Below are 60948 nucleotides of genomic sequence, written 5' to 3' on the forward strand. Positions count from 1 at the left end.
AATTTGGTGTGATTGCTGTACTTCTAATTATTTCGTTTAATCCAATACTGTTCGGCGCTAGGAGGACAGGATTCCTTGCAAATTTATAAGATCACTGACATACTGATGGGTTACACTCCCCGGGGTTACACTCACGGTCTACATTTGATTACCGTATATTTTTTTTCGGAATCTCAGCTGTAATTGACAACATAACAGAAAACAAAATCAGCTGAAGAAAAGAAAATCATTGCCCCTATGTTAAAATTATGCCTGCCATGACTCATGTAAAAATAAATCAGATAAGCACACGCACCATGATATCGACCAAAGATCGTTGCACGCTGCATATGCCTTTTGGCTGCCACATTTTTGGCACACCCGACGATCCGAAGTGGGGGGGGGGGGGGGTCTCATCCTTGAATTCTAAAGCAAAATATACTATTTTAGAGTCTAAATTTGGCGTGTTGGCTAAAAATATTTTTTACGAATCATTTAGGCTATAAACAATTATTTATGTTAGCAGGGAGTATTTTTTTAATAGAAAAATTATTTTGCCTCTCTCGTATCTTATGCAACTTTCTTTTTATTTTGTTTTCTTCTCACTGGTACAACAATCAAGGGGCTATGTTCCGAAAGAGATGTATAATATTAAGTGGTAAGCTTTGAAGCTCCATTTCCCCCCCCCCTCTCCTTCCCTCCAGGCATGTATAGCATGTAAAAAAAAAATCGTCTCCTGCCAGAAAGTATAAATGCCTCAGACCATAGAGCTATTAATACTAGACCTACCATAAAGCGTGCAGACCATGGGTCAGGGGGTCAAGGCGGGGTTCCATTATTGTTAGCACTGACTTCTAGCAAGATTTTATTGTTTACGAAACACGTCTACAAATTTCATGAAAGAGTTTCCCGACTTCGTTTGATCGCAGGAGATGGAAAGTTTCCTCCCCCCCCCCTCGACCCAGATAGATTGTGCCTTTATTTATTTGATGGCGTAAATGATATAAATCAATGTGGGAACTAGGCGAGTGAAACAGTTTTCAATTATTACTACATCAAAGGACAGAATTATGTTGTCCAAACCATATTTCAAGTAATGTGTAGTTTACAGTATTTATCACACGCATATGGGGCTCCGTGAACAATAATACTACCATTTCTGAATTTAATATCGTGTTAACAGATAAGGCCTCTCTCGATTTTTTTTTCCAGATGGCTATTGCTATGGAAATTAGATCTTTAGCAGCTAAAGGCAGAATAGTATCTAAAACGTCGTTCAAGGGGTATGTAAGCGAGCGTAGTGAGTGAGCCTTGAAGATTGCTTAGAAAGTAATGTGCATATTATTACAGAAGAAAGTAAGTGCAAGAAGAACGAAAACTTAAAGGACAAGTCCACCCCAACAAAAACTTGATTTGAATAAAAAGAGAAAAAATTCAACAAACATAACACTGAATATTTGATCAAAATCGGATGTAATAAGAAAGTTATGACATTTTAAGGTTTCGCTTCATTTTACAAATCAGTTAGGCCTATATGCACATCTCGGTCGGTAAGCAAATAAAGAACTGATGACATCACTCACTCACTATTTCTTTTGTATTTTGTTATATGAAATATGAAATATTTTTTATTTTCTCATCATTGTCATGTGAATGAAGTTTTATTCCTACCTGAACACGTGGAGTTCCATTATTTTAACATTGTGTGCGTCAGGTAAGGAGGTCCTAATCGTCAAATTCGTAAAAAGTGAAATATTGTATAATTCAAACAATAAAACAAAATAAATAAATAGTGGGTGAGTGACATCATCGACTCTCTCATTTGGATGTAACTGGCTCGTTCATATAACTATTTTGTTAAAAATAAGCGAAACTTTGAAATGTCATTACTTTCTTATTTTACATCCGATTTTGATAACATTTTCAGCATTGTGCTTGTCTGATCTTTCTCTATTGATTCAAATCAACATTGCTCTGAGGTGGACTTGAACTCTAATAAGAATAGGAAAACGAAATATAAATTAGTTGTTACATCACAGTTGGCAAATAAGGATAAAAAACAAAAACAAATTGCTCTTTGAAGTCGAATCATTTAAGTATTAGGTAATTATTACAAATGTTAATATAATGAGCAGAACAAATTTCCATGTGAACAATAAAATAAAACTAAAATTGAAATGAAAACTAGTTTCCTAACTTTTTAGAGGTGAGATATTTAGACGATGGTTATCGGGTATAGGGATGTCTTATGAAATGATTATGCCATTACAGGCCACAACTTCAAACAAAAAACTTGGAAATATCACGATGATTAAAATGAAAAGGAAAATATTGCGAAAAGGACAGAGTTTGAACAATCTTTAAAACTATGCAGAGATGATGTAATTACCCTATAAAATGAATAAAATTGTAGAGATATGTCGGAAATGTTGTTGTCCTATCGTATAAGTGTTTCATTAATGGCATTGATCATATATATACACTTAACTGTTTTGAAGTATTAAAAAAAGAAGAAAAGAATATGTCACTCGCTTCCACACACACCGCTAACATCCACGCCAGTGAATGTCAGGATGGTTCGGTTCATGATCAAAGTTATATTATTAAAGTTAATGAAATCATTCAGTTCATATACGGAGCCGTTAATGATAATAAGAAACATGATTGCGGTCATAGACTTAATTGTGCACAATATTATGTACACAGTAACATATGAATAATGAGAATCTGAAATGATTGATATTCACAATAAATAAAAAAATATGTATACTTAAAAATCGAGATAAAATGAATTAGAAACAAAAAAAAAATATTATATCATGATTGACTGCAAAAGCGGAAAGACCGCAAGGAACTTTTCGTTTTTAGAATGCAAAATAATAGGCAAAATAAAACATTTTTGAGTGCATTAAATTATGAATTCACGCGTTATTATTTGAACATTAATCAATTAATATTTTTTCTTTTAAGTACATTTCTCTTCACAAGGTGCGTATTGATTATCTCTAATGAAAATACTATTACTGCGGGCAATGCTTGCATATATTGCCTACTTGGATGTGGAAGTTATATATCCATGTTCTGCATGACACAAGTCATGTCCAGTCCTCCTGGCAGTGGTTGAGAATGGGGCTAATAGCTCCATGGGTCAAGGGTTTAACCCCTAGCTCAAACTACAAGGTCTGAAGTAGATGAAATGAACATTTGTATTATGATTTATTGGTCTATGGTCATACCGTGGACCCTATTGGACAAAATAAAGACGTCCAGATTTATAGACGAATGACTTTCCTCTATATGGATATTGCCATCCTCCAAGATGGTTGGATCATCTGGCACAAACTTACAATAATGTGAACAATATATGGATTAATATTTTCATTGAACAATCCATCATGCTTTCTCTCTCTCTGCACACAGAGAAATGTTTACAGAAAAAATGTAAAAAGTGATGTAAAATAGGAACTCCATAACTTCTGTGTAATTTTTACCTAACAGTAAATTTCACAAATATTATGTAAATCATTATGTAAACTACAAAACCCAATTTATTGTGTAAATATTACCTAATTAAAATGTTTTACAGAAATTATGTAAAAAGTGATGTAAAATAGGAACTCCATAACTTCTGTGTAATTTTTACCTAACAGTAAATTTCACAAATATTATGTAAATCATTATGTAAACTACAAAACCCAATTTATTGTGTAAATATTACCTAATTAAAATGTTTTACAGAAATTATGTAAAAAGTGATGTTAAATAGGAACTCCATAACTTTTATGTAATATTTACCTAAAAGCAAATTTCACAAATATTATGTAAATCATTATGTAAACTACAAAACCAAATTTATTGTGTAAATATTACCTAACTTGAATGTTTTACAGAAATTATGTAAAAAGTGATGTTAAATAGGAACTTCATAACTTTTATGTAATATTTACCTAAAAGCAAATTTCACAAATATTATGTAAATCATTATGTAAACTACAAAACCCAATTCATTGTGTAAATATTACCTAACTTGAATGTTTTACAGAAATTATGTAAAAAGTGATGTTAAATAGGAACTTCATAACTTTTATGTAATATTTAACTAAAAGCAAATTTCACAAATATTATGTAAATCATTATGTAAACTACAAAATCCAATTTATTGTGTAAATATTACTTAACTTGAATGTTTTACAGAAATTATGTTAAAAGTAATGTTAAATAGGAACTTCATAACTTTTATGTAATATTTACTTAAAAGTAAATTTCACAATTATTCAAATCATTATGTAAACTACAAAACCCAATTAATTCATTTTCTATTTTCAAAACCAACCTACATACCTGAGGCCTAAAATATTATAGTTTACATTGTAAATTACCATGAAAAAAATCATAACCATTGTGACATAAAATGATACAGGTGTAATAAGTATAGTTAAACTGCCTTTGAAAAAAAATCTAATTGTGTCAAGATATTTCCCAAATAATTTTAGCTAAATTAGTGTATTACTACCTTCCAAATGTAGACGGGAGGGGCAACATTTGACTATGTGAACATGCATAGAAAATTAAAATGCATAAATAAGTCAAATATTTGACAAAGAAACCATGTACATGATTTGGTGTTTATTTTAAGAAATAACATCCCTTGACAATAAAACATCAGATAGAAAAGAAATTAAGTTCTTAAAATTAATTAACCAACTTGCATTGAACTTTTTTAAAGGTAAAATAATAAAGCTGCAATATGTTCATTACAACTTCTCTACAAAGAAATCTGGAATTTTCTGTGACATGCCATGACTTACATCTGAAATAAGCATAAATCAAATCTAATCACTATATGAGACATATTTATAAAGAAAATGGGCCTTTGCTCTCTCGGTGTCATATTTCAAGACATACCTCCCCATCACGGGGGGGGGGTAGAAGACCAAAAACTCTTTCTTGTAAGCTTTTGTTTACAATAGACACATGTGACCACCAGATAAAGACTTCTCAGATATTTGTGCCACCTATACGGTATTCTGTATTTCTATCAATTATGCAAAATTCTTGTAATGGCTTAGTACACAGTATCCAATGTAAATCTGGGGCTAGTACTTTCTCTTATAATCAATATCACATGATTCAATTGAAAAATTGAATATTTTCATTGAATGGTAAACTTTTACCTCCACATGTTTGTAAACAAATGTATGCCCTATCACATACAACCCCATTTTGTTTTTGTTTTTTATTTTAAATTGGTTGCATGTTCGAAGCAACTTTCAGAAAAAATTATCTTAAAATAAAGTATTGTATTCTAAAATGATTTCATTGTATTGGGGGTATTGCATATTTGAAAATTAAAATATATTCAGAAATGTCCCCTTTATTACACACTGTTGATATCTTTTGAACCTCTGGTTTCCCTATGTCTTTATAAAATTATTGACAAAAGTGCTTTCACTCTTAACATTGGTATCAATTACATTTTAAGGCTATAGTCTCAATAGACAGAGATGGATTCTTGGCATATCTTACCATTGTAGCCTGAACTGATGGCAATTTTAATCTATATAGGGAGCAATGTGTCATTGAATTATGTTTATGCTACACATAAAATGCAATCGGGTGTTCTCCCATTTTAATCTAAAAGACTTGACATGACCTCTTGAGAGGGATATCAACATTAAGCATTCTTACAGTTTATAGGAAACACTTTGAAATATTAATAATTGAGTTCACAATTAATACTGGACAGTTTTTAACCTTTTTTTTTTGGGGGGGGGGGGCAAAATGGGTGCGGAAAAATCTACCATTGTATCTTTCTGGCATCTTATTCAAATAAACAAGTCATTACAATAGAATATGACTATCAAATCTATAAAGGTTCCTCCATTGTAATTACTTCACACAGAGCTCTATAAAACTAGAAGGCCATGAACCATTTACTGGCATGTTACACCATATAACACTTATTCAGTTTACACATGGTGATGGTAATAACAGTTCTCAATTACAACTAAGATCAAAAGAATAAAAAAAAATGATATCAATGTAGTTTCCCCCTGTAATGTCTTCAAAGAAACATGCATTCTTGAACAACTTACATGTATGCTCTATAAATGACAATGATCAAAATTGAGTTATAAAAAGAAATAATGAATTTCTTAAGGCTAAACCTTTTAAAAAGCCTGTTGAAAAAAAGGTGTACTAGTTCCTTTTGAATATAAACAATAAAACAAAAAATATACAAATAACAACTAAAGGTGTTTCCCTTTCTAAACAGTGATTGCTTAAAAGTCTTACAAAAGCCATGATTTCTTGGCAATAACACTCCAAGTTAACAGTAATTAAAATGCTTTGTAAATGAGCTAAAAAGCAGCTACAAGGTCTGATAGGCTTTCTTGAGAATCATATTCAGTGTCATTAACGATATCAGCATCTACATTCATTTCAACACGATTACAGTCATCATCACTTGATTCCCCATGACTGCTTACATTAGATAAGTCAGATATGTCAATATGAGGAACTCTATTAGCTTTTCACTGGTCATCAGCGTGAACTGTAGGGGGTTGCAAATGCCCTATGACATGTATGAGGTGCCTTTTGTATGATGATCCACGGCGCAAAATTTCCTTACATTCTACACAAACAAGTTTTGTGCAAATAGATTTTAGTATACCATGGACTACTTTCAGGTGGCAAAATAGCCCAGAAATTCCTCCAGGAATTTTAGAAAGACATTTGCAGCAGATGAAAGATGACATGTTGATTATTTTTGGCAGCAGTTACTGGAGAAAAACAAAATGAATTATTAAATAATCAAAACACATCCCTGGAGATACATACACTTTGGGATGATGCAAGAATTATTTGAAAGCAATTTTGTCAGTTGAAAAAATATAAATTCTACATATGGATAAACTTAACTGTTAAAAGTGATAATGAACTATTGTTATTTCAGAAATTTAGTTTTCCCGTTTCCTGTTATTTATTAAAATCTTACTACATGTATCATTTGTATTTTTTTCAGTCATGAATCAAGTTTTCTTTTGTTGTCTTTATTTAATTCTTATTCATATTTTAATCTGTTTTTCTTTGGGTTTTATTTATTTTCTTAATATCAACAAGGTCTCATCATATCTTTCTAGGTTGAAACAGATTTTACTCTAAAATTCAACTTCAATAGTTCAGGAATATCTGCAAAGTTGTAATCAAATGAAAAAAAAATACAAACATGTACCTGGTAGGCAATGTTTCAAAATTACCCATCATATTACATATTTTTATTTAATATTTTGAATATCAATGATGATTAAAGCCTGTGTATAGCTTTGGTAAAGGGTCAACAATGTGATTGATAATCAAATATAATTCGATATAAAAGTCTTACTGAAGCATAGAGACCGCTAGATATTTTTCCAACCACCCCTTCTGAGAAAATTTCAAATCTTCAAATTTTGGATATCAGCGCCTTCTCTCAGCCATGCTTGCTTTTAAATTTGAAAAAAAATTGTCTTTCAGCATTTATCTAATTTAAAGCTTATGTATCCTTAATAACAGACAAAGAATATATCCTGAAAGTTTCAACCCATTCCATGCTCTGAAATAGGTTTTAATTGAAAAACAAAAACATGCAGATATTTTATTTTTATTTGGGCACCCGATCAAATTAAATTTTCATGTAAATCGCAAAATTTATCCTGTAAAATACATTTTCATTTCATATCCTCCACCTCATAACTGTTATAGGGCATATCCATTCATATTAGCTAGCAATGAATTGGAATAGTGTTAGGTGCATTTTGGTGGATTTACCTAAACTATACACAGGCTTTACAACTAGAATACAAAATAGTCATACCTGTACAGAGAATTTTTTGATGAATTTTAGCCTAGGTCCCATCTTTGGAATAAGCTCTTTAATTTCCTCGCTCTCCAACAGCCAGAAACTATCATCATCAATTCCATTTACTGTTTGTGGAGAAACAAATATTTGAAAAGAAATTAATAATAAGCTTAAATGTAAAGTACTTCACATTTATGATAAACAAGTGGATCCCCTCTGGCAGTTTCGCCTTGATCACATAATTCATTATTGCAGCAGTGCTGACTTTGAAAACAACTACATGTAAAACAGAGAGGAAAAAAGTACACATGCATGTGATAATGATTATAGCATGTTGACTTTGACCTGAGATCACATTTGTCCATTTCCTGATACTTGATTTATGTGAAAAGGATATAGGGCCTACTTGCAAAATATTCTTCAAAAATTAAAAATGTTATATTTGATTAAGAATAAGATTTCAGTGATGTCACCCCAACATGAACAAAGTTTGACCCTTAATGATCTTTGACCTAGATCATGTGACCTAACACTCATACAAGATTATCAGCAATACTTAATAACCTTTTAAGCCTCATGAAATATGCCCTTATACTTTTAAAGTAATGAACATTAAAAAATGAGCATTTTCTAAGTATATTGACCCTGAATTACCTTTGACCTTAAACGTGTGACCTGGAAACTCATGCAGGATGATCAGTAATACTTGGTTACCACTATGTCCAAGTTCATGAATTAGGTCCATATATTGTTTAAGTTATAACATTTAAAAAAAATCAACATATTTTATGTTTATTGACCCCAAATGACCTAGGCCTAGATCTATAATCTAGATCTAGTAGAATCCTAGAATCAAACTGTATGAAGTGCATAAATGGTGATGGCTAATTTAGTTTTAGACATACCAATTTGTATTGACATTATTGGTTATCCGCCCAATTCCCCCCCCCCCCCTCGCCTGGGCATCAATGGCATGCGCCTATAGCCCTAGGCCCGAAAGCTGCCTGGCTCAGGAAAGGTTGGCCCTCGGTGCCGGCAGCGCAGGGCAGGTTGTCACGGGCGAACGGTACCGTTAACTTCAATGACGTCGTAGGCCTAGGCTACAATCTACGAACAACGGTAGATTGTGAGTCGGCCAATTGATTTTCAGCCATTCAAGTTTAACATTTATAAAGACCAAGGTAAAACGCTACAAAGAAAAAAAACGAAACTCACCTTCGAAAGTTTCAATGAGGACTTCATGGTCCCATTCTTTTAATAAGATTTGCCAGGTCGCCATTCTGATTCTGGTCAGTCACTCTTAACTTCTTAACGCTGGGTCTGGGTACGTACCGGAACGTGGCGCTGGCCCCCCCGCCGGCCGCCGGTAAACGGTAGCTAGCTCTCGTACGTATTGCACGTACGTGGCCACGCGCGCTGCGCTGTGTGGTCTCTGCACATGTACCGTCAGTACATGTGCTCAATCGCATGATGACCGTCGCCATTTTCAAACGGTAGAAAGAAATGTAAAAAGAAAATATGAAACATTAACACCGGGGTAAAACATCGCGTTACTTTTGTTTAGGGGGGGGGGGGGGGGTGGGAAAGCTAACACCTTTTTCCCCTGTTGTTTTTATGATTTGATTGATAAGCACGCATAAATTTAGGGCCTATCCATCTTGATGCACCGTGAAGCATAATATAGCCTAAAATGTCAAGTGATTTACACATGGACTTACAACATTTTGCAATTTGATGATTTGACAACTGAAGTTCGTTGTGCTTAACGAAATTTAGATTACAGAATGCAAATATGTAATCCTTACAGAAGAATTAGGCCTTTCATAATTTTTTACATAATAGCCAAAAATACAAAAACTGAGAAGTGCATAAAGAAATATTACAAAAAATAAATGGGACCTTCTGTCAGTCTATGTTATGGCTCACTAATAGTTTATTGAAGTGGCTACACTGGCTGCCCCCAAAATAAATGTTATTATTCATTGATATTAGGCCTACATAATTAAATTTTATAGAATTATGTGCAACGCTTAACCAAAAACCTTGCAAAAGGAAGTTTAAATAATGAAATATTCAGTAAACATTAGAATTTTACATTTTGGCAAGGCATGAGGAATGTAATTCTTACCGTTATAACATAATGAAATTACATTGAAACAACTAAAACATTTACAAAAGGAAGCATACTGAAATATACTTTAAAATTCTATATTTTACAAGACATGTGAAATGTAATTTTTACAAATATTTCTTAAATATTACTTAATGAAATTGCATTGTAACATTTGTTACATATTTATTAAGCAAAACATTCACAAAAAGAAGTTTACATAATAAAATATTAAGTAAACATTATGATTTACATTTTACAAGACATGTGAAATGTAATTTTTACAATTTTTTCTAAATATTACCTAATGAAATTACATTGTGACACTTGTTACATATTTTTTAAGCAAAACATTTACAAAAGGAAGTTTACATAATGAAATATTAAGTAAACTTTAAAATTTTACATTTTACAAGACATGTGAAATGTAATTTTTACAAATATTTCTTAAATATTACCTAATGAAATTACATTGTGACATTTGTTACAGATTTTTTAAGCAAAACATTTACAAAAGGAAGTTTACATCATGAAATATTAAGTAAACTTTAAAATTTTACATTTTACAAGACATGTGAAATGTAATTTTTACAAATATTTCTTAGATATTACCTAATGAAATTACATTGTGACAATTGTTACATATATTTTAAGCAAAACATTTACAAAAGGAAGTTTACATAATGAAATATTAAGTAAACTTTAAAATTTTACATTTTACAAGACATGTGAAATGTAATTTTTACAAATATTTCTTAAATATTACTTAATGAAATTGCATTGTAACACTTGTTACATATTTATTAAGCAAAACATTCGCAAAAGGAAGTTTACATAATGAAATATTAAGTAAACATTAAAATTTTACATTTTACAAGACATGTGAAATGTAATTTTTACAAATACTTGTTAAATTTTACCTAATGAAATTAATTTGCAACGATTTTTACATATATTAAGCAAAATTTTACAAAAGAAAGTTTACATAATGAAATATTAAGTAAACATTTCTCTGTGTGTGGCTCTCCATCCTCTAAACACATGTATGTGTGTATTTTATACGGTGAACCCAGCTGGGTTCACCCAGGGATATAACCCCGGGATGCGCGGATATAACTTTCGCGCGTAACGTGACTGTCAGTGGTGGCGGGAACTATCTCACTGGGAAACTCTGAGGGAATATGCTTTCGCGCAGGCTTCTGTACATTAATATTGTGATATATATCATGGCGACGAATTGTCCACCAGTAGCATGAATGACCAGCAGAACACGTGGATGTTTGTGAGTATACCTTTTCCCTATAAATTGTATTCGTCCCGAAGGAAAAGTAAATTTTAATATTATAACCACATACAATATATGTGTTTTCGAAACATACGTCAACATAATAATGTAATTTTCACATGATTGGCGTCTCATAAATTAAAGCAGCTCGTTTATTAGGCCTGTTGCCTAATAAATCCTGTAAATTGCCATTGTAAATAAGAGTAAATACAATTGAATGAATGAATGAATATGCGCGAGCAGTATGATATCAGGAGGATTCATCATTTTGATGTTTTTGAGCGTTGGTCCCTTTTCCATGAAGGCGGGGGGGGGGGGGGCGGGGAGTCAACATAAACTTTATTCAACTCAGTGGCGTGCATATGGAGAACTTGGCCTTGGGGCGCTTGCTCCTGACTAAAAAAATCACGACCAAGAAAAAAAGAAATTGAAAAGAGAGAAAGGTGAAATACATTTTCTGAATATGTCAAAATTTATCATAATACTTATGTCAGAATTTTTGCTTGCACGCTGACAACTTTTCATAAATGTTGTCTAATAAGCCATGATCCTTTTCACTTTTTATTTTTTACCCCTCATATGATTCCAATTAGTGTATATACATGTTTTTATATATTTATATTGATGTTGTCTCAATGCAATCTGTAGTTTTATCCTGAATTCCTTTCAATATTTTTACACTCTTATATTGTTTGTCCTCTTAAAATTGTATGCGTGCACCAGAATTGTGTGTTATGATGACAGTTTCCAATAATTACATAATCATTTTGAATCATTGTACCTATTTTATTATTCCTTGCTCCTTGTGAAAGCCTTTTCAATAACGTGGTATCAGCCTAATTCATTCAATTTTATAAAATATTTAGTGTAAATTCTTGCCAAACTATTTAATTTTATGATCTTTTCTTATAACAACATATATCATGTCACTTTTGTTATTCTGTTTGATTTACCGTATATGTTCCATATGTGTTTACTTTTTTTCTTTGTATATATGGACCCATGAAAGAACAGTATAGTCATGTAGACTAAACTGAAAATGGGCTATCCATCCGTTTTGCATTTTTTTAATATACGGAAAATAAATACTTTACTATAGTATAATATCCAGCCCTTACAAAAAAATGGCTCATTATGCCACTTATTCAATTCAATTAAAGGGGTACTCCAGCCGGGCTGAAAATAATATAATTTAAAGAGATAAATAAAAATCAGGCAAACAATACATTGGATCCGAATGGGATAAGGAATAGTTTCGGCATTTTAAAGATTTGAATTATTTTGGTGAAACAGTTCTAGGCATGTCTTTATGAATATTCAGTGAGCAAGGTGAAGTCATATCTCCACTTGTTCTTTTGTATTTAATTGTATGAAATTAGCTTTATACATTCTTTTTCAAGCAAGAACTGAAAAAAAATGCATTGACAACATATTAAGTGCATCAGATATTCATTGCTTCAACTGATTTCATTAAAAGGGAAACACATCATTTACACGTATTGATTTAATGTAATAACATTTAAAAAAAGACAATGGGGATGTGACATCATCAGCCCACCTAATGAATATTAAACGTGCAGATAACTATTTTCACAAAATATTGATAAAACTTGAAATTCAATCACTTCGTTATTCCTAATCCGATTTTGATTAAATTTTCAGCATTTTGCTCTGTGAATTATACTCTATTCATTTAGATGTAAATATTGTTCAGATTGGAGTACCCATTGAAAAATGAATTGAGAATTAAAAATGATTTATATTCACAATAGTAAATGATAAAGAAGAGAGATAAAATGTGTGCAATTAAAAATATAGATAAAAATGAATAAAAACGAATATGTTTGCTTAATACTATAAACGAGGAGAGGCATAGAATACAGAGAAGCCTTATTGGTGCTGCCACCAAAAGAACAAAATAATGAATCTATATCAAATGTATTGGCATGAGGCTATGCTCAATGTGGAGAAAAGCTTACTTGTCAATTTTCTTGTTCAAAGTTTATCTAAACATAAAATTTCATATTTTATTCATTTTTGCATATTTTTTTCGAAATCGTGTAAATGAGCAATGGAAATAGATTAGCCATCTGTACTTCACCTAGTCCAATGACCTTCTATTTGGACCAGATTTCAGTCGCACTTGTTTGTCCAGACCAGTCGGGAGGGAATGTCAGTTAAACAAAACAAAAACAATGGCGTTGGTGTTATATTTATTACACTTTGCTTCATTCAATTGCCAATTTAAAAACTGCATATTTAATTTCAGAATAGTTATTGCTGGTCAAATTGGTTGTTGTCATTATCTAGGATGCCTTATGAAATAATTATAATCCACCACAGGCCACAACAGGCTTATATAAATACGTGGAAATAGCAGGATGATTAAAATAAAAATAAAAATTTATAGGACAGATTTTAAACTTATATTAAAAAATGATGCAGTCACCATATATATTGGATACTTTGCAAAGATAATTATATGGGAAATATTGTCCAAACGTAATGTGTCATTAACGGGTTGATTTGATCAATGTAATCTCATCATACACTCTTGATTGCCTTGCAGTATGGGATAGGACTTTTTTTTGTAAAAAATATCATCCGCCTCCACAAAGATGACAGGGTATGACACCACCGCTTACATTCACGCCAGTGTGTCTATACTTTGATTGTTTGTCTATCTGTTTTATATTGGACAAAACGAAGTGTTTAGATCTACACTAGAATAAACAGAAGTTTAATGACTTTCTCTATCAATATTACCATAGAGCTATTAACAGATATTACCACACTCGGGACCACACTCCAAGCTCCAAGAGTTGGAGCACAAACTTACAATGAAATGCCAACATATGGATTGAATCAATCACGCATCTCTCCCTTTCTCTATCCTCTTTCACATACATGCGTGTATTCTCAACGGATGTGTCCATGGCGAAACCAAGGATATACAATAACTCAAAATTTCGCCCGTATAGTGTAACTGCCATAAGTGGTGGCGGGAGTTACCCAATGAAAAAATAAACTGAGGAATTTCAATATGCTTTTGCGCCAGCGTCTGTACATGACTCTCATGGCGATGACAATTTAATGTATACCAACACTGTTAGAAAAAATAAAAGAAGTTCCTGCAGCAGAGTCTCGAGAACACCTGTAATCTTACCGAATTGCGTAATAATCATTCTGTAAATTCATAAAACAAGTATTTTTCTGCAATTTAACAGAACAGGTCTGTTTAAAAAGGGGAAAAAGGGTGTTTTATTCAAGGAAATTTGTAAGATTCCATACATCAAATACCAATTTCCTGTAAGATTACGCAATTCGGTAAGATTACAGGTGTTCTCGAGACTCTGCTGCAGGAACTTCTTCTATTTTTTCTAACAGTGAATTCTAGACCTGTACAAATATAGAATGCATGACCAGCGGAGCGCATTGATGCTTGAGAATATACCTATATATATATATATATATATATATATATATATCCTATAGACCTAATATTGTATTAATTTAAGGGAAATCCTTCCTGAAAGAAATATATTTGCATACTATAAGCATAGGAATAGAGGTTCTCTAAACAAACGTCAAGAAATAAATGTAATTTTCACATGACTGCGTCTCTGCATTTAATCAAAACAGCTCTTCCGTTAGGCCTGTCCTGAACATTTTCATTGTACATGAAAATAGATAAATGATTGAATAAATAAGTAAATCAATTATTTAATGATTTAAAAATCATTTTTATTATTTTTTTTTTCTTGAAAACAAAGCTTGCGTAATATTTTCAATGAATATGGATGCAGTACCATGATCATTATAATAGGTGGAATCGTGTTTATGGTATTTTAGAGCCTTATGCAGTTGGGCCCCTTTTCCTCGAAGTTTGGTGGGGGAGCTCAACTTAAAGCTTTATCATTTCAGTGGCGCGCAGATGCCCCCTCCCCTACTTGGGGCGCTTTACCCCCCACCCCAAAAGAAATTAAAATCACGATTAAGAATGAAAAAATAGAGAAGTGTCAAATTTATTATTTGAGTATTATGCCAACATTTATCACAATATCGTAAATTTGTTTTGAAATGTTAAAAATCTTTTTCATAAATATACCCGAAAAGCTATACAGCTCCCTCATTTATTATTATTATTTTTTTTTTTTGGGGGGGGGTCATTACACCACTGATTTAATTCAATTCAGGCGAGGTTTATTGAAAAAAAAAACCCTGCTACAACCACCATAGTGCCAGAATTATTTAGATGTTGGCGGAAATTGCTTTAAAAGTTTTAGTTGGTAAGCTTAATATTTCTTCATGCGAGAGATACACAAGAAATCGAAATGATTTGTGAAATGAGGAGACAGCTCAGAAGGCAGCAGAAATAGCCTTATTATGGGGCTGCCACCAAAAGAACAAAATAATAAACAAATTTTAGTTGGTAAGCTTAATATTTCTTCATGCGAGAGATACACAAGAAATCGAAATGATTTGTGAAATGAGGAGACAGCTCAGAAGGCAGCAGAAATAGCCTTATTATGGGGCTGCCACCAAAAGAACAAAATAATAAACCGATACCAAAAGTCTTGACATGAGGCTATGTTCCATGTGCAGAAAGTCGACTTCTCGTGCATCAATTTCCTTCTTTTAAAGTTTGTTTTAACATGAAATTTCATACTCTATTCATTTTTTTACATGTTTAGTCGATATCATGTAAATGAGATAGGGAAATAATCATGATTAGCTAATTTCTATACTTCACCCAGACCAGTGACCTTCTATTTATATCGGGGCCAGACTTCATAGTCTACGTACAGTTGTTTGTCCAGACCAAATTGGTGGGAATGTCAGATAAAAAACAATAAACAATGGTGTTGGTGGAAAAATGAATTAAAGTATATGATACATTGATTCATTTCATTGTTAATTCATTAACTATATTACTTGCAGAATAGAAAATGCTGGCCATGTTGGTCGATGCCATTATCATATCCAATCCAATGTATGAATATACAGACTATTTGATGACCTTTCTGGGGAGTGAGCGCCCTTCGGCCGCTCGTAAAAAGGGACATTAAATCGAGACGGTTTCTAGTGATTCAGCAATGGTTTACGACCGTTGTCAAAATTTGAGAGGAATTGAAGTTCTCTGACCTTCGCCATTGGCTCAACGATGTATGAAAAATCTCAAATATATCCTTTTTCCAACTTTTTTACAACTACCCCCTTTCACCCTGACGAGATAAAAACGAGTGATTTTGGCCAAGTAGAAAATTAGTCGAATTGGAGGCCATTCGTGACATTGATGAGTTAATAACGAGAGAGTATGGAGAGATTTTGGCCGGGGATCTCATAGTGATACTTTGAGTTTATGAATGGCAGTGACTAGAATAGCCCCCGCCATCCCCTGGTTAGTTTGGTGCTGCTTTTATCAGCACCATGCAGACCAGTGCCATCGTATTTTAGGTAGCCTTTTCTCACTTGTCACGCAATTAGGGAAAATGGTAAAATTTGATATTATTTTCTAAATATAAAAATAATAGAAACGCTATTTAGGGTGTAATCCAACTACAGTATTAATATTGACGATTATACATGAATGGTGATTTTGCATGCCGCCATTTCACATTGTTTAGAAATTTTATTGATTCATTACATTTATTCGCAATTCAAGATTACGCGATTGTCAAAAAAGCATTATGTTAAATAAATTTAATAGGAGACAAAAGAAGAGGGGGGGGGTGTCATTACTAACTTTGTGCAGTACACCATCGATATTAAATTCTACAAGTTTGTATTGACCTACATGTACGTGTGTGCTTCATTTTAAAATGATGATAAATGATGATAAAATGATTTCTTCTCTTCCAGATAACTTGTCTCCTCTGTGTTATTTCGCAATATCAGGAGCTTCGAGACGGCCGTGGAAAAGCAAGTAATGTGATGTAAACAGAAACTCACGATTTGAAATATCAACTTTTCCCTTCAAGATATACAATGTATGATAAGCGCCTCTTTGGGTATTGCGGGATGGAACTCACAGGATTTATCATTTTGTATTACTTTTTTCTCAAATTATCGAATTATCTTCTCTACAATGTTATAAGAATGTAGCAAGCCTGTTTTTAGCAAAAGTGTAGCTTTAGCAATCATCTTGAAAGATGTATTTGAAAGTAGATTGGCTTCGTGTATTAATAATTATTCGCTGAAATTAAATCTGTATAGTCACATGCACACATTTTTGTATATTACACTGTCAGTCTTTAACTGAGTAAAATAACAGTGAAAGATGGCGTCGTTTAGGCATAGGTTCTGTGGTATTTTTAAAACACACAACGTACATTGTAAGAATAAAAAGTATTGCAATGTATTTCAAATTGCGCCATCTATCGAAAAGTAGGTTTGCTATTACATGTACTGTTATTCTGTAACTTGCATATCATACAATGATTGATCTAAGACTATTTGGTATTTTCTATTGATTTTTATTTTGATGATATTCAAGTGTTTTAGTGGTCCATAAAAATGATAAATGCAATTTGAGGTTTATTTTTTATTGACAACCAATTAAAGTACGCCTTTTCCCCCTAGCTCTGAAAAAGTAAACATGCTCAATCTAAATTCACTCCAAAGTGAGCACTTGCAAGGAGAGTGGAAAAAAATGAATGGAAATTCACTCATTTCCTTTAACCAAATACAGTTTTACAGTAATCAACTTTTCAAGGGTAAGTTTACCCTCACGAACAGTTTGTTGTAAAAATGCCAGAAAAAGACAATTATATTATATTGGATGGCTCTGAATGGAATACAAGAAATACTTCAAGAGTTTGGGAAAATATTCTACGATTCGCAGATAAGTGGAATATTGGCCCTATAACGAGTGGAATATTTCGGGTATTTCATGAAATAACGCCACCCAATCTAATTATTATCATCTATCCCATCCCCCCCCCCCCCTCCTCAGAAAAAGAGGGAGAAATTTGATTTAACAAGTCATATCGGTTATCACAATTTGCCATTACTTATATTTTGGTCGTTGACATGCGACTTCCATGTACATGTAGTTAATATGACGTCATGGAGCGTAGTTGTGCTCTATGCTGCGCATCGCATTGCTTTCATTGTACGCGTTGTATATTTCACGCTGATTTCACGCATTCGCGCCTGCGCCTTAAACTGATGAATAATTTTCAATAGCAAATTCTGTACAGGAGTCTATGGGACATTCTTTGGATTTCGGTCATTTTTAGGGATACGCTCTGATACAGCACGAGCGATTGATGCAGACCAAAAATACGCGTTTTAATTCATTGCTAGAACACTCTATGATAAAAAATATTTGTGAAGGTTTGAGGAAAATCCAGTCAAGATTAAGAAAGTTATTTGAATTTCAAGATTTTGATTGGTGACGTTATATACGAGCAGCAGCCCTTGTGTTATGTAAAATGCATAAACCCCAATTTTTTAATGGTTCGTGATGACTAAAACATTTCTTCTTTCATTAGTGGGTGTGAACAATTTTGTGTCTGTTGATATTTATAAACTGAAGATAAAACCCATTTTCATTTTTTAATGAGATTTCATTGATATTTTTATTTCACGATACATGTAGTTAGATGGCAAGCTGCTCGCATATGACGTCATAATTAAAATCTAACATTCTAATGCCTTTTCAAATATTCGATGGATTTTCCTCAAACACTCACCAATACTTTTGTTTTTTTCTACTATCGTTACAATAACCATTTTGCCAGGGTGAACCTCTCATTTAATGGTACAATGCAAAAACCACTAAAGATAAACTCAAGTTGTGGTAGCGACATCAAAATGAGTTCGATCAGAATCGAATAACATCGCCATCCAAGTGTTTTGATGTGTATATTCACAACATGTACCAAATGATTCTTTGGAAAAAAATGTGTAATTGCTGAGAAATGACCAATATAAGCACGGAATTCCATAAAATGTCGGGTATTTTCCAAGTACATGTAATATTAATGCAATGTCCCACATATTCATTTTTGTGTCAGTGATCATCAGAATTATCGATTTTCAGCTAATATTTCATGATTTCACAAAGATACATTTATGATAATATTGTGACAATTAATCTTTATTTTAAAGACTTTCTAATGAAATACATTTCGAGATAACCATCAATAATATGGAGAAAGAATTAGCCTATGATTTCATTTATACAGAGAAAGTAACATGATTTTGATAGGAAAGTACTTCTTTTGCCGCTTGGTAATATAATTAGTGTGGTATGAAATGTACCGATTGTAGTAAATAAGAGTGTTATCGTACAAGTGGGCCAATATTACAAGACTACTCAGATCAGAATATTGCATTATGTGGCCTGGGGCCGTTTCATCAATATTTTCGTCCGAAAAGTTGTCAGATCTGACAACTTTCCTGGATTCTGATATGTTGAGAAGCACTGTTACTATAGTAACTGTCGGATAAAACAGGACTTGTCGGATAAAACGTCTGACAAGTCCTTTCATGAAACGCTCCCCAGGTGTGAGTAGTTGAGGGCTTCATGTGGAGCTACTATAAGGCTGCTAGTTCCTTTATACTTTGATTATGAATAAAACGTTTTTTATATATGTGATGAGCAATTTAGTCGAAGGATAAATAAAAAAAGGTTGCACTATAATAAAATGTGATTTTGTTATTATAAAAAGTCTCTGATTCTACTTTAAATTTTGCATGTGACCAGGGGCGGCGGAAAGATATTTTCTCAATAGTGTGATATAGTTTCACGACTCGTACATCTCTTTTGAAACTTTGTTTTCTACCCCCTCCCCTAAAAAAATCTTTTGTTTCATTCTTTTTGTCACGAGGCCAAGTTCAACATTCAAACAGGGCAGCTGTACCTTACTACAGTGCGAGTGAGGAAAAATGTTACACTTTTTAAATTAAGTATTTTTTAAGGAAAATGTGAGATTCAGAGAAAATATTTACCATGTATGGATAGAGTAATTACTTGGTAAAATTTGTTTCGGTGTAGTTTGGTTGAGTGCACAATAGCCATTGTTTGAAAAAAGTGTCAAACCCATTGCGCCAACTATAAGTCGGGTGATTACCAGCTGAAACAAAGACAAAAGCATTCACACAAACAATGAGCATAAATATGCATATTATGCATATTCGAAACAATGCTTGTATTTCCATAATTTCCTTAAATAAACGTATTTTCACCGGTTTCCCACAGAAGCTATCGCACGGTAACAAAAGACTTAATGCATGGCTGATCGTCAACAAAATGGAGTGTCAAGTGAGTTTGAACGCTCGCCTGTAAAAACTCTTCATTTTATGAAATTATTGAAATTCAAGCCTTATTTGAAATTACCAGAACTTTGTTATTTCTTGACCATTTTCTGTAATTCAGGTATCAAATTAAAGAGCAGATATTGAACTTGTTAAAAATGTGGCTTTCTTTTCAAAACCCAGATACGGTCCGCCAAGTGACTTTTTGGTATCCCCTTTTAAAATTGTTTTTGCTCACTCATGCGTGAATAAGAAATAATCTAAGTAATTTCAGATGAAAGAGGAGATTAATTCCAAGCTTTAAAATGGTAGGTCATTTGTCTATTGTATTTGTGATTAAGTTATGATAATTCATCGATAAATCTCGGTTTCGTTTTTTGTGGGACGCACTGTATATCACGGCCCCTGGCATAAATGCTCCCAATGCCCCGATTGGAAAAAAAATACACAATTATTACATGATTCGTTTCCTTTTCCAATATATTATGTAATCATGTTCTTTCTTCCAGCTGTGATAGACATTGCGTACATACTGTAATGTTTCCTATCAATCACCGCCTGATATACGGAGCTAAAATTGAATCTACCAGCATTATAAATCATGTATTACAACAAAAAACGTATTTAATTTAGCCAAGATGAAATAAAACGAAATCTTAAATATGAATACACACACGATAAGGCACGGACTTTGATAGTAAAGTTACACTGTAATTATACTCAAAATTAATGTTCACACTCTTAAAATAAATCAGTCAAATTGACTAGCCCAGTAGTCAGCTGGATGAAATTGATATGTCTAGTCACATTTCTGACTCATTTTCGAGTCAGATATAAATTTGTTCTAGTAAAATACGACTGGAAAATAATCATATATGACTAGGATAGCAATTGCACCCAGCTGACCCTATTAACTAGTCTTTTTTTTACTGATTTGTGGCAAGCTTTTAAAAAAAATAGTATATAGTTTATCCGGTAAAAACTGAGGTGTTAAAACTGACAAAACTTGGCGTCACTATAGGACCACATCCTCAGGTGTTAATTACACCCTGGATATATAACATGACACCAAAGAGTGTCAAAGTAACACCCATACTGAAAGGTGTTGTAATCAGGGTGACCAGATTTCACAAAATGAAATACGGGACAATCGACAAACATATTTCAAAAAGAAGGCCACACACAGCGTTAGACTTGTGAAATAAAATATAATTCCAATATAAATATTGGAAGGGAGGGTGAACGAAAGAATGAAGGAGAGAAAGCAAATAGATGAATTGAGAAGGAAAGAAAATGAAGGAAAAAAATGAAAAAAAAAAACAAAAAGTTAGAATAAAAGAAGGATGAAAGAAAGGATAAAAGAGATTAAAAAAGGTTTCCATCATTCTTTGAAATGAATATATAAAGAAAGAAAGAAAGGAAGAAAGAAAGAAAAGAAAGAAAGTAAACTGATGAATAAATGTGTGAAAGACAAAATAAAGGAGAGAATTAAAGGGAAAAGGTAAATAAAGGGAGGAAGAAAGAAAGAATGGAGGAAAGAAATATGTTTCCTTCATTCTTTGGAAGAAAGAAGAAAAACAGGAAGGGAGAGAGGGAGGAAGGGAAAGAAAGAATTAGAAGGAAAAAATTAAATAAAGAAAAAAAGAAAGAGAGGGAGGGAAGAATGAAGGGAGGAGAGAACGAAATAAGAGAAAATAATGAAAGAAGAGATAGAACGAAAAGAAACAGGAGAGGAAGGGAAAAGGAGGCCAAGGAAATTTTAAGGAAAGAAAGAATGAAGAAAATAAAAACTGGAAATTTGATAAAGAAGGAAAGTACGAGAAAAAAGGAAATAAAGAAAAATAAACAGAGTGAGAGAGAGAAACGCTCAGGATAAAAAGATAGGAAATAAAGATAGATGGAACAAAAAAGGACAAGCAGGAAGGAAAGGGTAGAAAAGAAAGAGGAAAAAATTTCAAACTTCAAGCAAACAAAAAAATCAAATTATCTAACAAAAATCATGTTATTTGGTGTTTTTTTAAATGTATTTAAAAAAAATTTAAAAAGTAAAATATTTTAGAAATTAATGAAATTTCAAAGTGAAACATATTGACAACTTAAAAATTAGATGAAACATCGCGGCATTGTACACACCAAGACTCAAAACGAAAGCTGAAACAACTAGATCTAGTTAGGAAAAATCGATAATTTGTTTGTCCGATTACATCTCCAAAATCAAACTGAGAATCTATAACATAATTATTAGAATTTCCCGCCGATTTTGTGATTATTTTGGTTTGAAAAATTGTTTATCAAGTGAGATTGTTTGCACTATTTAGAATTTGCTCCTATCCTACATGCCTATCTAGTAGCCTGCCACACACAGGCAGGAGGCCAGTCGAGGCCACTTCGTTTGCAATGTAATGGGTTAGCAAGAAAATCACCGCAGAACTTGCAAAATTTACAGTTATCGATTTAATTGTTGTCTCTGCTTCGTCATCTGTTGGTTAATTATTTAATAAAAATTCGTCACTTTTGAATGTATAAACTACATTTTGTTCAATATTCTGAAATACGGGACAAACAGGCGTCCCGGGAAGGATTTGTCGGGACGCCGGGACAAAGGAGAAAAATACGGGACAATCCCGGGAAATACGAGACGTCTGGTCACCCTGGTTGTAATAACGTACATGTAGGCCTATAACACTGTACATTCAACACCGGAACAAGATGATAAATGTACACAAAATTTACTGTGTATTGTCCTCTACACTAGCTCTCTGATATCCACGTTTAAACTTAGGAACAAAACTCAGATTTTTTTTAGCCAACCTACAAGTTGGTTCAAATATGCGAACCTGGTTCAAAAGATTTTATACAAAATCAATTGCACAGTGAAAACGCTGTTTGAACTTTTAATCATCGCATTTTACTGACCTTACAGTAGTTGTTTTACAGTTTTAAACAACAATGCTTAATCTATTGAGAATTTACTGATAAAAACTAAACTTTGTTCTTTAAGTTTTATAACACTTGTTTCAACTTATTAAAACTACTTTAAGGTTCAAAATATCGCAAACGGCGCTGTATTAGTTTTTAAAAACTTTGTTCTAAACTTTGTTCAGAATTTTTTTTTCTAAACCTTAAGCTTTATCAAACACTTGTTTCAACTTATTAAAACTACTTTAAGGTTCAAAACTATAGCAAATGGCGTTGTATTAATTTTAACAATCTTTTTGTGTAGGATTTTTTCAAATCAACTTGCTCGATTCACATTTCAACCTACTCAAGGATTGGTTAGCAAAAAAAGTATATATCCGTGTATGTATGTTGTAGAGAAAAATAATAATTTTGCTAAACAGAGGCACCGAAGCTTAAACAACGACAATCAGATTCATGAAATATCAGTGTGTCTGTATTACGCTCATGGTCAGCGGATGAATGATTTGCAAAAAAGCCGTAACGAATATTGTTTACGATCCATTCATGAATATAACTGCAATATATACATAAACACAATATGATTTGAATTTTTATTCTATATGATTGTGTGCACTTACCAATGAATAGGCCGCGACGGCTATTGACCCACTTCGAGTGTCAGGAAAACAACAGCAACGCTTCATAATCGCCATCATACCCTTATAATCAATTTATTTCAGGAAAATCATAGAAAATGGAGGCAACTGGTAGAGGATCCGCGATATCTGATAACAAATGATATTATTTAGAGTTACGTGTTTGCGGATATTGGTTCACGGAACGCAGGAAAAGTTGTTGACATTTCTATATTAGTCATGCTGTGGAATGTATATACAGTAAACATGGTATTGCCGTGATTGGACCCCCCCCCCCCCACCACTAATATTACCATTCCGTGTTTTATGGAGGGGTGTTAGAAACATGACTTGTGTTTGATGAAAAGAGGAGGGGGTCGTTAGCTTAAGTAAAATCAACACAGAATTGATCACATTTTTTATCATAAGATATGTATATCAATTTGGTGTATTCAAAATTAATTAAGAATTATTGATCGATAAAGGATTCTTCTCGCTTCAAATGTCAACAATAAAATCACAAAATAAGGCAAAATATAAGACGGCATTATCATGAGCATAATAAAATGAAATATTACGTATTAAATTATTCACAATCCGTTAACACTATGAATTATATAATGTAGAAGACTCACTGTGTTATTTTTTTAAGATAGAGAATATATATGTACGCATTATGCAAAGATTTTAATGAGGGTCCACATTGTAAAGTTTATCATCGGGCTTAACATGTAAAATTCATTTTTATGTGTTTTTCAACTTCCAAGGCACATACTGATAAAATAAGAAACAATGGGTGTTAAAACTGAAACAAGTTGGTGTCACTAGTGTCACACACTGAAGTGTTACAATAACACCCTACACTGCAAAAAAAAGCCGGTGTGAATTTGACACCGACCAGGTCCACACCAGAGAGGTATTGAAAGAACACCAGTTAAGAATTAGACCGATATTGGTTCAACACTAATTGGTGTTGCTTAAATGCCGAATTGGTGTTAGACTAACGCCAACCGGTGTTGTCTAAATAAAATAATAAAATGAAATATTACGTATTAAATTATTAAAAATCCGTTAACACTATAATGTAGAAGACTGTGTTATTTTTTCAAGATTGAGAATATATATGACTAACGCCAAACTGGTGTTGTCTAAACGTTTCTGTTTCTGTTTGTGGTAACTCCCGTAGGAACTCGGCAGGACAGCATTTTTTGCTGACGCCAAGCTGGTATATAACCAATTACCTTGGAAACATTTTGCGTCTAGGTTAATCAGTCATAGTGATTAACGTCTCTCTGGTGTGGATACCATAGACGGATCAAGGGACCCGAGGGGCCCGCCCCCCTCCCCTATTGGCGGAGCAAAAAAAGAAAGAAAAAAAGGGAAGAAAGAAAAAAAGAAAAAGAAGGGAAAAAAGACGAGAAAAAAAAGAAGAAACATAAGAGGAGAAAAACAAGTGAATGAAATAAGATGAAGGGAAGACTTGGTAAATAATCAAAAATCTTTCATGTTAAGATATAAAATTTTCACTCGCGCTTCGCGTTCGCATCTTGTTCAATATGGAGCTTTAAAAATTTTGAAGTCAATATACAAAACAAATTTAAGCTAAGAAATTTAACTTTAATTATTTTATTTGATTTACAAATTGATTTTTAAAAAGTGCTCTGTAAAAAATTATGTTTTATGGTGTGAATATTAACATTTTTTGCTTGTGTTGTGCGCTCGGAAAATTTGATTTTTCAGATACTTATTATTTTCCTGCATTCCATAAAGATATCAAAATATCCCTATTCAGGTCAGATTGTCATAACGTATCAGCTAGCCCTGCACGCTCGCATTTTGATTGGTGAGTTATGTATATCTAAATATTAATTTTAAAACAAACTACTTGAAATTCCCATTTGATGACAGTTTATCAAAAATTTCGGCTCGCGATTTCCGCTCGCATTGATTGTTGATAGATATTATCTCATGCATCTTATTCATAATCACAAAAGTGCTTAAATAATGTCCAGTTTTCAGGCCATAAAATTAACAGATTTCGCGCTCTCATGCTAAGGAAGAGAAATAGAAAGATACAATTGTCATCATTTTCATATGATGACATAATGTCCTTATAGAATGTCTCGGTCCTATGTCAAATCTCAAAGTAATAATAATGAAATAACTTTTTAAACTGCAATCCATATCCACCTCACAATTTTCCTACAAAGAGCTTGAAATACAGAGCTTAAATTGGCCATTTTTCAAATTGGAATATCATATATTTTTAGCTCGTGCTTTGCGCTTGCTTTATTGATTTTGATGATAAGAAAGGTATTTAAAATACCCAAATTCTAGGTCGAAATCTGAAACACGCGTTTATTCTGATACGCAGCTTGTTCTCTATTTAAATCATTATTCAGTTTCAGATCACAATATCAAAAATTTTCTGCTCGCGCTTTGCGCTCGCACTATTGTTATAGGAAACTTTCCAATTACTCATCCTTTTCATGATTTACAAAAGATGAATAGAGTTCCGGAATTTTTCCGCTCGCGCTTCGCATCAATTGTTAAGTTTTATATTCCGAGGGCATGGTCTGGCCGATGCGGTACCCGCGAGCCGAAAGAAACAACCGTGTCTCGAATATAAAAGCAGTCCATATATATTTTATGAACCGAATTAAACTTTAGATCTAGGGCCTAGTCTAGACCTAGATCTTAAACAAGTTAGAATTAAACCAAGCCCTAAGCGTAAGCCCTAGGCTAACGTTAGGCCCTAGCTAGTCTTCTAAGACTTAAATCTTATAGCCATGCCCCTGACGTTAGGTCTCGAAGTCGAATATCAAAGCATTCCATACCAATTAGAGACTAGGGCCTACTGAGTACTGCCACTAGTCTAGGTCTACGAGGCTACCCCAAGTTACGTCAAGTCTTAACTTTTAAATCTCCATTAGAGTCTAGATCTAACGTTAGATGTTACATCTAAGATTAACCGGAACATTGTCATTAGGCCTACGGTAGTTAGATCTAACTTACTCCTGAGCTAACGTTACTTGTCTGATTGTTTAGAAATTTATGTCCCAGGTAGAAGAACTAGATCCTCTGAAGACCCACTTAAATTAACATATCCAACAAAAAGAAAACAGACTGGAGATAGAACATTCACTGTTGCATCCTCAATGGAATGGAACAAGCTCCCTCTTGCAATAAGACAATCCCCAACAATCAAGTCTTTTAAGAAGTCACTCAAAACTCTCTTGTTCTAAGCAATTGCCTTCATTTAATATGTCATTCTGATTTTCGTTTGTATCTTTTATATGTTAATTGAAATTGTGAGCGCTTTGGGCCATTTGGGAAAAGCGCGTTACAAATATTGAGTATTATTATTATTATTATTATTATTAGATTCATTCTGATCATGCTGATTGTGAAGGAATAAAAGTATGGGAGCATGACAATGAGTCCTGCCTCACAATATACTACAGAGGCAATCACACATGCAGGGCAATCAAGAAGGCAATAACAAGAAAGTCCCTTCAAGAGAAGCTTAGGCCAGACCTGGGGTTCCACCATCCAGGATTATTCTCAACAATATGGCTGATTTTATTGCAACAAAAGGCAGTGTCGACTGGAAGCAGGTACAGAGTGTTGCAAACCAGTTTGTTGATTTGAAAGCGATGCACAATGTAAAGAGTGCCATGCAGGAGCAGCAGTATATTAATGGCCACAGCTTTGATGCTGTATGCAAACTTAAGGAGGAGACAGACAAAAAAGACAAATTTTTGGTCTACAAACTAAACAATGCCAATATGAACAATGGGTCTCCTTCATATGTTTTTAAGTCCAGCCGTGCCATGGGAGAAATTGCTATTCAAATCGATAGAGATCAGGTTGGGCCATTGCAATACTCATAATATTTTCATGTTGATGCAAAACATGACCGCGTAAGGAAAATGAAAACGCTCACAATGTAGGTTGAACACCCTGTGTTTAGGAAAGTTCTGTGTTTGGCAGTGATGGATGCTGAAAGAGAAAATCATGAAAATCTACTCTTGTTTTGGACCACATTAAACCAAATGCTGGCAGAAATAAAGGGTGATAGAGAATACAAATTCAACCCCAATGGCTTTGTAGCTGATGAAAATGCAGCTAACTGGACCAGCACTGAAGCAGTAATTTGGTCAAGAGGCAGTTAGACACAGAACTGTTTCCTGTGAGTTTCATTTCAAACAGAACATTGTGAAGCACTCTCACAAGGTGACAGACAAAGCCAAATTCAAGGCAATAGCCACATCCATTTTGGAAGCATGTAGTAAGAGGAACTATGAAAACTATCATGAGGAAATGCAGGCTTTTTCAGCTGAACATGATGGATGTGTCGATGACTGGTTGAAATGGTGGCACAAAATGAGACATCACATCTTCAAAGCTTTTAAAGACCTTGATGCTCCCAATACCAATATTGCTGAAGTCGGCCATGTGCAGATGGAAAATACTGCAGACTCACACTTGCTTCTGATCAAAGCTTGCCATTGATGTTAGTCATGCCATACGCCAGGAGGCCTTCTTACAAGCAATCTGTGCAGGCACTGCCCCCCTTGGGAGATGTGCAAATATGAAAAAGAGGAAAGATTTGTCATATAAAAGACAGATGAACTTTGCAAAGAGGTGTGTACAAGATATTGATATACCAAATGAGGGAGAACCCCATGTGCAAAGGAAGGGAAAACATAGACCACCTTCTACAGCAGAAAGAAAGAAGAAGGGGGTAGGTAACCAGGCATCCAAAGCTAAGCGACCTCAGTCTTATGTACCTGGTACTCTTATTACACCATTGACTCCTGCTGAAGTACAAATGCAGGACAGGGAGAACTTTGTGGTTGTTTTCAGGTTTGGAAAGGTTTCAAGGTGTTTTGGCTGCAGTGGTGACGCATGACCCACCCAATGATCTTGTTTTAAGGCGAAGAGACTTCAGAACATTCTACAATCCAAAAACCAAAAAGCACCAACGAACATTTTGAATACACTTACTATGACTTTGACATTAGGTGTGCAAGACTTAAATTTGCAGCAACACAAGTGGAAGACATAGTCGTGTATGCAGATACACACTTCCAATCATGCCACATAGACAGGTTGACACACAACTATATGAATGCCAATGGCATTAGAGGTGGGCTATAAATGAGTGATATTACAGAATCATGTTTTACATATCTCATTTAAAGCAGAATGTTGTCCTGATCAATATGACATCATTTTAAAGAAAATCGGTTGGAAAACGGGACAGAGTGCGGGCCAAAAGTGATTTTGTGGGGCATGGCCTAAAAGTGCTGAGTCTTGGGAATGGAAAAAATCCACATTTTCTTATTTGAAGGGCTATTGAGATGATTCTGGTGTTTATTTATTTGTTTACCGGAAAACTTTGAATTACGAGGAGGTGTAGATCGAAGGCGAATGACCACCAACTGGGCCGAGACGCGATATGATGAGTGTCCGCGAAAAGTTCGGGGGCAATGGTAGATGAGCGATGAACGGCGTGAAGCGCTCAGGTCAAAAAGTTTAAATCACCGCCAAAGTGAAGTCCAAGTATATTGCACAAACCCCCGGTAGATGAAATTGAATAAACATGTCGCGTTTCTTTATCGCGAAAATGAGCTCATAAAAATAATGCGTAACTAAAGGTCTGACATAAAAGTGAAATGTATCCGAAATGAATATTCCGTGAATAAATTAATATCCAAAATAAGGCAGTAGAAATAGACCGCGTGGGTAGTACAGAAGTTGACTAACTCCTCAAAACGTGCGAGATGCATGAAGTGTACATGACGAGTTCGCAAGGAGCCTAGTGAAGAAATTCCATGAAATTTAACCACGAGATCGTTCCAAATGATGATTGGTGAAACCCTACCATGAGAACATAAAATTGGGTATAAAAAATTAACCTGTCTTCATATTTTTGTAAATTATTCTTTTCCAAAAAAAAATTCTGTGTGGACCTAACCCCTTTTGCAACTATACTGAAATGGACCTACGTACTCCTTTTGGAAAAAAAGTGATTTTTCTTTGCCATTTTAGATCACGTTTTAACGGGAATTAATTCTTCAAGACAGATGTCTTGAAGAATCAATATTTTTTGTAGTCAAAGCAGAGCATGTCTGTTGTAGTATCAGTCCCCTAGTCACTTTCAATATGGGATAAGTGACATTAATTGTCTGTCAGCAACAAGTTGCTTAAACCTTTGCACCAAAGGTGTAATTGCCATGCAGACGAAGGCACTGGTACGTGCAAATGTTCACTGGTCAAGGTGCTTCGGTATGAGTTTAATAGTTCGAAATGCACGTTCGCATCGGTATGTAGATACAAACATGCACTGTTAGAAAATTTGTCCTTAAAATAAAAGAAGTTCCTGCAGCAGAGTCTCGAGAACACCTGTAATCTTATACCAAATTGCGTAATCTTACAGGAAATTGGTATTTGGTGTATGGAACCTTACAAATTTCCTTTAATAAAACACCCTTTTCCCCTTTTTAAACAGACCTGATCTGTTAAATTGCGTAAAAATTCCTGTTTTATGAATGAATAGAATGATTCTGTGATTGATATTTGCAAAATATTCTTTATTTTTTCTGTAAAATCAGGGTATTTTTAACAGTGTGGTGAGAACAGCGCTGGTCATCTATTAAGAAAGTAGATCGAACAGACAGAAAAGACTACTAAACGTAGAAAGACTACAAAATTTTGACTTGAAACTCGAAATTTTGACTTGATACTCTAACTTTTCACTTAAAACTCGAAATTCTGACTTACTCGAAATTTTGACTTGATACTCGAAATTTTGACTTGATACTCGAACTTTAGACTTGATACTCGAAAGTTGTACTTGATACTCGAAATTCAGACTTGATACTCGAAATTCAGACTTGATACTCGAAATTTTGACTTGATACTTGAAATCTTGACTTGATACTCGAAGAAAAATAACACTTTCACTGTACATAATTCTAAGAAATAATGTATTAATGGTTTTATATGTTTAATATGGCATTTTGATGTTCATTAACTTGAAGTTGTGAACAAAACAAATCCCTATTTAGATAAATAGCTACGAACATTAACTTGATATCGAATTAAGGAAAAGAAAAGAAAAGAAAGAAAGAGAGAAAAAAAAACCGTGTTCTGTGGAAGCCATTTTTATGTACATGGAGGTAGTCCGTGATTGAACTAGTACCGTAGCTGGCGCTATAGCAAATTAAATCCTGAAACCACGGACGAAAAATGGCGACGCCCACAAAAGATCTTGGTCTCCTTTCGAAATGCCCAACTGCCGATATGGAAAAGGTAAGGACTGTATTTATCTAACTGATAAACTCGTGGTAATCATGGGAACTCTGTACACCTGTACAAATTGTTCCCATCCGCTTAATAAATACTTTGGCCCAGGAAACCTGTCACCTGTGGCTGTTCAACTAACAAGGCAAATTGTCGAGTCGATCGAGGTCGAGGAGCCGGAGCTCGACCGCGCCGTCCTCGCGGTGCCGCCGGAGCTCAAATTATATAGCCTGATAAACCCATAATATATATCATAACCTTGTTCATTGAATGAGTGGATAAACCCGGGTAAGACTTACGGGGGAAACGGGTTCACATTATTTTCATTTTCATTTTTCAACCTCCATATTTTAATAACATTGTTCCGTGAGTGTGACTGCTGTCACGATCACGACCCCCTCTGCCACTTGTTCACTGTACCACCCTGCCTGTGGCTGTGGTGAATCAAAGATACTACAAGGGGAAGATCGGACAGTACATAGACCGCGTAATGAAACGCTCGGGAAGAGCGCCCCACAGCGTTGAGTAAGTAACGACCTTTTTTGACCTTTGCGTATCGCGAGATAGATGTGTACAAAACATATGAGAGAAATGGTGAAGGGTTGAAGGGATAGACTATTTTTACATTTCCAAATTTTTTTTCTTCAAAGTTTTCCGCCTTATATTTTAGATGAGTATATTTCAGATGTTTCTTGGTAAGAAAATATGGAAACATTTTCACGAGCCACTCTTGAGCCCTCTCCAAACTCCACTCTCTCATTTTCCCCATATGTTTTATACACAGTCGCGTGCCGATATGCGAAGGTTTACTTACTCAACGCTGTTGGGCGCCCTTCCCCATAAGCATTTATCGAGCGTTTCAAAAAATCGCCGAAGTGTCCGATCTTCCCCTTGTAGTATCTTTGGCTGAATCTACAGTACAGGTAGGACTATGGTATGCCAATGTTGTACAGGGCACACACTTTAAAAAATCATTAAAATATCACTTTTGTGACCAAAATTACTAATTTCCATACAGTTGCAATTTATTTTTCATTAGTAACTTGGGAATAATTTTTGTATTCACCAGAGCGCTCAAAAACTTGAATTTTGGGCATATTTTTGGGTACGCCCTCTATTGGTGGAAAGTAATATGGCAAGAAAATTTTCATTTTTTTATCTCTATTTTTAATTAAGAAAAAAATGATTTAAAGAATCAAATTTAAATAAGAGCCAAGTTGTATGAATAATAGGTGTAATGGAAACTGTCAGTGTAAAAAAATCAAGCATTTGCCACAAAGAAAAAGAGAAAATAAGCCAAACATTGCCACCCTTATTTTGCCACACATGGATATATAACTGAGAACAAGGTTATATTATAACCTTGTTCATTGAATGAGTGCCCTCTGCAGGAGTCTGGATAGACAGCTGGCAGCCATCTGCTTTGCTTTGTGTCTTTGACATGTTTGTTTGAGGAGTTTTTTAAAACATTTTTTAAAAATTTCTCCTCGTACACACTAACAGTAACACAGTCACAGACGGCTCGTTTCGTGATCGTGCAGCGGCTGCAGCCGCCATGACTTAGATTAGGAGGTTAAAAGTGCAAAGCCCTCTGACGGGCTCATCAATTTTTGTTTTTATGTCATAAAAATATATAAAAGAACTGGACCGAAATAAAGATTATTATTCCGTTTTGGACTGAAATGCACCAAAATGGGGGAAAATTAAAAGGGAAAATACAGTGACTTCCGCTGTTGCGCAACTCCCACTTTCCTGGTTTATTCGAACTTGATACATAAACAATGGCATTACGTCCATGTACAGATCGAGTTAGAACTCTGTACATGTAATTGGTGAGTGGAGCCAACAGAGTTCAGTGAAACAACGTTACAAGCAATAATAGACATGACAGACTGACAGAGACTAAAGCTTTTGATCTAGCTGAAGTGAAGTAAAAATATGAAAAAAAATTTAAGTCTGAAATATCAGGAACAGTGAAGAAAATTTACCTTTGATCTCCAATCATTGTCCTACCACATCAAACCTGGCAAACTAAGCTAATAGGTCTTTAAAAATTTTAGTCAATTACTTTTTTTTTTGGAAAGACACTATTGAATGCCACTTGTGTTTAATTTCAATATTTACACTATTATCAATTTACAACTGAATTGAAAATAAAATTTCTAGAGCCATCATGGGTTGGAATCGAACCATGCAATGCCAATACATCAGTGCAGCATATTGTCAAGTCTGCCCCTGAAAAATGTTGATTTTAATAAATAGAGAAAAATCAAGCTTAAAACTGAAAATTTCTTGATAATCGGATGTAAAATAAAAAGTTATGACATCTTAAAGTTTCTCTTACTTTTCACAAAACAGTAAGCACAACTCAGTGACATGCAAATGAGGGAGTCGATGATGTCCATCACTCAATATTTCTTTTATTTTTATTGTTTTATTTATACAATATTTCAATTTTTACAGATTTTATATTAAGGACCAACTACTGAACCATAAAAATTTGTTAAAACAGTGAAAATACCACATGCTCTGGGAGGAATAAGACTTTGTTTCGCAGAACAATGATGATGAGGAGAAAATTAGAATATTTCTTATAACAAAATACAAAATGACATCGTCAGTCCCCTCATTTGCCTACCGACCAGGATGTACTGTCTTGTGAAATTAAGCGAAATTTCCAAATGCCATAACTTTTTTATTTTGAATCCGATTTAAAATGATGAAATTTTCAGTGTTGGACTTGTCTTTTAAAGGCTTAAATCACTCAACCAGAACCAGTTGACAGCAGAAATGAGTGTTCAAAATGAAAAGCTTTATACCTCCACTCTATACCTCTGCATCACCAAATCCAAGTTAGGATTCTTTGATTGCTGGGTATATTTGTTGATAGTTATTAGCCAAACAAACTTTCACAATTTATTTGTCTTCTCTGATGCATCTATGTAGTTTTGTGAAATCTAAATAGAATAGGCCCCAGCAAATATTTAAGAAATGTTCTTATTCTATTATTTATTTTTATACAGCTACTCCATCAAATAGCAGACAGCCTTGCAGGACATCATCGTCCTCGATATCAAGATTATGGCAAGATATGGAGCTTGGATGAATGGTTTCAAGTCACCCAGAGTTGTGAGATGTATCTCAAAATGACTGTCAAGAAGGATTCTACCAAGGATGATGTATGTTTATGATGCATGATCACAACCAAAAAAATCAAATATTTCTCAATTGATTTTGTCTGTGAATATCATAGAAGTGTGAAAAATCCACTCCTAATCTGATATAAATGATAAGAAATGCCTCCTTTCCAGTGAATTTAAATAGTCTGTTGATTTGTGAATGTCATTTTAATCATTCATCACTTTCTTCTTCATTGTTTAACATTTTCCAGCTTGAGCATAATACCTATACATGAGTCACTATTGAATTCTGTAATTGCCATAGACTGTGTACAGGACTTCGTGGTTCCATTCGTGTTTAGCTTTCAGTTGTATGACCTTCATATCATGTTGGTCTTTTCATCAGTATTTTTTATATTTCATTTTTACTTTGGATTTCTTTATTTCACAGATGAAATCTGCTCTGAATGGTTTGTCTCAGGACGTTCAGGATCAGTTGATGGAGTGTGTGTCGATACGTAGGGATGACCTCAAGAAAGCACTTATTGGGAACACAGCTACTATCTCACAATCACATCTCACAGACTTTGATTGGAAATTAAAAGTAAGTTAATGCTCTTTTCAGTGATTCTTCCTGCTGAGAGAAGTATATATTATTGCATGAGATTTTTTCTCTCCTTATAGTGTAGATATTTTTAAGGAAAAACAAATCTATATCCCTATTTTGCTCTTAAATTTACATAATGCAAAATCATATTAAAAGCAAACATTAGTAATTTTATTATTATAGCATTGAGGTTACAAAGCAAACAATATGTTATCTGCCACCCCAAACCAAGAATAAGTCTCCCAAAATGAATTTTGAGATTTTTATTGAGCTTGATAAAGCATATCATGATATATTGTCAAACTTGATCAACAAGAATCAACACAAGCACTTGATTGGATGTAGAAGAAATTCAGTGAGAATTACCAAGAATAAGAAGAAAACTATGTTTAACATTCACAGTTCACCCGAGCTTGAGATGTGCCCACTGTTCAGTCTCTGTGAAACTTCCAAAGAAAAAATAGTTTAAAAACTTCTTTATCTCATCTTTTATTTATAATTTCAAATACCGTAGTATGAAGTATATAATAAAAAAAAGAGAAGTGTGAAGAAAAAAGAAATCTTTAGTGAGATAAGCTGGTTTACTAATTAGTGTTAATTTGAAGGCCAAATTATTGTTGAAGCTATTTACAGAGAACATTCCCTGGTGACGTATTGTTGGTTTTGGGTTAACAGGCCATGTGACAGTGATGGGACAAACTATAATCATTTCCGAGGCAATTTGGATGGAAGTTGTATTCTAAAGTGAACCTAAGGAATGATAGTGCTTTCTTTCATATCACTAAGAAAATCAGATTATATTCTTTGTGTTCCACATTGGAAATGATCTAATTATACAAAGAAAAGGAAGCAGATTTCTTTTGAAAAAATGAAATCATCATTCCTTTCCTCAAATTGGAAGTCAATTTTGAATACTTTCTTACAAATCAGTCTTGAATATTTAGATGTCCCTTTGAGATTGGTGTTTGATTTTATATTCCTGAATACAGCTTGCAATGTCCAGTGATAAGATCTCATCGGTCCAGGAACCTCTAGTTAGTCTAGACCTAAGTTTGACAGAAGATGGAACCAATAGACTGGTCTCATTAGAACTTGACAAACAAGAACTCCAGAAATTGGTATCATCTCTGGAAACTGCTAATCGGGTTAGTATTCATTTACTCTCTGAAATAAATATTATTTTTTGATAAGGATGAGGAGGAAAATATCAACATATGTGGTATAATGCTGGTTGGGATTATCATGATATAGGTGATAATGACAATGATGATGATGAAAGTGACAATAACTCTATTTCAAAATATGAATTGAATTGAAACACCATGTGATCACTGAAAAACAGGAATATCTTGTTTTCTTATACATTCATGTTATATACATTTCATATGTAAAACATTAAGTTTTAAATATCATTAGGAAAAGAAGATGTATCATATAAAAGAGAAATGAGAACAATTTTTATTCTGTCACTTGGTTTAAGGTATTGCTATATGAATCTATGATTATAAGAGATCATGCTTAAATAAATTTGTAAGAATTACACAAATATTTTGAAAAAAGAAAAGGTGAATCTTCTTCTTTACATTGACTCTTTTGTTGTATCATTCTTTTGATAATGATTTTTAATAGTAATGCTTTATTTTTGTTTCCTTTCTATTGTTTGTTAAAGGCTGTGCTGCAACTAAAGACGTGAGATCTTTTGATTCTTTTGAAAGCAATCTGCTCATCACACTAGGCTAGACATTCCATTAGACTCATGGAGAAGTGACATTCTATGCATTTTATCAAGAGAGAGATAAAGAGAGCAAACATGGATTTTCATAGATGGGTCTTATATGACCAAGAGTTCCTGGTGCAAAGTATATGTAGAATTTGGATTTCAGCACAGAGAATTTGAATCATGCTTGGGAAATAATTTTGAATAGATAAGGACCATGTTCCATGAAGCTTATCAATTACAACTGCTAGGATTCTGTGACATGTTTGCTCTCAGCCAATCATATGTCAATATTCTAGTATTTTGTATCTTGTTTGATAAACAGTTTTGTGGAACGGCTCATTTATACAGGATCGTCAGGAAAGGAAATCCTTGAATATATGATTTAAAAATAATAACAAAGACACATATACATATCAATATATATGTGTATATGTCTTTGTTATTGTTTTATGATATTGAAATTATATCTGTATGTATATGTTTCTTTGCTATTATTTTAATATTATCAAAGAAGTATATTTACTCTTTTGTTTGAAATATTTGTATGGTAAAAATAGGAAGGTCTATTTAATAACAGTGATGGATAATAACTGAAATTAGAGAGTACCATTGAAGAAAATACAGTGTCTAATAAAAAGAAAGCAAAGCAAGTATGAGAGAGCACCTGAATTTCCTGAAACAAATATTTTCCATGTTCTGAAAATGCACCCCTTAACCCTATCTAGGCCGGGGGGGGGGGGCCTCGGAGGCCCCCCCTCAACGAATCGCGCAATATTTTCGCTGCGCGAAATTTTTTGACCGCGCCGCTCGCTGACTTTTTACTTTCAAGTCTTGCGCAACTTTTGAGACCAATTTTGCGTCACCCGGGTACGTGGTTCCAAAATTACGCAACATTATGTAAGTGCATGTCAGACCAAAAATTGCTCAAAAACGTGATTTCGTGTACAAAGTCAATGCAAATTATGTTTTCAACCATAATTCCTAAATGCATGATTATTTTTAGTTTTGCTGGTCTAAATGTATTTATTTTATGCTTTTTATGATCACAGAAGAGTCCCCAACGAATTTCATTGAAAAAACAATGAAAAACAAAAGGTCAAAAAAACAAAGAAATACATAAGAAATTGCAAAAAACAATATAATACATAAGAAAAAGATTTGAACATCACAAAAAGTTTCTATACCAAAAATTAGTACATTTGGAGCATTATTTAGGGAGTTAGAGGAAAAAGTATGATTTCGCATACTAATTACGCATAAATTAGCATAATCACTTAATAGCAATTCGCATGAAATAAATCACTATACAATCTTGTAGATTATGTCCCAGGCAACCCGCGTGCCAATTTTCAGCGCGATTGCGAATTCGACGGCAGAGATCTTAAGGCGGGGCCTGGGAGGCCCCCCCCCCCGGCCATATGAACTCCCAAAATACCCCGGCCTAGATAGGGTTAACTTAACACAAGTATTGGCGTGTGAAACCCTACCCTTAACAAGTACTGGAAACAAAATGGTACCCTTGACAATTATACCCTGAATTGATCCCCTAAGCAAATCCAACGATATCTTTATTGTTATGTCATGGACATGATCAAAGACGTCAACTTCACCTTTACTTTAATTGTACCACCCCACACACCCTGCTCAAATCGGACCCTAATAACATAGTGTTGGGTTAAAGTACATCCTTTATAAAGTATGTTAGTCTTTTTATACCCTTGTAAATTGGACTGTAAACACAGTTTCCTCGCAAAATATATAGGCCTACCCCTTTTTCATAATTTTAGTGTTTTTGACACCCTTATGTTACGTACGTAATGTGCACCATCTTGAAAAAGAGATCCTTTTTACATGTTTTTGGGGGTCACACACTCACACATGGTATCCACTCGTCAATGTAAGTGGCCCCTTCCCCGGGGTGTTTGACTCATTGAAATTTTGGCTGTTTATTCAAATCACCTGTATTATTACTAGTTTTTTTTTTTTTTTTTTTTTGGGGGGGTGACAATTTATTAGCAATTATTATAACTAACCTATATGTGATATATTAATATGTGATAAATACTGATGATATATTTTAGTACACTGATAGTTAAAAGATTTGTCTTGTTTTATTTTCTTCAGTGTCTGAGATTTCAAGTGGAATATTGTGTTTGATTCTGTTGAAAATGGTTTTTATTCACATGGTCAGCTAGCATATGGTTTATTCCTAGATCATCTATAATGGTTAAATTATGGTTCTATATAATGGTTATAATGATTAAAACCATTGGTCGACTATCAATTTTGATCCATTTGCTAGTAGTATCACTTGGACTAAATCTATGTCATTTAATTTCATGCCCTGATGGCCTTATTTATCCCATCATATAGACTAAGTTATATTAGACCAAATAGATATTGGATGAAATTGGTATGATCTAACTGGAAATAAGATAAAATGGTCAAAAAAGAGAAAAAAGTAGAAATTACACCCCTCCAAAAGTAGACAAATTAGTTATAGATGGACTAGGATTAGACCATGTGGGATGAGACCAAATAGAACATAGGCAAAGTGGGTGTAGATCAAAAGAAGGGAGTGAGAGAGAGAGAGGGGGGGGGGGGGGTCAAGAGGTTTGGAAGAGAGACAGAAACTTTTTGTAGAAGCATGGTAATTCTGTTATCAAATTGATCATAAGAGACTACAGTATACAAATTAATGAGATTGCAATCATACATGTGCTCCAGCTTAAGTTCATTTCTCAGTTATTAATATTTAATTGAGGTATAGGAAAATATTTTTTTTCTTCAAAAATAGCTAGTATTTTATTCTTTTAAAATTGTCTCTTTTCATTAAACTTTCTTTTCATTGCTTGATCTTCTTTCCATTTCCTTTATCTACGAGAGAGAGGGGGGGGGGGTGAATCAAGAGGTGGGGAAGAGAGACAGAAAGAAAGAGTTATAAAAATGCAGACTTTTTGTAGAAGCACGGGGTAATTCTGTTATCAAATTGATCAGAAGAGACTACAGTATACAAATTAATGAGATTGCAATCATACATGTGCTCCAGCTTAAGTTAATTTCTCAGTTAATAATGATTTAATTGAGGTAGGAATATCATTTTTTTTCTTCAAAACTATAGTATTTCATTCTTTTAACATCTCTTTTTCATTAAACTTTCTTTTCATTGCTCAATCTTCTTTCCATTTCCTATATTTCTTTTTCTGAATTGTCTTCTCTTTCCTCTTCCCCGATATTTATTTATTTATTTATCTCTCTCTCTCTCTCTTTCTTTCTTTCTTTCTTTATTTAATTCTTTCTTTCTTTATCTCTTTCTTTATCTCTTTCTTTCTTTCTTTATCTCTTTCTTTCTTTCTTTCTTTTTCCATGCGCCTTATTGGAATGTTTGGCCCCTAAATGCATATGCACCCTCTCACTTGTTAGCTATAATAACACAATATCATGCACATCTTTTTCCAAAATAGAACATTACTGTGGTGGAAAGGGGGTGGACTGTTCCGGGGGTCTGTTAAAATAAATTCTAAAAAAAAAGGTGTTCTGCATCGATCATGAAAATGTCAATGATTCATTTCTGCCATGCATCACGATCGCCAATGTAGTCTATTTTCATTCGGCAATGCTTTGAATTTCATTGTTCGTGCATTGGATTGCTATGAACACAAAATGCGCAATCCCCTTTTATTTCACAAAAAATCTTCGGATAGAGAATACCGACTTATAACGTGTCGACGTAAACGTCATTTGCTATCTTCGCTTCGCGAAGACTTGGACCGAATTCAACGAAAAATACACCTTTCTATGACAACGTTTTGACACAAAATAATCAAGATGCACGGTGGAAATGCTACAAGGTCCAGCGTTAAAATATTTGCGAATATTTTTATATCCTTCGTGGGAGCTGGCGTGCTTGGATTACCCTATGCATTCAAAGAGGTGAGTTCGCTTTCGCCCATACAAGTTTTAGCGTTAATTATCGACAATTGCATGACGATGCATGACTGTCATCTCGGGCCAGGCCAGGCCAGGCCGGGTTACCATCAGGTAGGTACGGTGCGGGCGGGCGCCGGCTCAGCTAGGCCTAGCCTACATGATCATGGCATGGCGATGCAGATTGCAGAGTTAACAAATCTTTGACAAGGAAGAGAAGATTGCCCGGGGAAGAACAAGAAAAAAAAGAAGGGATTTAAGAAAAAATCATAGGGGGCCTACAGATCAATGCCGAACAATGTTAACAATAACAACATTCAACAACAAATAAAATAAAATTGGGCATTTGCCATTATCATGATGATTACCTCGAGCGAAGTTCGTGCAGGCTCCACTCCACTTCAGTCTTCACTACCGATACAGTAGTCACTACACTTCACCTACTTGAACTTCGGGATGGTGAACCATTTCGGACATTCTGATTCACAAAGGTGGGATGGAAATCATGTTTATCGCAAAAATCAAAGAAAAAAAATATAACGAAAAAGATAATCAACTTATACTAGATCTAATTTTTATAATTCTATTTTACTCTAGGCCTACACCCGTATTTCACCCATGTCCATGCTCCAGTTATCCTCAAATTGTGATTTTGCCTTGGGCCAGTATCTTTTTCCTCACATGTATTATTCACGGCCGATTTCAAAACATCGCATGCGATCGGTCGCAGGTCAAACCGATCGCATGTAATGTTTTCAAAGTGACCGATCGCATACGATGTTTTGAAATTCCGAACATCGAGCCCCAAAACTCGCTCTGATATTTCGAGTGGCAAAGGTGGGGAAAAAATGCGTATTTATAGTGAAGATTCTACATCTAAACTATCAAGAATAAGAAGCTTAATTCCTTTTTACACCCTAATCCCACTCCATATCCATCCTCCGGTTAGCCTCAAAATTGGTGATTTAGACCAACATGGACTTCCTCACAAGTATAAATAATTTGCTTCTGATTTCAAAACATGGCATGCATATGCACGAGGGTCCAAGCTCAGACCCTGGCACATGCGATGTTTTGAAATCAGCAGCAAATTATTTATACTCCAAATCCATCCTGTTAGCCTAAAAATTGGTGATTTAGAGCACTCATTCAATGAACAAGGTTATAATATAACCTTGTTCTCAGTTATATCTCCATGTGTGGCAAAATAAGGATGGCAATGTTTGGCTTATTTTCTCTTTTTGTTTGGGGCAAATGCCTGATTTTTTTACACTGACAGTTTCCATTACACCTATTATTCATACAACTTGGCTCTTATTTAAATTTGACACTTTAAATAATTTTTTTCTTAATTAAAAAGAGAGATAAAAAAATGAAAATATTCTTGCCATATTACTTTCCACCAATAGAGGGCGTACACAAAAATATGCCCAAAATTCAAGTTTTTGAGCGCTCTAGTGAATACAAAAATTATTCCCAAGTTACTAATGTAAAATAAATTGCAACTGTATGGAAATTAGTAATTTTGGTCACAAAAGTGATATTTTAATGATTTTTTAAAGTGTGTGCTCTGTACAACATTGGCATACCATAGTCCTACCTGTAGATTCCCCACATGCAGGATGGTAGCAGTGAACAAGTGATTTAGAGCCGACATGGAGTAGGTACATGTATGTGACAAAAAAATAAAAATCATGGAATTACATTGTAACCTAGTCCATTGGAAAGGGCTGAAAAAAACATTTAAAATGGTATATTAATCATTACTCTAGGCCAAATATTAAGAGAGTTATGATTTTTTAAATAAATCTGATAAATTATTGCCATTGTCTACCATTGTGACCATTCAAAATGTGTGACCGACTGTGACCGAAAAATGTTTTTTACCAAATTATACAAATTATTCATTTTACTGTATAAAACTGAGTATAAGTTACCACAAAGTAACTTTTACTTTGTACATCTTGTATATAAACATTGTCCTTGTTTGCTGTTATTTTATTTTGATTTGTGGTAAAATATAAATTGTTCTATCATTGTTTTATATGATATGATTGAAAGAGAATAAATGAATTGTATTGTTTCCAGGTTGTTTAGACTTTTCTTTCTCCATATAGACACACACTAATAATTGTAAAGTAAATAAATAAACTCAGATAGATGTACAAAGCAATGATTTTTCCTTCCTCTTTGAATACTAAAACCTAGATTATGCAAGCCCCAAATCCAGTTTATTTTTGTTTTCTCTTTTGCAGCATGTTACAGCAGGAGAAAATCACAGAAAATTATGCAGCAAAATTAGAACAATGCATAAAAAGTGGAAACAATAATAATTTTCAAAAAGTATATTACAAAAAGAAAACAAAAATAATAAAAGAAATAGACCTCTAATTGAAATAAAACAAAAGAAAGAAAATGAAGAAAGAAAAAAACAAAAACAAGAAAAAACATGAGAAAAGAAAAGATTTAGAGAAAAAAAGAAACAAAAGATAATGAAAGAAAAATGAATAAAACAAATTAATATAAATAAGGGGAAAAGGGGGGAAAATCAAGCCATTACAAATATTTTTAGCAGCTGTGGCAAGTCTATTCTGACTGAAATGTTATTAAAAGCCAAGCAAATGATTTTCACTTATCTTTTGGGAATGGCGCATTTCTATTTTTATATCCTTTAGTTTGTATTATTATTTTTTTCAGTCAAAATATATTCTTTAATCAGGCAAATTCAATGGGAAGAGGTAGCCTACATGTATAAATGGTTTAACCACTGTAAAAATGAAAGGAAAAAAATAATAAGAAAATTACAAAAGTTACATGTATATCTGGAAAAAAGTGTGAGAAAAGTTCTTCCCTATATTTGCCAAAATGCTGGAAAAATTCACATTTCATATCAATGAAATGCCTTTCCAGAGTGTTTACTTTCTCAAGAGTAGTTTAAGAAGTCATTTATAAACAAGAAAGAAATTGTCTAATAACAGTGGAAAAAATCTATTCATCTGGATTTACTTTGATTGAAACAGAGAACAGTTTCACGTCCGATCCGGGATGCTTCTTAAGAAATTGTTTATTTTTGGCTAGAAAAGACACAGCCTCGAAAGGAACCCAAGTATCAACATACATTCAAATGCACACGTGGGACTGTGTTGTACTTACCTATGTACTGTCATGACCATGACTATGCAAACTTTGTGTGTATTTGTGTGTAGATCAACAAGAAGGGTGCATGACGAACTGGCTTGCAATTTGAACTGTAGAAAGTTGATAAGTGTGTGCAATATCGGGAGAAAAATAGAGCTACTTTGAAAATTATTGGTCGTCCGATTCGGGCCACCAAAACTTAACATTTTTCAATAATGGTTGCCCGAGGTGAATTTTTGACTTCTCAACAAGGATGGATTTCCCTACATGTAGGAAATCATATTTAGAGGGTGAAATCGGTATGTTTCTCTTGATTTTATTTATGATGTATCTACATGTATGAACCTTTATACGCCTAATGCGTATGAAGAGGTTAAAAATACATTAGTATAAAAATGAAAAATGAGAGGTTTCTTACCAGACCGATCTCGTGTAGATCCTTCGATCCATTGGTAAGCACCGCAAATACAAAAGGCTTGACTCCTGAACCACTTCGTTATGACATCGCTTCGATGTGCAATGTTACAAAATACAAAATTATTATTTAACAAATAATAAAATTTGAAACTTGAATATGAATAATTATAATAATCAAGTGTCGTATTTTTTATTAGGATTACATGTAGATGTGTATGTAGATGAACATGCAGTGTATAGCATTGATAATTTCGTTAAACCCAGATGAGATTGATTTTTTTCCTGTTTTATTGTGCTAGATTAGAATGGCCATTATGAGAAAAAGTAAAAGTATGAATTATGAAAAATTAGATAGGCTCGATTGGTAAATTATTAAGAAAAATAGTTTTGAAGATTCATACATGTACTGTACATATATTTTGCACTTCTTAAGTTTTGCAGACTGATAGGTTTTTCATTTCATCATTTTCATGCATTTTTGTATTGGAATTTCTATTTATTTTATTTTTCATGTAGGCTGGCATCTGGGAGGGGATTCTCATCATGCTGTTTGTTGCAGTTGTCAGGTAAAGAAACGATTTCATTGGGTCAGACCAGTATTCAGTATAGAGTTTGAGCTTTAAAATGATCAGTCAAACCTGTCTATAACAGCCATTTATCTATTGCAACCACATAACCCTATTCTTTTAGAGGTACCTTTCTATAGTAACAGCCTGTCTATAAACATGATATATTGTTAAAGGCCACATTTATTTTTTCCTTTAGTTGGTTGCCATAGACAGGTGAAGAGTGCTCATTGATCTAATTATAATGATGTTAGAAAACAAGGAAAGATATTTTTAGAGTATATAGCATAAAGCACACTAGGCAATCAGTTGGAATCCAAATTTCAAAGAAATTGTGATAGTAATTGGTAAAAATCCAACCCTGTATAAACTCATTAACATGCTTTGATAAGTAAAATAAAAATTCCAATTTATAGGCCTGTATAGCCTCCATTCAGAAATATTCAAAACCTTAATGACGTCAATATCAACTGCGACTGTACTTTGACTATAAGGATTTAAATGTTTCCAGTATTATGCAGTTTCATTTAGAATAATTATACTTGGAACATTCATATTTGATGCAAAATATGTTTTGTTAAAACTTGACAGATTATTTTTATTACTGTGAAACAAATTTTTTTCACCCAAATATATTTTGGACCTATTACACAAAAAATCCAGCTGGAACTCATTGATGTTGTGGAAGGTCATATGTACATGTGGGCTCATTCAATCGTATTATATGTAAGATGTCTTGATCTGTTGAATATAAGAATACCATTTGCAGGTACATGTAACAGGGATATTGTCATAGTGAAGTGTGTATTTGATGAGGTCTTTATCTTTTTTACCAAAGCATGAAGGCCATGTTGTTATTAATCGACTGCAAGTACAAGCTAGAAGAGAGGAAAGAAGTCCGGAAGCTTTTCAAAGTATCCCCCATTCCAAGACCTGATGCAGAGAAAGGAGACGGGGGAGGAGGTGGAGGAGGAGACAAGGAAGAGATGGAGAACCTCATAAATGGAAACTCAGAAAATAGTGAAAAAGAAGTGGTAATGTGTGGAGAGTCCAATGGAGAGGTTCATGTCGTCTCAGGAAGCAAGAATTCCAAGACAGAGGTAAAAAAGTCTCGCCGTTTTCAATGCGTAAGTCTTTTTGATATCCATTGCATGCTGCAGTTATCATGCACTCATCATACCCTGGTAATGGCTGCTAATTGGTTAGTACCGGTACACTCATATCTTTTCCATCATTTCTTTTTTACACTTAAAGAATATAGAGAGTGTAAGGGCGAAAATATCTTGGAGACTAGATTTTGCAAGTGTGAATTTCAAGGTTTGGTACTCTTCCCTTTCAACCCCCCCCCCCACCCATGTAACATCCAATTTGTGATTAGATTTTATAAATATGAATACCATTAAACCACTTTCATGCAGAGGATATAGAATAAAAATTTGTTTTAATGGCCAAATCTTGCGATATTTCATAAAAATTAATTTCTATTGGGGCCCAATCAAAATAAGATATAATTTTCAAGTTTGTTTCAAAATCACTTCACAAGCATGAAATGTGTTTAAACTTTTAGGATATAGTCAGTAGCACCCTGATATCCCAATAAATGCTCAAAGAGCCCTTTTAGATACAAACATTAGATTTCACAAATAATCTTTGAAAAAATATGCACTTTTGTACTTGATTTGTTAGATGATTTATTGATGCTTTATACCTCAGTCAAATTTGCTCTACGGAGAGTCAAAACAGCCATTTATATTTTTTTGGTACCAGCTACGTAAAGGTGGTTTGAATAAAATGAATAAAACGGCTGTTTTTTTACTCTTTGTATGGCCAATGTAGAGCAAATGTAATTGAGGTATTACTATCAAAGGTGTACATAGGCTTTGAGATTACCATTAGATACCCAGTACAGAAATCTCATCCTTTATTGTATATTTCAAGATAATCTCTGTTCGCAACATAGTTATCTTTTCACTAAAGCCTGGCTAGCACCTTTTCATTCTGGGCTTGCGTTCAGCTGTTTATTGCCCGAACCTGGGCAAGGCTACACAATGCACTGAAACAAGCTTTATATTGGAGGTCAATATGCAGACTAAATTTGCAGAAGCCTTGCATCTAGCTCAGTACTTAGTGATTTTTTCAAACACCCAAAACTGAATGCAACCAAAAGTCTTAAAAGCAAAGACAAGTGACAACAAGAAAATGCATGCAATGACGCGCAAGGATGAGCAACAACGAGCAACAGTGAGTATCTTACGTAGAGGCCAACGCAGTGTTACTGTTTGATTTACCTAGATTTACCTTACTTCAGCTCGCATCACTTTGTTTTACTCCACCCAACTCTGTACCAGCTCATGATAATTGAATATTTTGCTGTGTAGTATGCTGCGTTGGCTGTGTAATGCTTATTTCGGCTAACTCGGCAAAATTCAGAGGTGTGGGCCAGGGGGCCGTTTCATAAAGCTGTACGTAAGTTAAGAGCGACTTTAAGAACGACTGGTGATCCTTTCTTACGCGCTAAACCGTCGCCAATGAATATGCCATTTACCACAAGAAAGGATCACCAGTCGATCTTAAAGTCGGTCTTAACTTATGAACAGCTTTATGAAACACCCACCCGGCTTCACCTGTGCTTCCGCATGTAATCAAGCTGTCAAAGTTACAAAAAATGGCTTACAAGTACTTACTAGTCTTACCAGAACAGGAGGATTGATGTGCCTTCTGAATGATCATACTACTTCTTTGATTTTTAAATTCCAACTTTGGTTATTATTCTATCATTACTCACTTTAACATCAGTCTCTTTAAGAATCTTGTCATCTTTTTCTCTCTATCAATCTCACCAATTGTAGCACTTAACTCAAGAAATTGTTGAAGTCTTTTGTTGCATCTCAGTCTCATCATGGAACATTTTCTTAAATTGTAGCCAAAATTTTACTTGAGGACAAAGCCAAAGCAATAGGTCCTATCATCAATAAAGGAAAAAAATGAAAGAGAATTTCATTACACGTAACTGCACTGCAGTCTTTAACAATTTGTTCTTTCAATCTTCTAATTCTCTATTCGGTATCAAAATAACTGTTGGAAGAGAAAGGGAGTCTGTTTACACTTTTTATCACATTGACACTGTACAATTTATTCTGTATTCGTGCACAGGTATGAATTTATAGTTTGCTTTGTATAATACTTTGTTGTTTTTCTATCTTTTTACCACAAATATTTTATACACATACAGTTTACTTACATGTACATGTAGCTTGTATTTTCACCTTATACACACACATAACTTTTCTGAATTGTAAAGGGTTGAGAAGTTGAAGCTAACATTAGATACCACCTTTAAATATACAACCGTTTAAAACAAAATTCTTTTATAAACACATACATGTAGCTACTTTATAGCCTACCTTGGGAAATACAATGTACATTACATGTACTTCGATAAATGAACTGATGAATTCTAAACACCGGGACTTAGATTCATTGGTGAAACATCAGAAAGTACTAAATACAAACGTTGGCCGTTGTGACTACATGTATTTCAATGAAGAGTCTCTTCATTACTTGATTATATTTTGTTTTAAATTGTGAGGTTATACATATTTTGCTCATTGTTCAAGTATGGTGCGACAGCTCATATCTTTTCGTGTGTGTTTTTTTAATAAAGTGTTGTATAAAAAAAACCTTTAATGTTTAATTTTACTTGTGTTTTTTTTTCAGGAAAATGAGCATTTGAAGGAGTTAAATTATGGAGATCTTGGTAAGTATAGATAGAATGAAGTCTTGTGTTCCTGTTGTATTGTATGCATGCATGAGACCTATAGATATTGCTATTTCATAGTGAAAAATACAAGTTTCTTGCTGACAATCAATCACACAATACATGTGTGTCATTAAATAACTAGGAATTTGTTTTCTTCTTCTTTTTCTTCTGGTACATGTAAACGTGTAAAACAATGCTATTAAATAAGTAGGGGAAGACGGGGTAAGTTGAGCATAGGGGCAAGTTGAGCCACCAGCCCTAGGCCAATAATGAATGAGTCAGACATTGTGGTGGTGTCATGTATTGATGACCCATAGCATAACCCCTAACCCCACCACATTGTTTCCAACTTTGAAACAAAAAGTAGTTTTTTAGAGGGAAAAATATGAATTTCAGCCAAAAAAGTAAAAAAGAGTGTGAAATAGATAAGTGCTTTATAAACACACACATCTTTGAATATAATAAAGACATGATAACAACATTATTAGTCCAGGTATGGATCTTCATTCTTGTCAGTCTTTTATATGATGGATGCATAATAAATTTGTGGATACAAAATTATCGCACTAAGTTCGGACTGGGGTAAGTTGAGCCAAACAGCATGGGGCAAGTTGAGCCATGGTAATTCCTATGGTAATGTATCTTAAAAACAAACAAACCATAAAAATAGATTGAAATGCAGGCTGAAAGGAGCAAATATACATGACTGCTCTTTTCCTTTTACAGGATGTTAGTATTTATAGAGAATTAGCAAGTGAAAAGACTTTAAACAAAAAATTGACATGCTGGTTCTCCCCCATACATTTTGTACATAGTTTTTGTGGCTCAACTTACCCCAGAAGGTGGCTCAAACTTACCCCATATATGGGGCAAGTTGAGCCATTTGACATCGGTTTTTTCAAAGGTCACGATGACTTTCAGTGTTGGGGTAGAAAGTTATATATAAGTGGAAAATATTTCAGAAGAATGAAATTTCAAGGCAAGGTACTTATTTCGACAAGATTATTAATCATATCAATTCTAACATGCAAAAAGCAAAAACTGTCACAACTTACCCCGCCTTCCCCTACATTGTGAAATGTAGAAAACATTCAGTAACCATTTGTTGCAACTTTTATATTCAAGATGTTATTATTGAGTAAACTTCAAGCTCAGTCATTTTTCTGTCATTATGATTTTTATTTAACATGTTTTCATATTGCTTGCATAATTCATTACAGATTTCTTCTGTCTTGTGATATTTATGAAAATTTTGTACAGTTGATATGAAAGTATGTAAAATGAATATATGTACATTTTCCATGAACTCTTTCATTTTTTTGTACAGCTTATTATGCTATTGGAAGCAAAGGAAGGTTGATAGTGGAGATGTCAATAGTCATTTCTCAAACAGGTATGTATTAAAATGATCCAATCAATGTGCATGATGTCAGTATGTTACTCGCATTTATATAAAATGTCTGTATTTGTGTTTTGTATTAAGAATTAGACCGTAATCATGAAATTAATTTATTTTGATAGAGCAATGGTTGTGAGATTCATTAATAGTTGACATAATTATGAGGTGTTCATACATGTACATGTAATGATAATGTGATGCATGCATTATCACACAGGATCTAAAATTTATTATATAAGTTTTTAAATTGTGTGACATGTGAGCATGGCCATTACTTGTGAATCTAATCACACTTATTACTGTGTGTGAACAAGGCTTATTTGTTATGGCATCCAGTGCATAGAACTAGGACATATGTGTATATCCTTCTCAAAACATATGGTACCAGTATTATTAGAGTCATTTCATTGAAATAGTAGCACACATAGCACACATATTGACTTTGAGACAGGAGTGAAGTGTATTTTAACATGATTTATTCACGTACATGTATATACAGTGCGTCCCAGAAAAACGAAACCGAGATTAGCGATCATTTATCATTACTTAATCATAAATAAAATAGACAAATGACCTACCAATTTAAAGCTTAGAATATCCTCTTTCATCTGATATTACTTAGATTATTTCTCATTCACGCATGAGTGAGCAAAGAGAATTTGAAGAAAGGATATCAAAAACTAATTTGGCGGGGGGTATCTGGGTTCCAAAAAGAAAACCACATTTTTGAAAAGTTCAATATCCCCTCATCAATTTGATACCTAAATTACAGAAAATGGTTGAGGAATAAGAAAGTTCTAGTTATTTGAAATAAGGCATGAATTTCAGTAATTTCATAAAATGAAGAGGTTTTACAGGCTGGCTTTCAAACTCACTCGACACTCCGTTTTGTTGACGATCAGCCATGCATTAAATCTATTGTTCACCATGCGAAAGCTTCTGTGGGAAACCGGTGAAAACACATTTATCTCATGAAATTATGGAAATACAAGCCTTATTTTAAATGACCAGAGCTTTTTTATTTCTTGACCATTTTCTGTAATTGAGGTACCAAATTAAAGAGCAGATATTGAACTTTTCAAAAATGTGGTTTTCTTTTTGAAACCCAGATACCCCCCTCCAAATGAGTTTTTGGTATCCTTTCTTCAAATTGTTTTTGTTCACTCATGCGTGAATAAGAAATAACCTAAGTAATATCAGATGAAAGAGGAGATTCTAAGCTTTAAATTGGTAGGTCATTTGTCTATTCTATTTATGATTAAGTTATGATAAATAATCGCTAAATCTCTGTTTCGTTTATTCTGGGACGCACTGTACATTGTAATATTTGTGTCTTCTGGTAATGCATTTGGTCATATAAAGTGATATACAGGTACATGTACAAGAAACAAGTTATTTTGGTAGTCATTCAGTCATATGTGTAATGAAAGTCTGATGCCAGTGCACAAGGTTAGGGAAATGTTTTTGAATGAAAGAATTTCCTGTTTGTTAGATTATCTACTTCACATCTTTGCCAATGTGTTTAAATTTTTCTTCTTTGTGAAATATGAGAACAGGTGGTAAAATGTGATAATTATATCTGTATTAGAGAGAGAACTATACTCTATGATCAACTCAACTTGATAAATTACATGTAAACATTATGACCTCTGTGTGTAATTTAGTAAAAGTATTGTGAAACATTGTTTGTAATATTGAAAGAGAATTATGCTCTATGATCAACTTGATAAATTACATGTAAACATTATGACCACTCTGTGTAATTAAGTAAAAGTATTGTGAAACATTGTTTGTAATATTGAAAGAGAGAATTATACTCTATGATCAACTTAACTTGATAAATTACGTGTACATGTAAATATTATATTATGACCTCTGTGTGTAATGTAGTAAAAGTATTGTGAAACATTGTAATATTGACAAAAAAATCCACCAATTTGTTCATAAATTTTTATAAACCTTATAGAAGGTCATTGAAATGTAGCCAAAGTAATAGTTTATACTCTTACATTTTTGTTTGAATATCATCTAGGTGCATGTGTAAACAAACAGTGATTCAAGAGGAACTTAGATTCAATTTTGAGAGAACTATCTAATTCATGGTCATCACAAGTATAATTGACGGATTCTGCACAATAATTTTTTAGAAAAACAAAATAGGTTTCAATGTAAAAATAGCACCTCACATGCATTTGTTTTAAATTTAGTTCAACCCATTTGTTTTGATTATTCAATGTTAATGGCATAACATGACTTGATCTGTCCTTATTAGGGATTTAAGAGTTTCACTCTCCCCCCCTTTTTTTTGGGGGGGGATAAAGATACGACTGTGAATACATGTATAGTTCTTTACAGACGGATGCTCAGTGGACAGGGTGAAATATTCTAGGTATACATGTAGCTTAGCTTGTAGATTAAAGTGATTGGTTAACATTGGTTTGACTTAAAAAAATCTGAGCTAGAAGGTCACACTTGTCACCTGTGTCTGTGTTATGTTACAAAAATGAAGCCCAGAAAAAAATTGCGTTCGAAAATAATTATTTAGTGCTTCAAAAATTGAAATATAAAGTGACCGGAAACACCATCTTAATTTCATCCCATACACTTATGTGTACTATTTAGGTGTCTATAAGACGCCTATTTACAAAATCGGGGTTTGCCTTGTAGTTTTAGCTTTTCATTCTCAATAATGGTTGTTTTCAGGGTTTATTAGTTCTAATACATGCACTTGTGCACATGTTTCATCATGGTTTGAGAATTTTTTAAATCAGCTGCTCACAAAGTTAAACAATACCTTTAACTTACATTAACTATATAATTTAATACTTGCATGAAGTGCTGTGACATTATTGCCCAGTCGCTCTGTTTTTTCATGTTTCTTTTCTCTTATTTTGTTCATTTTAAACCTTTCAGGTTTTTGTTGCAGTTATTTGATATTCATCTCATCAAATCTGGCAGCTCTCTTTCAGCATCTTACTATGTATCATTATATAGTGTTCATGCTTCCTGGGTGCTGTGCTTTATCTCTTCTAAGACATCTCAATAAATTAGCATTGTTCAGGTAAAAAGACATTTTTCTCAAAAGATGAACTTTATTTAGAAAAAAATAAATTGATTGTACATGTATCTTTACCATAATGCTGATTGAATGTCTCTATGTGGGAGTTATTATTTAATTCTATTGGAAAATTCTACTAGGAACAGAAAATGTATAGAATGGTAATTAAATGCAAGGCTACATGTATTTAGATAATGATATTGTTGGCACTTTGATCAGTCATTGGTACATGTATGCAGAAACCAATATTGTTGTTGCCTGTATTTCTGTGTATGTATATCTCATTTTATGAAAAATAAGATCAAAGAAGTTTTCTTGTTCGAAATTAAAAGATTCCCCTCGTTTTGTAGGGTTTGGATGATATAGTAAACAAAAATCTTTCATTATAATTTTTTGGTTTGTGTGTGAAAATGTTAAATCATTTTAATGTTGCTATTAGAATTTTCCCCCTATAATTACTATCAAACTAATGATCTCTGAAGATTTACTTACACAGTAATGCTGATAGCATAGAAGAAGTTTACCATTTGTGATATCACAAAAGCTGCCTAAAATTGTTTTCTTTTCTTTTCCATTTCTCCATTGTAGCTTGATGGCAGACTTTGCCAATGTTTTTGCATACACAGTTGTGTTTTGGTTTGACTTTGAACACATACACAATGTACCGTAAGTAATCCAGTAAAATCTTATTTAGAAAATCATTTCATTTTGGAGTTTGGAAAAAAAAACTATGAGAAAAATCCAAGAAATGTATATATAGAATAGTTTGTTTACTATTGTGTACAAATTATATTTTTTTTCATTAGTTTGATTTTTCGGGGGGGGGGGGGATGGGGAGTTAGGGATTGGAATTGGTCATTATGTGTCAAATAGTACATTACTAATTGAAACTGAATCATATAACTTGCTTGATATTATGCAAGAAAATGAAACTTAATTGTCCTGTTCAAGCATTAATTTTGTATTACACAGAAAATGTAATAATGTTATCATAAAAACATATGTACTGTGTGTACTGGTATGTCTTTTATTTGTAATAGATATGACTCATAGTCATTGACTGTAATTCCTTTTGCTTTATGTTTCATGCACAGAATTCATCCAAAGACAATGTCATTAGAAGGCTTTCCATTCTTTTTAGTGATAGCATTCTACTGTTATGAGGTATGTATGTTTTTTATATGAATCAGTCGTTTGAAATATTCTGTTATTGTGTCATTGGCACATGATTAAAATCTTAGAATAGTTTTATTTTTCATTCTCTGACTCCGGAGTTGTTGTTTGAAGGATTGCATGGTGATGAGTTAGGAAATCGAGTTCGCCTCCTGCCATGCAACTCCATTTGCCGACTCCAGCCAGCCTTTTCTCATCTACTCAAGCCTCTCACCCTGCTACACTCGTTTTGGTTTACAGTCCTTTTAAGGACTATACACTCATTTCCAAAGAAACGTTCTATTTCCCAACCTCCACTTTCCATGTCACTTCTATTTCTATCTTTTATCTCATTCCTACTCCTTTCAGGACTTTACATATGGTGTACTGTAAACCACTTCTGCGATTCTGGAGTCATTATTTTCTCCATGACCTCTTGCTGAAATTTGCTTTGTGTTTGAATATATCATTCCCACTGTTGCAACCACCCTCTCAAAATCAAAATGAAATAGTAGCTGTGCTACCTTTTGAAAATTCTGTGATTTTCCAGTATATATATATTGATTAATTGTAATGTTAGTTTCTGTAATCGTTTGCTCTTTCCCCATTATTCAATAGGGAGCTGGAATGATTTTAGATCTTGAAAGTTCCGTAGCTATGGAGAAAAGGGAAAAATTTAGATCGTAAGTATCACTTTTATCTAATAATATGCCCTGTGTTGAAGTTCTCTTGATTTGTAGGAAAGCTTTATATTCATAGTGAATTGTAATATGTGGTGATGATAAAAATATTCCACTTTTATATAATGCTTATTACATTTCTATATATATGTCTTTTTTATGTGATTTCGGTTTCTGGCTTGCCCTCCCACAATGTGTTCATGAACTTTTAGTATTAATTTAATTCTGGAAGATTTCTATGAAATATTTAAAGTTTTTTTTGTATGAAGAAAAAATGTCATTTTATTAGTCTTGTGCATTATAATAATCCTCAATTTAAGAGATTTGTCAGATTTTATTTTGAGAAGTATTTATTAGATAATTCCTTTCTTTGACAGGATATTCAAATTGGCAATTGCTTCAATGACAAGCTTATTTATTGGGTTCGGAGCCTGTGGGTATTTGGTAAGTCCATAAAAATAATCATAAATTATCCAATATTGCCAATAATTTGTATGTTAAGGGACCGTGTTTTGAAAATTGTCAACAATTTCCACTTTGCTTTAACCCTATTAGCATAATGGAAGTATTAACTGACTACACATTGGGAAAATATGTAATTTTTTTATGAAATCATACTGAAATTTGGATCAATGATCCTGAAAGTTAATCTTATCTATATAATTATCACAATCACTTAAAACAGTATTATTTTCATCCAAACAACGTAACAGAAACTTCACTTTATCTCATGAAATAGTTTATACCTGCTAACAACATTTACTCGGTTAATATTGTAGCATTTTCTCAATTCTGTATTATGCTTTAAATAGATATTCAACAAAGCCTAAGATACATTTAATGGCAGCTTTTTGAAAGAATCACACTCTGTCAATTCCTATTCTTCAATATCTGCATTCCTGGTGATAGCTGCTGATATTTCCTGCATGCATTGAAGTCTCAAACATGATTTTTGTCAACCTGTTGGAGACTGAGCTGGCATTTATAGGGACTGGGAGCACTAGAAAATGTGTATTAAAGCATAATAGTCTTTGACCCCTGTTACATCTGAAAGTTTCCTACCCGAGACCCGACCGAGTCCACTTGCAACCTTGACTGGACTATTGGTGGATTAGCTTCGCGAACGGACCGAGTCCGAAATGTGGTCTGTTTACATCACAGCGTTGATTCCCCATCGGTATGGTTTCGAGCGGTATCCGATATTGCTGACACCAAAGTGCACTCTCGATCTAGGCTTTGAATAATTTGCGCGCGCTAATTGAAGTTGTTTACATTTCGTTATTCTGGAAGAATGCTGATGATCCCAGCAGTCGTTAAACTTGAAAAGGATACGTTCAAAATGCTTCCTTCTTTCCACTCAAATCAAAAACTTTATCAATCCCAATTCACATGTCGCATGCCGCAGAACATTCGAAGAACGACGGGGCTGGGGAGGGGATAGCGCGCGCTATGACGTAATTTGACAGCTGGCGAACGGACCGAGGTAGGTTTGAAAGCTTGTGTGCGTTTACATCTACGAATCGGTGGACCGGGGCCGGCCCGATACCTAGCCGAGACTACCTCTGGATGTGGTCTCGGGTAGGTTCGCTAAAAGGTGGCCCGAGGTAGGTTTGGGATGTTTACATCTTTTCGACCCGAGGTAGGCCCCGGGCCGGCCCGAGGTAGGGAATCTCTCAGATGTAACAGGGGTCTTTGATGTGGTCTGTTACCTTCTTCCATGTATTGCCAAAATCCCAGGACTTGAATCTTAAAATATCTGAGGATGTGGATGGTTGATCAGTCAAATGATTTCCTTGGCTACTATAGCTATATCTTTCATTGTATTAAACTTTGGAAAAAAATGGGTTTTTTTCTTCAATTATGTAAAAACTTTTATGTGGATAAGCGACATTAGATAATTTTTGTTCATGGCTGCTTTTTAGATTGAAATTGTAATTTATTTTAAACTAGAGGTACCTAGATGAATAATTATCTAAATTCATCCTTATTTTTCTTTAAAAAAATTGAAATGGTGTCTTTTCAAACCGAGCACTTCAGATAAATTAATTTCTTAGTTCACTGTTCTGTTTTCTTTGACATCTTTCATTGACAGTCTTTTGGTCCTGAAACCATGAACATCATTACTCTCAATCTACCAGATGGTGTATTACCCCATGCTGTACAGGCTCTATTATCATTCTCTTTATACTTCACATACCCTGTCATGATGTTCCCTGTTATAAGAATCATGGAGAAGAGATTGATAAATGACCCTAATAATGAGGTTATTAAAGGGGTAAGTCTGAACCTTATTTTCTTGTACTCAGCAATGTTGGTATAAAGGTAACAACCTCATAATTCAAGAGGAGTGTTTCATAAAAAAATTAAGTCGAACTAAATAAGATCTAAAATGAATAACTGGGTCCGGTAACACAAAGGTTAGCAATTGATCGTATGCTTGATTTTCATGATTGATTGTACATTGTAGTCAATGCAATTAATCTTAAAAAAACATTCTACGATCATTGCTAAGCTTTGTGTTATGGGCCCCTGATGGGTTTTTTCATAAAGCTGTTCATAATTTATGAATTACTTTATGAACGATTGGTGAGCCTTTCTCATGCTACATGGTATATCCCTATGTAGCTGTCTTGGCTCCTAAGAACACGTTCCAGTCGCTGGTAAAGTTGTGCGTAACTTAACATATAGCTTTATGAAACACCCACCAGGGGCCCGTTTCATAAAGAGTTTCAACTGTTGTAACTTTGTCATTATGGCAACTACCATGGCAACTTTGATTGGCTGCTGAGCCCTGTTCCCACGGTAGTTGGCATAATGGCACAGTTACAATAGTTGTAACTCTTTATGAAATGGGCCCCCTGGAGAGTGTATCATTAACATTTTCGTCTGACTAACCTGACAACTTTCCTTGATTTTGATTGGCTGAGAAGCACTGTTACTATGGTAACTGTCAGATAAAACAGGAGTTGTCGGATAAAATGTCTGGCAAGTCCTTTCATGAAATGCTTCCCTGGACCTTTTCATTGTCATAATCTAGATATGGCTACATATCCATAATTATACATTAGATATTTTATAATGGATTTTTTGTGAACTATTTCTTTACTCAAAATTTTTTTTTAGTAGGGTGGCTCCATTAGTAATTAGCATACTGTTGTGCTAGGAGGCCTTTCATGAACTTGCGTGATATGAAATAATAACAAAATCTGTAGCATGTGTAAAGGTACATACATGGCTATCCATTCAATTTGACAGAGTCTATGAGTTATTGCTGCTCTTTTAATAATTTGGAAGGAATTTTACATATCTATTAAAGTCATGTTTCATTTTATATCTCTTTAGAATTTTCTGCGACTAGGGATGGTTTTATTGACTGCTGTGGTGGTGGTGTTAATACCAAACTTTACTACCCTCATGGCATTAGTAGGGGCGACATGTTGCACCCTCTTAGCATTTATTTTACCAGGGCTTATACATTGGAGGATATTCCAAGAGTAAGTTGCTTTTACAATCATTTACATAAATTTTTAAATTGGAACAGATTTCACTTATTATTAGTGTACTATTTTCGACATATTCTTTCAGTATTTAAAATTTTTCATTGATATAAAATTTTGATTTTATATGTCTGTATTCATGAAGAAACCTTGGGAAATTAAATTCAGCCCCAAGATATATACAATACACGTTTATCATAATTCAAGCAATTCTTTGCATGAAGGCGTCAACAAATCAAATTCAAGGGTCCAAAATTGAGAGTTCCTTTTTAATTCCTGCATATTGATGAAGTATGAGGTTTATGATAACAAAATTTTGTATGTACATGTATGTTTGATCAAGAGTAATATTATGTTTATTTAGCTGTGTTCAGTTTTTACAATGTTAATAAAAGTAGAATGATATTGATCGTTCATGTTTGTTTTCCTTGCAGGTCTCGTTCATGTTTTGCCAAGATTTTAGATGTACTACTCATATTTATGGGTTGTTTAGCGTAAGTTTTTGATCTTTCAGTATTTTATTGATGCAAGACAAATTTGATATCATTTTATGCTATTAACTTACACACATTATTAATAGTTGCAGAGCATGAATATTTGAGGGTTCACATTATTGTCCTTATTTACATGATATTTGATGCTCCAAGTTCAAAGTTCATAATGCACATTTTATAAGAGCTTATTCAGTGTGTACATGCGAGCTTCATGTATTAGTCGTGTATATTGACTAAATTTCTGTGGCTATTTGACAATTTTCAGTCATTTTTTCAAGGGAAAATAGACATGCATTTGTGCGTGCTTAGTTCTTTATACTGCCACTAAAAACTGTTCTGTGGTGACAACTTTCATGACACTCAGAAATTCTGAGAAAATCTTGTAAATTATGAGTTTATGGAGGAGGAGGAAGCGATGATAAGTGTACAATGTAGGTTGTCTGATTTGTGTAGTCTAGAATACCCCTCCCCCTTTTCACCTGCAGCTATTCAACATTTCTTTACAACCTGTTTTATTTGAGAAACAAAGATTACTTGCACAAGTTTTCTTCTCAATGTGCTATATTGAAGTTGTAGGTTTTGGCTTACTTCCGTATTGTAAATTATAATATGCTTTTATTTCTGTTATTCCTTTTGTTTAATCCATCAGAACCGTTCTAGGGACGATAGATGCCCTGAAGAGATTGTTTCCTTCCCTAGATCCCAACCACACAGTTGTAGATACTGGAATATGAAGGCTATAATCAACATCCCATCCAACAAGCAAAGACCAAATAGAGTTCAAGTTATAGATTAGCTAATGATTGTGTGCTATGAGAGAGTTTAATGTTGGGTTGGGGATGGGGAATTCCTAGTCAGTCACATCTCAGCAATGATAACCTGGGGCCAGTAACACAAAGCATAATCATTGATCTTGGGACTGATTTTCACGATCGATTCCATTGGTTAATATGTGCAATCAGTTGTAAAAATGATAATGCTATTAAGGTTTGTGTTGTGTGAGGCACAGGCATGTCTCTTATTATTGGCCCCCTTTCATTAATGATAAAGTCTGTCTGGACAAGACTAATTACTTCCTCTTGCATAATAAATCACTTATAACAATACTGACAGAATACCATTCCATTTTATTACTGATGAGAAAATGCATGACATTTTAAAATTTATAAACATTGAATATGTGATGCATAGAATAATTATCTATTATGTTGACCAATTTAACTGAAAGCACAGATACAAGTCGAGAGCGATGGGACATTATTTTCTGTTTTCTGTGTTGTTACTACTATACTTTTGAATGGATCAAATTCAAAACAGGCATTGTGGAAAATGGATAGTGCAACTGAATTTAATTTGAAGTTAAAATCTAATAAGATGTAATGTTGGTACCTAGACATTTTCACATGACAAATAATGCTGTATATTAATTGAGTATATGTGTACATCTCAACATGATTGGAACTGGTATTCACAAAAGAAAAATGATAGTGAAGATTAAATGTGCTGAATGCTAAACAGCATGAACAGGTCTACGATTGACATATAATTTGGTATTATTGATGTGACTTCGCTATAAGTAATTACAGGCGCTGATCCAGAATCAGACTTTTGTGGGGTGCGACTTTGTCAAAAAAAGTTGACAAGCAAATACAAAAAAAAGGAATAAATGCCATTTTTCAGGATATGCACTGAAGCCAATCTATAGGAAGCACCATTTTCAAATTTTACGGATAGGGTATTTATATTGCGCACATATCCACCTTGTTAGGTGCTCAAGGCGCTCCTATATTACCCGGCTAAGCTAGGCGTTCATAGCGCACACAGCTTTTTAAGGAATTACTTCCTACCGGTACCCATTTACCTCACCTGGGTTGAGTGCAGCACATTGTGGATCAGTTTCTTGCTGAAGGAAATTACGCCATGGCTGGGATTCAAACCCACGACCCTGTTTCAAAGTCCGAAGACTAATCCACCTGCACCTTCCGCCACCCCAATGGATCTGTGCCAGATATAAATCCTTCAGTTTCTACAAGATACACATTACAATTCATTTGATGAAAATTTGACATTTAGAGATTATTTTTTAATT

The 60948-nt window shown here is 33.8% G+C and overlaps 2 protein-coding genes and 1 long non-coding RNA gene across 4 annotated transcripts; 2 read left to right on the forward strand and 1 right to left on the reverse strand.

Annotated features, from left to right (window-relative positions):
- Positions 1 to 4234: 4234 nt before the first annotated feature.
- LOC121407087 lies at positions 4235 to 9334 on the reverse strand. Its single transcript, XR_005968867.1, has 3 exons — positions 9035 to 9334; positions 7835 to 7944; positions 4235 to 6761 (listed from the first exon to the last, which is right to left on the reverse strand). It is a non-coding gene; the product is annotated as an uncharacterized LOC121407087 (long non-coding RNA).
- Positions 9335 to 31233: 21899 nt separating this feature from the next.
- LOC121407093 (COMM domain-containing protein 8-like) lies at positions 31234 to 37145 on the forward strand. The gene is made up of 5 exons (XM_041598025.1): positions 31234 to 31334; positions 34349 to 34504; positions 34896 to 35048; positions 36041 to 36196; positions 36721 to 37145. The coding sequence occupies exons 1-5, from the start codon at positions 31272 to 31274 to the stop codon at positions 36742 to 36744; spliced, it is 552 nt and encodes a 183-aa protein (XP_041453959.1). The 5' UTR covers positions 31234 to 31271; the 3' UTR covers positions 36745 to 37145.
- A 3294-nt stretch (positions 37146 to 40439) lies between these two features.
- On the forward strand, positions 40440 to 60569 carry LOC121407102 (amino acid transporter AVT3B-like). 2 transcript variants are annotated; one of them, XM_041598036.1, is made up of 14 exons: positions 40440 to 40704; positions 44770 to 44819; positions 45658 to 45946; positions 48537 to 48576; positions 49907 to 49972; positions 52892 to 53039; positions 53625 to 53702; positions 54131 to 54200; positions 54807 to 54871; positions 55246 to 55312; positions 56961 to 57143; positions 58211 to 58362; positions 58800 to 58859; positions 59509 to 60569. In XM_041598036.1, the coding sequence occupies exons 1-14, from the start codon at positions 40600 to 40602 to the stop codon at positions 59591 to 59593; spliced, it is 1458 nt and encodes a 485-aa protein (XP_041453970.1). In that variant the 5' UTR covers positions 40440 to 40599; the 3' UTR covers positions 59594 to 60569. The 2 variants fall into 2 exon arrangements, with proteins under 2 accessions (XP_041453970.1, XP_041453977.1); XM_041598043.1 differs by having other exon boundaries at positions 40441 to 40704; positions 45658 to 45919.
- The last annotated feature ends 379 nt before the right edge of the window (positions 60570 to 60948 follow it).

The sequence above is a fragment of the Lytechinus variegatus genome, chromosome 1, assembly GCF_018143015.1.
Source record: "Lytechinus variegatus isolate NC3 chromosome 1, Lvar_3.0, whole genome shotgun sequence".
Lineage (NCBI taxonomy): Eukaryota > Metazoa > Echinodermata > Echinoidea > Temnopleuroida > Toxopneustidae > Lytechinus > Lytechinus variegatus.

Bases quoted from the DNA above. Each gene is read 5' to 3' on its own strand.
- LOC121407093 (XM_041598025.1), top strand. From the start codon at position 31,272: ATGGCGACGCCCACAAAAGATCTTGGTCTCCTTTCGAAATGCCCAACT. The intron at 31,335-34,348 runs GTAAGGACTGTA...ATTTTTATACAG, and splicing joins CAACTGCCGATATGGAAAAG to CTACTCCATCAAATAGCAGA. The intron at 35,049-36,040 runs GTAAGTTAATGC...TCCTGAATACAG, and splicing joins ACTTTGATTGGAAATTAAAA to CTTGCAATGTCCAGTGATAA.
- LOC121407102 (XM_041598036.1), top strand. From the start codon at position 40,600: ATGCACGGTGGAAATGCTACAAGGTCCAGCGTTAAAATATTTGCGAAT. The intron at 54,201-54,806 runs GTATGTATGTTT...ATTATTCAATAG, and splicing joins TAGCATTCTACTGTTATGAG to GGAGCTGGAATGATTTTAGA. The intron at 57,144-58,210 runs GTAAGTCTGAAC...ATATCTCTTTAG, and splicing joins ATAATGAGGTTATTAAAGGG to AATTTTCTGCGACTAGGGAT.